A 72,089-nucleotide genomic window follows, 5' to 3' on the forward strand; every position below is an offset into this window, starting at 1 on the left:
ATGTGTTTTCATTTCCTGTTTTATTTTGGTAAGAGGTTTCTTTTGTGTGAGTGCATGGTCTGTTGTGTCTGTGTCTCCCCTGATTCCTTGAGTATCTGCACCTGGTGATAATTATTCCACTTCCTTTATATACTCCCTTCTCCTCTTGTCTTTGCCAGTGTGTCTTCCAGTCATGTTATGAACACCTTCTACTCCCTGTGCTTCTCTCATGTTGGGTTCCTTGACATGCGCGAGTAGATTAGTTAGATTTAGGATTTATTGTTTTTCTCCTTTTTTCTAGTTAGTCTTTTTCCACAGCCGTGAAGACATTTTTGTTAGTTATTCTTCCACTTTTTGTGAATATTTGTTAGTTTTTGTTTTTTTTAATGCCTGTGTGACATTTTTTTGCTGCAACTAGAGCAGTGGTTCTTAACCTGGGTTCGATCGAACCCTAGGGGTTTGGTGAGTCAGTCTCAGGGGTTCGGCGGAGGTCAACACACCACTCGACTCATTAGTCAGGTGGTGTGTCGGGCTAGGTCCGTGTATGTAAACAAACGGCTTCGGAGACTCTTTCTCTGATTGACATCCAATATACGTGGTGTATTGTTGTTGCTTATAGCACTACAACACATCCGGAAGTGTTTATAATCTCTTCCACTCATCTGACGATGAATTATTTGAATATTTTCCACATCGTTGTTATGACTTTTGCTACTTCCTATTAACCATGGAGGCAGCCATGTGTAGCGTTTGTTTATTTTTTCGGTCACTGCACTGGTCAGTTACAATCATGTGACGACTGACGCACCATCGCGGATGGAGAAATCGTGTTACACTAAAGCTGAGCTCGTGCTTAAATAAAACAACGATCACAAAAATACTGAAGGAGTATAACGAGAATTTTTTTTGATACACTACATGCAATTATCTTTTTTTTATGTCAAAATTGCGTGGTTCGGAAAGTTCAGAGCGAGATGAAACAAAAACTGGGTTGACATGACGGCCTACATATGATTAGTGATGACACGCCCCACTTGGCCATCACTAAAGAAGGGTTCGGTGAATGCGCATATGAAACTGGTGGGGTTCAGTACCTCCAACAAAGTTAAGAACCACTGAACTAGAGGGAATACGTACTCTTATAATCACTAGCGAGCTGTTCGTCTCGTGCATTTGGATCCAAGCCGTGTGCATGCCCTAAAAATTAATTTCAGTTGATGATTTTGTGCACTTTGTTAATTTAAGAAAAAAAAATTCCAGACATGACAATGTATGGGGAAAAACTGTTTTGTTACTGTTCTATTGTTTCTGAAAAAAAAAAAAAAAAATTGTTAACCCTCCGGTATCCCATCCACCAAGGCCCTTACTAAGCACCAAGTGTGCCTTTTTGGCCTTTTTGTCACACTTGTGGAATAATGTCAAAAAAAAATTTCATACAGTTTGTTTTGAATTCTTTTACACTTTTTTTTCTATTTTATCAACTTGAGCTGTAAAAAAACACAAAATACTCAATAATTGTCACATTTTTTAACCCTTTAAATGTCGTGTTTGTAGTGTAAACAAAGAACTTTTTGGATGCAAAAAACACACAAAAAATATTTTTTTCAATATACTACATAAAAAATGGATCACATATTATTTGATTTTTTTCATCCTGGCATATGTCAATGTCAAATTAACTCCAACATTGGTTAATTTGCATTATTATTTTTGGCGCTAGGTCAAATGTTCAAAAATACTAGCATCTGTCACCAAGTGTGCGTAAAATGCACACCTATAAATCCAACTATTAAATAGTATATATTGATTTATTTTTCTGCTCTAATTTGATTTATTTTTGTAAATCAAGGTCAGCCCTAATCATAAGAAGAGAGACAGATTCTACTCTTGTAATTTTCTTTTGTTTACAATGTGTAAATTTTAGTTGGTGGCCAGAATTTTAAAGATCATGCAAAAATGAACAACTTTTGAATTCTAACCTTATTTAAATTGTGAAAATATGAGATTTTTTTACATGAAGCACAGAAGTGTGCCTAAAAGGCGAACCCGGATACCAGAGGGTTAATAAACTATTTTCTATTTACTTAAAACTTTGCCCTGTATTCTGTCCTGGGTTTTAACTATTTAATAATAATAATAATAATAATAATAATAATAATATAATAATAATATAATAATAATAATAATAATAATTTACTCCACTGTAAAAAGTTTGAGAACCACTGTGCTAACTCATTAGATAAATTAAGCAAAGACTGATTGGAGGGTAACTTTATTTGATGCGATGTGAATAAGACTAACTTGACACCATCACAATAATGAAATGACACCTGAAGGAGAACATGAAAACGACGGAGGATTAAACTTTTGATTGATTTTATTCAGCGTCATTCAGTCAATTATGTCATTTTTAATGAAAATCGGATATTGTTTCAGTTCTTTGTTATGACAACTTCACATTCACTAAGACAACACAACCTGTCATAAATATCACTTTACCGGCTTATTTTTAACAAACTAGTTGAAGAAATATGACTAATTATAATGTTCTCATGACAGCCGATGCCAAAACCAAATGCATATGACAGTTGAATATAAAGACAAGTTGTCATTTTATGACAACAGACACTGGAAAAAAAAAAAAAAAAAAACTCCTTTCTGCTCACGAGGTGTCAAGGCAATTACATGCACGTTCAACTATAGAGTTACTAGTTAAAGAAATGTTCAATTTTAGCAATATTCTGCCTGTTACTCAATGTTTGTGTGTTTGTAGATCCATTGTGATCTGTAAGTTATAATGTTCATGTGGAAATGATAAACTGAGGCAGAAAATTGTTAAAATTGCACTGATTTTTTTCCAGTTTGTTTATGTTATTCACATCTTTTGAAAAGATAGTTTGTAGATGTAAACCTTTTCCTAACATAAATTACCTTTTTTCGCTCCAGAACATAGAGAAAAGTTTGGAATTGACATTATTTTTATATATATGTTATTATTTTACTGGTTCGGCCCACTTCAGATTTAGCTGAAATTTAGCTGAATCTGACCCCTGAACTAAAATGAATTTGACACCCCTGCTCTACATATATCACGTGCATAATAAAATATTTTTGAATGTATTCTGTGTGTAAATTTTCCCAAAATGGGAGTATCATATGATAATGTTTTTCTATCGCTTTAGGAAAATGGCATGGGCTAAAGCAGACAGAGGACAATTAAACTGCTAGTGGAACTATTCAATTTTTATTTGTAGAGCCCTATATCACAACAAGGTGTCCTCACAGGGCTTTACAGAATTAGTTGGATATGAAAACAGTCAAATAAACAGTTGATGAAGGAAATGGATTAATGTCCCGGGCATCCCCTGTCCTTAGACCCTCCTTCTCAGCAAGGAAAAACTCCAAAAACTAGGCCTGTAACGGTACACAAAATTTTCGGTTCAGTACGTTTTCGGTTTTGAAAGCCACGGTTCTTTTTTTTTTGGTTCGGTACGGGAAGAAAGAAAACCACTGAAAATGTCTTCAATGCGTTTATTATGAATTTTTCAACATTTTTCCCCCAATTTTTGGAGACAATAGAATATAGAAAAACAGGAATAATAGAATTCTGCTGCTATAAATCAAATAGAAAATAAATAAAATATTACTAAATGTATTTTAAACATTAGTATTGCACTTTTCCCTGAAAGGTAGTTTTGAACAAAACAAAAATCTAATCACAGTTCTGTCAGTTCACATTCTGCATAAAAATCACAACAAAAAAATTCCACATGAAGTGCAACATTAACAAGAGGACAAACTGGTATTCTGTTGAAACAAACTGAAGAGAAACATTGACAACAAAATTAACCTAATTGTTTATTTTTAGGACAGTTAACAAACTGTTTAGGCCACTGTGTATTTGTATGTGTGTAGGGTGCGATTTGTCTAAAACACAGAGGGGGGGAATTTTTATTTTGGTTTTTTTTTTTGGGTCGGAGCAGGCAAGGGGCGCATTAATATAGGTAGGGGTGCGGTCCATAACTAACGCCGGCGTGAAACAAAACGGGAACTTTACATTCCTCTATTATACAGCGTGTATGTGGGAGAGAGAGACAAACAGACAGAGAGAGTAAATGTAAGTGTTTGAGAACTACCGGACATGGGCGGTTGTCTTTCACCTGAATCTGAACTGATCCCAAACTGGACTGTACTGATGGTGGAGGGTCTTCAGTCTTCCTTCCAGGTTGACATCATATTTGTTGTTTTTTTTTTACCTTATATCAGCTGTTATTTCGTATTTTGGGTCAGTGTGCGCACCTTCAATATGTCCGTGCGGAACTTGCGGATTAAAGTTCCGCATTGGCCGACGTTTCGTTTCCTTTTTTCTCAACATACTGTGCCGTTTCGGTCTGCACTCTCCAAGTGCTTCTAGTTCAAAAAGTTATGGACAGATTTTGATGAAATTTTCAGGGTTTGTTGGAAATGGGATAAGGAAGAAATTATGAAATTTTGGTGGTGATCGGAGGTGGGGGGGCCCACGGGGGGGGGGGCAGACCACAAAATTTCATCAAAATCTGTCCATAACTTTTTGAGTTATGTTGCACACTAACAGACAGACAGACAAACAAACAAACCCTGGCAAAAACATAACCTCCTTGGCGTGGGGGGGGCACGGGGGGGGGCCACTGATCAGCCTTGGCGGAGGTCTGCGCTCTCCGAGTGCTTCTAGTTTGTTTGTTTGTCTGTCTGTCCGTTAGTGTGCAACATAACTCAAAAAGTTATGGACAGATTTTGATGAAATTTTCAGGGTTTGTTGGAAATGGGATAAGGAAGAAATGATTAAATTTTGGTGGTGATCGGGGTGGGGGGGCCCACGGGGGGGCCCATTTCCAACAAACCCTGAAAATTTCATCAAAATCTGTCCATAACTTTTTGAGTTATGTTGCACACTAACAGACAGACAAACAAACAAACAAACCTGGCAAAAACATAACCTCCTTGGCGTGGGGGGGCCCACGGGGGGGCCACTGATCAGCCTTGGCAGAGGTCTGCGCTCTCCGAGTGCTTCTAGTTTTAGTTTCAGTTTAATTTCCACATTCAGACCAATATGATCTAAAGTGGGTCGGATCAGTAAAATACAATCGTAGTAACCCATAAATACTCAGAACTCCAAATTTTACTCTTTGTAAATGTAAACATTTTCATGCATTTACACTAAAACAAAGTATAATTTCACAAAAACTTTGAAAACCTGAATAAATGTGAACCACCTGAATGTCTTAAGAGAAGTAAGTGCAATTTTAACAATATTATGTCTGTAAATGATCAACTGAAGCATAATATTGTTAAAATTGTACTTATTTATTCAGTTGTTCATGTTATTAAACATGGTTTTGAAGGATAGTTTGTAGATGTAAACATTTTCATAATGTAATCTTAGTTTTTTCACATTAAAACAGAGGACAGTTTGGAGTTGACATTATTTCTATATTATATTTTACTGGTCCGGCCCACTTCAGATCAAATTTAGCTCAATGTGGCCCCTGAACTATAATGAGTTTGACACCTCTGATCTAGTCAGATGAGGGTGAGGAGGTCCATCCTAGGAAGAGGGCACTAATTGTTTGTGTAACTAGGACAATGATGTACAGGACAGGTGAGATTTGTTTCATTTTTATTAAGAAATAACGGTTTCTCAACAGTTTTGGTTTTAAGTGATTCCTTTTTTGACACAACCTCTCTGGCCTCTGAAAACACCCTTTCACATGATGCAGAAGATGCCGGCGTGCACAAAAATGCATGACTATATAATTAGGGGTACAGTTTTTGCGTCTCCTTGTACTCCAGAAGATTTTTCCAGCGCTGGACCTCCACAGTGTCATCTGTTACATTTTGAGTCTTCAATGTGATGCTGTAAGTACGGACCCTGAACCCAAATGCAGAACTAGGAGGCAGGAATAAAAGTTTACAGTTTATTTTGTACAGGTAGTACAGATAGGTAGGTAATGATAATTAACAGGATCTTGAGGACAGCGGCCAGGGAGGTCCTCTTAGGATTCGTCCTCCGGACTAAGGACACGAATCCTGGGTTCGGCTCCGCGTTTAGAGTCGGCACCCCGACTAGGGAAGAGCAGAGGGAGGTCAGGGACGAAAACAGGTCATGCACGGGTAAGCAATCAGCCGGGCAACAGGACATAAGGGAAAGACAAAAACCACGGACCATAAGTCAGGCGATGAAGTCAAAAAACCAGGAAGGCAGATGGGAGCAGGCAAAACAGGCAAAAACGGGATGACAAAACGGGTCAAAAACAGGAAATCAGACAAACAGACAGGATCAGAACGCTGGTAAAGGCGGCCTTACACTGTGCGAGTTTAGAGACGATTTCTCACTTGTGCGACTCTTTCTGGGATGGGGCCCGATGTGCCTCTAATCGTGTGTCGTGCTTCGTGCAGTGTACATGGGGTAAAGAGAAGCGATTAGCACCTCACGACCACCTCACGACCAGCAATCGTATGTTCGCAAGGAAAACGGAGCTGTTTGAAATCCTGCTCGCTCCTCGTGAGTGTATCGTACTGTCAAAGCAGTGCCACGAACCGATGTGCCTCAAATTCTCACACTGTGCATGGGCGAACACAGATGCGTACAGTAGCGTACAAGCTAACAGTAGCTGGCTGTTGTCCTAGTGCAGTTTAGCTTTTGCAGCTTACCTCTAGTTCCTGCTATAGGATGACAGCCTATACTGTCCACGTCTGGACAACTAATGCCTGCACCAAACACATCATTGTCTTTTCTTCTTTTTGATTCCTCACAGATAATGGCACATATTACCAAAGCAGCTCGTTGGTTTTTGTTTAGCACTACCATTTCGTGACTCACGCCAATACACAATCGTCTATGCACTTTTACGGATTCCTTGGTATTTTAACGTTGTATTTCCGGATACAACACTAAAACGTGTGGTGCGTCCTGTGGTGTATGGTCCTACAGTGAGAGCAGTCAGGTCGCACACGAGCGTCGGTCCGTACAGTGTGAGAACATGAATCGTGAGTCTGACTGTACGACTGATTCACACAGTTTGAGATGGAGCTGCGTGCAACGATCGAAATAATCGCACAGTGTATGGCCGCCTTAAGTAAACTACAAGAGAATACGAACTGGTGTCTGAAGAGGGGAAGAGACAGGACTTAAATACACAAAAGGGAGGGAAGACAACGAGACACAGGTGGCACACATCAGGGGGAGTCAGGTAATCAGGGAAAAGGTGAACACGATCAAGGAAAGGAAGTAAAGACAGCAGACAAGACACATGAGGAAAAATTAACAAAATAAAACAGGAAATGACAGACAAACATGAAAACCAGACTACATGTGGTTGCAGGCTTCACATTCAATGCCTCCATGACGCTGGTATCAAAACGATGCCACAGTTTACTACCTAAAAAGAAACCACAGATCATGTTAATAAGTGTTCCAATAGGAATAACTCATCCGGAAATGTAACATAATACATGACCTCCAGTGACATGAGAGGTGGAAGCCTGGGGGATTTCCTCTTTGCTTTGACCTTAAAATGGTGGCGCACTCGGTTGTCAGTCGCTTTATTGCTTCTGATTGGCTGAAAAATCCTACTGCTTTAAATCGGGGGTCCAGGAGTGTAGCGAAGGACATGACGATCATCGACTGAAGCGTACAGTTTCTCCTGGCGTTGCCTGATGAGCTGGTCTTCCATTGCCGATGGGACTGCAGGTGCTGGCTTTGTTGCCTCCTATTGAAGGGTTTGCTCCAGCATTTTCATGAGGGGGACAACTTTGGAGGGAGACGCATTTTCCTCTGTTGACAGTTCTACAGTGGCATTGTAGAAGGGAGGCAGCAAAGAAAGGCACCCTCCAATAATGTTCAACTCATCTGATAAGAAGTAGTGATGTGTTGGTTGTGAACAAAACAGCTCTGAGAGCTGGCTCTTTGACGTGAACGACAGGAAACACCCCCCCCCCCCCGAGTAGAGGGGAGAGGGGTGGAGTTACACACACAGCAAGCACGAGAGAGAGAGGACCACACAATGTAAAAAAAAGTTGAGAAAAATAAGTGACAACAGGAAATGCAGCAAAATCTGTACACATTTCAATGACATTGACCAAACTAAGGCAGAATGTAGAGTGTGCAAGACAAAAATATGATATAGAGCTGGCTCCACAAACAACCTGCACAGACACATGAGAACTGTTCATGCATCAGAGCAACTGGAAGAAAAAAAACACAAGCAACTGAACGTGATATTAATGAAAGTACAGTCTACTCTCGTTAAACCGCCCGCCGTTATACTGCCATTTTCGCTCACCGCCGACCAAAACCATTGCACAAAAATCCCCAATGCATTATTCCATTAGCTACCGCCATTTCCGCCTATCGCCATCCGCCAGCCCAGTTCCATGCACAAACAACACTTATACCATTGATTTCCCGACCATTATACCGCCAGCGTGATTGCCATCGAGTACACATAAATTTTAGCAATGCACTGAAACAAACGCGCCAGAAGCTGATCGCGACAAGCTACGAGTAGGTCTACGGAACGGCCACCGTTCATTTATCGCAGAACACTCAGTAGGTCAGGATGTCGGGAAGAGGACGTGGGATTAAGCCAAAGCCTCAAGATGATGGGGTGTCATTTCCCGACACGGTATAATAATGCTTAAAATGTTTCCCCACTTTAAATGACCTTACAACATAACAGAATCAAGATTTATTTAGAAACGCAATTAGAACGGGTTAACGGAGGCAGCACAGACATCATATAGTAAAGACATGCACATTATGGACGCAACCCGTTGTAACGCCATTTTCGCTATACCGCCAATTTGGCTGTGAACGGAAGTTGGCGGTATAACGAGAGTAGACTGTACCAGTGTGTCTACTGCAACTGCTGCTGCAGTATCTACAGCATCGCTGTGAAAGCTACACTGAACAAAAATATAAACACACCACTTTTGTTTTGCTCCCATTTGTCATGAGCTGAACTCAAAGATCTAAAACTTTTTCTGTGTACACACAAGGTTTATTTCTCTCAAATATTGTTCACAAATCTGTCTAAATTTGTGTTAGTGAACACTTCTTTTGCTGAGATAATCCATCCACCTCACAGGTGTGGCATATCAAGATGCTGATTAGACAGCAGGATTTTTGCACAGGTGTGACTTAGGCTGGCCACAATAAAAGGCCCCTCTAAAATGTGCAGTTTTATCACACAGCACAATACCACAGATGTCACAAGTTTTGAGGGAATATGCAATGGTCATGCTGACTTCAGGAATCTCCACCAGAGCTTTTCCTGTGAATTGAATGTTCATTTCTCTACCATAAGCCATCTCCAAAGGGTTTCAGAGAATTCATGAAGAAGACTGTGCGAGGAAAATGGTGGTCACACCAAATACTGACTGGTTTTCTGACCCCCCTGGACCACCCAATACAGTAAAAGTGCACATTTTAGAGTGGCCTTTTATTGTGGCCAGCCTAAATCACACCTGTGCAATAATCCTGCTGTCTAATCAGCATCTTGATATGCCACAGCTGTGAGGTGGATGGATTATCTCAGCAAAGGACAAAGGAGAAGTGCTCACTAACACAGATTTAGACAAATTTATGAACAATATTTGAGAGAAATAGGCCTTTTGTGTTCGTAGAAAAAGTTTTAGATTGTTGAGTTTATCTCATGAAAAATGGGAGCAAAAACAAAAGTGGTGCGTTTATATTTTTGTTCAGTGTAAAAGTTTAATAGTTAAAAGTTAGTAAAGGTCATTTGTAAATAGTTAAGCATTTTTTTGCACTTTCTAATTTATTTATTTTAATCACTCTGTAGAGAGTATAAATAAAGGTGTATTTACATTTACAAAACATTTGATAGTGCATTTTTTTTTTACATTAGTAATTCATATTGCACATAACTTTACATTATTGGTGGTAATAAATTAATTTAAGCACCAAAAAATCTGAAGAGCCACTTGGGAGCCGAAAGAGCCGGCTCTTTTTAGTGAGCCGAGCAAAAAGAGCCGGTTCCTTAAAAAGAGCTGGAACCCATCACTAAGAAGGGATTGTCATGTTGTAGCCCAGCTAATGCTGCACCTACAGCAGTGTATTCAAGTGTGGTGGTGGTGGTGTGTGTGTGTGTGTGTGTGTGTGTGTGTGTGTGTGTGTGTGGTGTGTGTGTGGTAGGGGGGGGTGTCACCTGAAATTTATAGTAATTGATCAAAAATTAAATAATAAAAATAATATTTTAAAATTAAGACAAATATTTTTAATGATTCAATATATATTTCATTATAATACAACACCACACACTTTTCCTAATACAAATCAGGGTTCAAATAAAATTCTGAGAAGGCATAGCTTGATTGACCTGATCATGTGACCGCATGTATTACTACACTTCAACCTGCCAGACAGTCGCAGTCAGAAACTGGACTGTACATAGACCGGAAGATCTTTTCTGCTTCCATCCCATAATAATATACATTATAAAGCCTATATGTCGTCTAAAATTACAGTTTATTTGCAACTAGTATAGCAAACTATTACATGATCAAAAACAAATTAATTTTATCAAACAAACAAACAAAAAAAAGTCAGTTTGAATGTCTGGGGTTGGCAGAAATTTGTCATTTGGTAAAATGGGGTCACGAGCCAAAAAAAGGTTTGGAACCACTGACATACTGGCTCCCTTAGCTCAACCAAACATTGAAGTATTCAAATATGTGCCGTTCCATCTGGTGTCCACTCTCTTCCATTAGCTTCATTTTTTCCATCCCCAGATGAAGCTGCACTTGGGCAAGCGTCTCCTTTAGATACAGATGAGTAGAGCATGAAGTCATTGCAGTAGGAACACAAACGTTAACATTATTACCTCCGCCAAGGAGGTTATGTTTTTGCAGAGTTTGTTTGTTTGTTCGTTGTCTGTCCGTTAGTGTGCAACATAACTCAAAAAGTTATGGACAGATTTTGATGAAATTTTCAGGGTTTGTTGGAATGGGATAAGGAAGAAATGATTAACTTTTGGGGGTGATCCGGAAGAAATCCTGGATTCTGGATCACTTTGAAATTTTTGCTAACATTGTGGTAAATGGGGCCAAAATTTTCATTTCCCAATATCCTCGCTTAATTATTGACCAAAACTCATGAAATTTCACTCAGGAATTGACAATGGGGTCCTCTATCACATTTCAAAGGGCTGATCCGGATCTGATCAAGAAGGCGGATTTTAATCTCAATTTATATAAAAAATGGGGGTGCCCTTACTTTTGGCCTACTGTGCCTTTAATATTAAAGGTAGAAATTTCTGACAAGCGCCATCGTGTAGCTCAGTCAGTTCCGCATCGGGGAGTATGCCACCGGATTTCATGTAGCTTTAATACTTAAGGAGCTAGATCCAGAAGAAAACCACCATTACGAGAAATGTGATTTTCGTGAATAACTACTGAACTAATAAGGATATACTTATGAATCCAGTTGCTAATGGTATGTTTTCATGGTCAAGGAATCTTAAAATATAGGGAAAATAAATATGGGACTAATATTTATGGTGGAAATCACAATATGGGGGGAATTGTGCAAAATCTCATGCAATTTGACTCAGGGATTTACAATGGGGTGTTCTATCGAATGGCAAAGACTGATCCGGATCTGATCCAGATTGCGGATTTTATTTGCTTGAATTAAGCAACAAAATCTTGAATTAACCAAAACAATCTTCCAATGGAACAAGTGAAAATTATCTTGGTAAGATTTTTACCTCCGCAAGGAGGTTATGTTTTTGCCAGGGTTTGTTTGTTGGTTAGTTGGCAACGTAACTGAAAAAGTTATGGACGGATTTTGATGAAATTTTCAGGAAATGTCCGAAATGGGATGAATAACAAATGATTAGATTTTGGGACTGATCTGGATCATTGTCTGGAACCAGGAATTTTTAAAGGATTCTTTATCATTGGGAGATAGGGATATTTTCAACATATGTACACTACCAGGCAAAAGTTTGGACTCACCTTCTTATTTAAATGACAATGAGATGGACCACAGATGGCCAACAAGTGCTCAGCATCTTTGGAACTCCTTCCAGACTTTTGGAAAACATTTCAGGTGATTACCTCATGAAGCTCATCGAGAGAATGCCAAGAATGCACAAAGCATAATAAAAGCAAAATGTGGCTATTTTGAAGAATCTAAAATATAAAACATGCTTTGAGTTTTGTCACACCTTTTTAAACTACATAATTCCATATGTGTTTATTCATAGTTTTGATGCCTTCAGTGAGATCTACAATGGAAATAGCCATAAAAATAAAGAAAAACCAGGTGAGTCCAAACTTTTGCCTGGTAGTGTATGTGTAACTCCACAATGAATGGTCAGAGTGCTTGGTAAAAAAAAATACAAAATAAGTTCCCAACAGGTTCTACAAGATATTAAAGATGGATTCATCATGTGTAGACCCCGAGACCTCGGGGTCTTGTTCACGAGTGAGGGAAGGATGGAGCGTGAGATTGACAGACGGATCGGTACAGCGTCTGCAGTGATGCAGTCGCTGTACCGGTCGGTTGTGGTAAAGAAGGAGCTGAGCCGAGAGGCGAAGCTCTCAATTTACCGGTCAATCTACGTTCCTACCCTCACCTATGGTCATGAGCTTTGGGTCATGACCGAAAGGACAAGATCCCAGATACAACGGTCGAAATGAGTTTCCTCCGTCGGGTGGCTGGGCACACCTTTAGGGATAGGGTGAGGAGCTCAGTCACCGGGGAGGAGCTCGGAGTAGAGCCGCTGCTCCTCCGCGTCGAGAGGGGCCAGCTGAGGTGGCTCAGGCATCTGTTTCGGATGCCTGATCCCTGGGGAGGTGTTCCGGGCATGTCCCACTGGGGGGAGACCTCGGGGAAGACCCAGGACACGTTGGAGAGACTATGTCTCTCGGCTGGCCTTGGGAACGCCTCGGGATCCCCCGGAAGAGCTGGAGGAGGTGTCTGGGGAGAGGAAGTCTGGGCATCCCTGCTTAGACTGTTACCCCGCGACCCGGCCCGGATAAGCGGAAGAGAATGGATGGATGGATGGATCATCATGTGTAGCAAAAGTGATATAGTAGTCTATCTGTTAGCAAGATAACTCAAAACATTATGGATGGAGTTGGAAATTCAGGAAATGTTGATACTGGCCAAGGAACAAATGATTAAATTTTAGTGGTGATTTGGAGGGGGGGGGGGCTGATCTGCCTTGGCGGGAGGTCTGCGCTGTCTGAGTGCTTTTCTAGTTATAAAATGGAATAAAGGGAAAAAGCATACCTTAGCAGTGGTGCTGCTTCTAAAGTAGCCAACCAGGTTCCTTGCTTTGGCCCGGACACCAGAGAGCGCAAGGTGTTGATCAACCACCTTCTTTACAATAAGGTTCAGTGTGTGCAATGCAAATATGATGCTGAAGCTACCATATTGGAAGCACCGTCAGTGACCAGACATGTCACCTTATTAGCGATTCCCCATTCTTCCATCAGGGAGGCTTTCACATGAGCTATATTTTCAGCAGTGTGAGGACTGGGGGAATGCTTGTACTCCCAACAGCACTGAAGTGAGCCTGGTTTTCTCATCCACAAATGGCATGTTACGGTCAGGTAGGCGTCCACGTAGATGGATGTCCACATATCAGAAGTAAGGCTAACCGCAGCCACCTATTCCACTTTAGCCTTAGCTGACACCTATTTGGCCTCCAGAGCCTAAAGGAAAGAATACATAGTGTTGAATTGTGCGACATACAATAAAGTACTCATTCGTTTCATGCATGCACCCTTACATACCTGCCTTGTAGGGAGAAACATAATTGGGATCCAGTTTGGACACAAATGTCCTGAATCCAACATCATCCACAATACTGAAGAGCTGTGTATCCTTCACTATCATGGACACGAGGGCTTCATCCAGCTCTTGTTTTCTGGTTAACCCTTTCATGCATAGTGGTCACTCCAGTGGACAGCTGTTCAAAGCTGTTCTGTTATATGTATATTCATGGGTTTTGTTGGTTTTTTTGTTGTTTTAGTTCTAACACAGTGAACACTTACGCACCATCACATACACTGTAATTTATACCATTACTATAACTTTGCTGTTCTTGATAAACCTGATCTGCACTGACATGTTGGAGTGTAAATTAATTGCTTAACATTCTTATTATACTGTAATTAACAGGTTTTTTTTCAACATTTTTTTTTTTTTTTTTTTGGGACATATTATCTCCACGAAGTGAGTAGTGACTAGTACTGGAATATGTTAAAATGTGAGAAAAAAAAAAAAAAAAAAAAAAAAAAATCAGATTAGCAGCATTAACAATGTTTTTATTTTATAGTTTTCACACAATATATCAGTAAACGCATATTTCTTTGCTTCAAAAATTAAATGCATGGTGTCCAGCTGAGTGGACATTTTTGGAACTCAGCTGGAGTTCCAAAAATGTGGAAAAATAGGTTCATAAGAAAAATTTCAATTGCATTGGTTTATTTAATGCTTAAAGACTAATAAAACCCTCAGGGGAAAAAAAAAAAAAAAAAAATCTCAATTAAGTTTTGTATAATTTATGCATGAAAGGGTTAAAAGAGAATAACTTCAGTGCCTGTTACATGTCTTTATTTGCACAATAAACTAGAAAAGCACTCTGAGAGCGCAGACCTACACCTAGGACGATGGTCGCCCCCAGATCACCACCAAAATTTAATCATTTGTTCCTTGTGCCAGTATCAACATTTCCAGAAAATTTCATCCAAATCCGTCCCTAACTTTTTGAGTTTTCTTGCTAATACGCAAACAAACCTCAATAAAAACATAACCTCCTTGGCAGAGGTAACAAAAGTCAACATGGAAAAATTTTGATAGTGTGTTTGTACTATTATAATGTCTTACCTTGGCTGGGTGAAGTTCCAGTTCCTTCTTTGTTCTCATGCAAGGTACAGTAATGTCTTAGCATGGATGAGGTGTTGTCATTGTACCCCAACTCCTTGGAACACAATAAAAACATCACCTTTGAATAAAATAACAGTGAAAAATACAATTATTGAAAAGCAAACCTTATGCGTCTGAAGTAATGCTAGATTTAGCTTCCCTTATTAGGAGTTATCAAATCAAAATGTTCCCACATGGGCGAAATCCTCTTCCTAGTTGGCTTCATCCTCTTACCCATCCTTCTCTCCTCACTTTCCTAAATCTTCAAACTATATTTCTCACTCTAAACTGTCCTGTTACGAAATCACAAGACTTGGACCCAAATGCACGAGACTGACAGAGTAACTTAGTTTGAGTATTATTTACTCACTCAAATTAATTAAGTAACAAAAATCTCTTCACAACTTTTGAATTTAAAAAAAAAAAAAAAAATCTTCTCAATCGAGGTATCAAAAAAAAAACCAAAATATCTTCACAAACGTGGTATCAAAAAGTTCTTCAGAAATGAGGTGTCAAAAATACTAACATAAAGGTCTTCTCAAACATGGTACCAAAAATTAACACAAAATCTTCTCAAATCGAGGTATCTAAAATTCTAACAAAAAGTTCACCAGTGTGTAATTAATAAACTTACAAAGCGAATCAACACAGCACAGAGGAACAGGAGAATGTCGACGGAGTTCTTGACTTGTCATAGCATGAAAGACGCACTGACAACAGACACGAGGAGAGGAGGGTACCGTAAATTCCGGACTATAGACCACACTTGAATATAAGCCGCAGACCCTAATTTAGAAAGAAAATCAATTCTGTACACGTATAAGCCGCGCCGGTTTATAAGCCGCGGGTGTCCACCAGTGGTGATTTCTCACAGACTGCAAGAGAAGCCCGGCTTCCCCTATCATTACGAAAATCAAATGGTTAAATATGTTTGGTTGTGTTGACATTTCATTGACTACACATGTGTTAAAAGACGTTCATCTCACAGACGAGTTCGTTCAGAATCAGCTTTATCACAGATCATCAGACTCCATGTTGTTCACTTCTCGTACATTCCCGTTGCGCTGTTTCCTCATACGATCTATGGTCAGTGCATTTCCCCGTTGAAGCCTGGCTTCTATGGGAGTCTATGGGACCGAGTGGAACCTTTTTTTTCATTGCGTCAAACTGGACGGTAATTGGATAAAGTTTTTTTTTTGAGTTCAAATGAAAGTCTTCCCTGTATGTAAATGGGTATGATATGTGTGAGCTTGCTGTCATATCTATAGGCTGATTCGTTTTTAATATGATGATTAAAAAACAAAAGACAAAACGAGGCAATAAAGGATAGTAATAAAAGCACATTTTCTCTTTCTTTTTTTTTTTTTGTCGGTGGACTTATCGGGGTTTCCTTTGGATTCGTGCCGATAAAGGATTGACTTGCTTTTGCGCCGGCTGTGGATTCACAGACTTAAAATGACTTGAAAGACACTTGAAAGTGAACAAATTTTTTTGTTTTTTGTTAGAGTAGGACTTTTAATTTATTTTTAAAATATAAAGATTAAAAACAAGTAATTACATCTGTTGTAATATCATTTTCATTTAACATTACACACGACGTACGCATTAATTCTGAGATGCTTTAAATTTATGACGGTCTCTGGAGAGCTTTATTGGGTGTTTCATTCAGAGTTTTGTTTTGTATATTTGTGAAACAATATTAACATTTGAAGGTTTACTATTTTTCCTTAAAAGTTCCCCTTTGTGTGTGTTAATATTAACTTTATAAAGGTTCAGTTGTTAATGTTATCCATTCCTGCATACCTGCTAACAATAGACAGATTCTTCCTTGGGGTGTGGCAGCAATAAGGGAAAATCGTCGTATAAGCCGCGTCGGAGTATAAGCCGCAGTGTTTAAAGCGTGGGAAAAAAGTAGCGGTTTATAGTCCGAAATTTACAGTATATAAAGGGAAGAGGGATAATGAGCCTCAGGTGAAGACAATCAGGGAATCAGGAAGGTCAGACACAGTGCACACAAATGAACTGAACCCCTCACCAAAATAAAACTGGAAATGAACCAACAAACATAAATTACTAGCACCACTGAGGGCAGTGTGTCACATCTCCAAACTATATAACTGCTAGCCAAAGTAGCTAAGCTCCATCCAAACTCTCAACTGACCGTATCTCTCCATCAAAAACCACATTTTGAATGGAGTCTGAGGGGTTTATATTGCTGTCAAACCTCACGACTCAATCTGAACCACATCCCAAAGCAGTCACATGGTACAGCCCGGCAACGAGACTTCAGACGTCATCATTTTCAGCTCCTCCCGTAAATGAAGTAAGCCTCGATACATGCTTCGTGGAAACGCCCCCTCCGTTACTCGACACTCTTCGAAGCCTCGGCACATCTCGTAACATCTGTAGTGAAGCGTCTGGAACATAAAGGGCAGGGATGACAAACCAACAGCAGACTCGGAGGGCAGCAGATGGCTCAGAGCTCGTTCTCAGGGAAGCCGAGAATGTTTAACAACCAACCAGACACAGGCGGATGAAAACCAGCGAACAAACAGACAGACTTAATAATCAGGTACAGAAGGCTGGTAGTAGTGATGGGTCCGGCAACACCGATGCATCGAGCTCATAGACCAAAACCTGTGTCGGTGCGCGTATCGCTTTAAGAAAGTCACGTGACCGATACAGGAAGTGTTTGGAACTGACACTGAGGCGCCAAACTGAGTTTATAAGGAAGCTCATCTGTCAACGGGATGCATCTGCCAAAAGAACCTCTGATCTTTTGCGGTTCATCGTCAAATTCATCAAGAATTCTGGAGCAGCCTCAAGCCAAAAGAAAGGTTTCCGCCATGTGGGAGCATTTGGATCTCATATCAGAAGATAAGGGATTTGTTTTCATTTCCTTGTTGTTTCATCCTGTTCCTCTCAGAGTTTCCACTTGATCTAAATTCATTTTAAAGTGACTCTTAGTTTACTATTCATATTATTTTCTGCAGGTTAAATGTCGCATTTGTTGGACGGAACTTTCCTATTTAACCCTTTCATGCACGAATTATGAGAACCTTAATCAAGATTTTTTTTCCTGAGTGTTTTTATTCCTTTTTAGGCATGAAAAGAAACAATGCATTTGAAAATTTTCTTATGAAAAAAAAAAAAAATAAATAAACAAAAAATATATATAAAATAAAAAAATAAATCAATAAAGTAAAAAAAAGACATACTACTACTACTACTACTACTACTACTACTACTACTACTACTACTAATAATAATAATAATAATAATAATAATAATAATAATAAAAATGATCTTATGAACCTATTTTACATGAAGTTGCAAAAATGTCCACTCAGCTGGATACCTTGCATTTAATTTTTGAAATGAAGAAACATGTATTTACAGATAAATTGTGTGAAAACTGGGGGGGGGGGGGGGGTGTAGTTCTGGAGATGAGAGTATGCTCAGGGGAGATCTACACAATGTTACCAATTCATATCAGAAAAGATATGTAGTATCTTAAAATTTTAATAAAGATATGTGCAAAAACAAACCAAAAAAAAAAAAAAAAAAAATCCATGAATGTATAGGAGAACAGCTGTAGAATAGCTGTCCACTGTAGTGACCAGTATACATGAAAGGGTTAAACAAAAGCACCTCCTCAATGCTGAGGCATTCTAGGGCCAGGCATGGGAATGAAGTCCAGATCCAGCAGGACAAACTCAGCTATACAGCCATTCTACAACTTAGTCAAAGTTGCTTTATTGATAATTAATTCCTATTCATTTATTCTTTACTTCATTTTTTAACCATCAAGCTCAAAACGTTGGAAAAACTTATTTTTTTTAATAAAAATTTGTTAAAAAAAAAAAAAAAAAATCCCAGTCCATTAGCATCCTCATTTACAACACGTTCACTTAGATTTTCATGTTATGATACATGTTCACATAATTTATTGACTGTATCTAAAAATATCAAAGATATTTTAAATTTAAATGAAGATATGAAATAATACAGTATAAAATACAATGACTTAAATTATATTGTTGTATATACTAGGTCACAGGTGCCAAATCCGGCCCGCCAAAGGGTCCAGTCCGGCCCTTGGGATGAATTTGTGAAATGCAAAAATTACACAAAGAAATAAACAATCCTTTTAGTTCAGGTTCCACATTCAGACAAATTCAATCTCAAGTTGGCAGGACCAGTCAAATACTATCATAATAACATAGAAATAATGACAACTCCAAATTTTTCTCTTTGTAAATGTAACTATTTTCATGTATTTACACTAAAACAAAGTATAATTTCGCAAAAAAATTGAATAACCTGAACAAATACGAACAACCTGAAATGTCTTAAGAGAACTAAGTATAATTTTAACAATATTCTGCCTTATATTAAATGTTTTACGTATTTGTAGATCCACTGTATCTATAAGTTATAATGAACGTGTAAATGATAAACTGAGGCATAATATTGTTAAAATTCAACCATTCACTTATGTATGTAACAAATCATTTCAAACAGGCACTTTTCCAGAAAACATGAAAATAGCTAAAGTGATTCCAATTTATAAAAATGGTGATAAGCACATGGTGTCAAATTATAGACCGGTGTCACTGTTACCACAATTTTCTAAAATTCTTGAGAAACTGTTTGTAAAGAGGTTAGATGACTACATAGACAAATATAGGATATTAAATGATCACCAGTACGGATTTAGGAAAAACCGATCAACATCTCTAGCAGTAATGGAATTTGCAGAAAGTATAGCAGCAGCGGTGGATCAGAAACAACATACTGTTGGTGTTTTTATTGATTTAAAGAAGGCATTTGACACAATTGATCACTCAATATTACTCCGGAAATGGGAAATGTATGGTATAAGAGGTGTGACGCAAAACTGGTTAAAAAGTTATTTACAAAATAGGTCTCAGTATGTATCAATTGGAAATACAAATTCACAACTTAGAAAAGTAACATGTGGGGTCCCACAAGGTTCAGTTCTGGGACCCAAGTTATTTATACTTTATTTAAATGATATTTTTATGGCATCTAGTAAGTTAAAATTTACAATATTTGCAGATGATACTAATTTGCTTTATTTGGGAGCAAATATGAAACAAATATTAGAAACTGTGGAAAAGGAATTGATCAAGTTAAAAAAAATGGTTTGATGTACATAAGTTATCACTTAATGAAGATAAAACAAAATGTATGGTTTTTGGTGGTGCTAGGGGAAATTATGATATAAAACTGAAAATTAATGAAATTGAAATTGAAAGAGTGTATGAAACAAAATTTTTGGGAGTGATTATTGACCATAAACTCTGTTGGAAACCACAAATAGAATATATCAAACGCAAAATGTCCAAGGCTATTGCAATTCTTTATAAAATTCGCAACTTGTTAAGCAAAAAATGTTTGCATATGTTGTACTGTTCACTTGTAATGCCATATATGTCATACTGTGTGGAAATATGGGGCAATGTGTATAAAACTAATTTAGACCCGATAATTAAACTCCAAAAAAAAAAAGCTATTAGAGTCATAAACAAAGCTGGTTATCTCCAATCAAGTAATCCACTTTTTATAGAATCTGGTTTACTACAATTTTTTTGATATTGTGTATTTAAAAACAATGGAATTTATGTTTCGCGTTAAAAGTAAAAACCTTCTTTTTTGTATTCAGAAAATTTTTAAGTTAAGAGAAGGACATTATAATTTAAGAGGGATGTTTGTGTTTTAAAAAGGTAAAGTAAGCATAAACGTAAAATATCACAGTGTTTCAGTTATTGGTGTCAAGCTATGGAACGAATTGAAGGATGAAGTGAAATTGTGTGGCTCACTGTTGAGTTTCAAAAAGACTTTAATTTGTCAAATTCTGAAGGGCTATGAAAGTAATATGATTACAAAATGATTTACAACACTGAATGTAGTATAGCTATAGTATAGTTTAGCCGGCTTCAGTTACAAAATGTGTTAATTTTATGTTTGCTTGTTTTTTAATATGTATGTGTTTTGTTTTGTTGTTGTTTTTTTTGTTTTTGTTTTTTTTAATATGTATGTTTTGTATTTTGTATTTAACTGAAATAAACATTCATTCATTCAAATTCATTCATTCATTCAAATTACACTTTTTTTTTTTTTTTTTCAGTTAGTTCATGTTATTGACATCTTTTGAAAGGATAATTTGTATATGTAAACCTTCTCAAAATGTAAATTTAATTTTTTCACTCTAAAACATGGAGAAAAGTTTGGAGTTGGCAATATTTCTACATTATTATGTTATTATTTTACTGGTTCGGCCCACTTTAGTTGAATGTGGCCCCTGAACTAAAATGAGTTTGACACTCCTGTACTAGGTCATCAAATCAGTGTCAGTTGAGTCTGTCAACCAGTTGCCTGTAGGGATTTGGAAGGTCCAGCAGGTGTCAGTATTCAGTGACACAGTATCGACACAGTGTCAATACGGTTTGGCAATGTGTCGAAACGCTTCATGACGCCTCATCTACGAGATCTACGCTGTTGAATTCCTCATTGATGCTCAGTGTCAGTCGGTTGTCTATGAGGCAGCACAGAGCGACGTTTTTACCCTCAGTCCTCGCCACAGGGTATTGTCATCAGTTCATTGTCTATTCCTACGTACGTGCAGGAACTTTGGCGTGGACCAGTGGTTCTCAACCGAGGGGGGGCAGATAATCGATGATAAGTTGAGGGGAGCTAGCTCACTTTCACTTTCACTTTCTCACAACTTTATCGACATATCCTCCACATACAGGTCCGTTGCGTTACTTGTAGAATTACGTATTAACGACCGAACTGAGGGGACATACGCTAAATAAATTTTCTACCCGCCATTGGCGCTTGGCGGGTGTTAATTTTACACCCTGATACTACCACAAAGTATGCTGTTTATTACTTTGTAGCATAGTCAGTGAGATCATAACCTAACATGAATAGACAACTTTTTTAGATCCAGCAGTTCAGGGCTGTCAAACTCATTTTAGTTCAGGGGCCATATTTAGCCCAATTTGATCTCAAGCGGGCCAGAACCAGTAAAATAATGACTTAATGACCTATAAATAATGACAAATAAAAGTTTTTCTTTTTGTTTTAGTACAAAAACACCTAATTAAATTATGAAAATATTTACATTTACAAAAAGATGTGAATAACCTGAAAAAATAGAAATTTCATTTGAAAAATGAGTGCAATTTCAACAATATTATGCCTCAACTTATTATTTATACATGTACATTACACACAGTGTTCCGTAAACATTTGGTAACAGAGAAAATATTGTTAAAATTTTGGATTTTGGAAGTAAAATTTGAACAATTTCTACAATATTCCATCTCTTCTTATTAACACAACTACAGATCACAGTGGATCCATAAATACACAAAACATTTAGTAACAGGCAGAATATTGTTAAAATCGCACATTTCGGGTTGTTCATCTTTGTTTTTATTTACATATTTATCTGCGTTTTATTGTGAAAGAATAGTTTTGTAAATGTAAATATTTTTACAGTGTAATGTTATTTTTTCACTGAAATTTTTTCCACATAATTTTTCATGAAGAAAAATTGGCGTTGTCATTATTTATGGGTTATTCTGCTGTTATTTTTACTTATTCTTACTCACTTACTTACAGTGTTCCGTAAACATTTGGTAACAGACAGAATATTGTTAAAATTTTGGATTTTGGAAGTAAAATTTGAACAATTTCTACAATATTCCATCTCTTATTATTAACACAACTACAGATCACAGTGGATCCATAAATACACAAAACATTTAGTAACAGGCAGAATATTGTTAAAATCGCACATTTTGGGTTGTTCATCTTTGTTTTTATTTACATTTTTATCTGTGTTTTATTGTGAAAGAATAGTTTTGTAAATGTAAATATTTTCACAGTGTAAATTGTTTTTTTTTTAAGTGAAATTTTTTCCACATAATTTTTCACGAAGAAAAATTGGCGTTGTCATTATTTATGGGTTATTCTGCTGTTATTTTACTTATTCTTACTTACTTACTTACAGTGTTCCATAAACATTTGGTAACAGACAGAATATTGTTAAAATTTTGGATTTTGGAAGTAAAATTTGAACAATTTCTACAATATTCCATCTCTTATTATTAACACAACTACAGATCACAGTGGATCCATAAATACACAAAACATTTAGTAACAGGCAGAATATTGTTAAAATCGCACATTTCGGGTTGTTCATCTTTGTTTTTATTTACATATTTATCTGCCTTTTATTGTGAAAGAATAGTTTTGTAAATGTAAATATTTTTACAGTGTAATGTTATTTTTCACTGACATTTTTTCCACATAATTTTTCATGAAGAAAAATTGGCGTTGTCCTTATTTATGGGTTATTCTGCTGTTATTTTTACTTATTCTTACTCACTTACTTACAGTGTTCCGTAAACATTTGGTAACAGACAAAATATTGTTAAAATTTGGATTTTGGAAGTAAAATTTGAACAATTTCTACAATATTCCATCTCTTCTTATTAACACAACTACAGATCACAGTGGATCCATAAATACACAAAACATTTAGTAACAGGCAGAATATTGTTAAAATCGCACATTTCGGGTTGTTCATCTTTGTTTTTATTTACATATTTATCTACGTTTTATTGTGAAAGAATAGTTTTGTAAATGTAAATATTTTTACAGTGTAATGTTATTTTTTCACTGACATTTTTTCCACATAATTTTTCATGAAGAAAATTGGCGTTGTCCTTATTTATGGGTTATTCTGCTGTTATTTTTACTTATTCTTACTCACTTACTTACAGTGTTCCGTAAACATTTGGTAACAGACAGAATATTGTTAAAATTTTGGATTTTGGAAGTAAAATTTGAACAATTTCTACAATATTCCATCTCTTATTATTAACACAACTACAGATCACAGTGGATCCATAAATACACAAAACATTTAGTAACAGGCAGAATATTGTTAAAATCGCACATTTTGGGTTGTTCATCTTTGTTTTTATTTACATTTTTATCTGTGTTTTATTGTGAAAGAATAGTTTTGTAAATGTAAATATTTTCACAGTGTAAATTGTTTTTTTTTTTAAGTGAAATTTTTTCCACATAATTTTTCACGAAGAAAAATTGGCGTTGTCATTATTTATGGGTTATTCTGCTGTTATTTTTACTTATTCTTACTTACTTACTTACTTACAGTGTTCCATAAACATTTGGTAACAGACAGAATATTGTTAAATTTTGGATTTTGGAAGTAAAATTTGAACAATTTCTACAATATTCCATCTCTTATTATTAACACAACTACAGATCACAGTGGATCCATAAATACACAAAACATTTAGTAACAGGCAGAATATTGTTAAAATCGCACATTTTGGGTTGTTCATCTTTGTTTTTATTTACATTTTTATCTGTGTTTTATTGTGAAAGAATAGTTTTGTAAATGTAAATATTTTCACAGTGTAAATTGTTTTTTTTTTAAGTGAAATTTTTTCCACATAATTTTTCACGAAGAAAAATTGGCGTTGTCATTATTTATGGGTTATTCTGCTGTTATTTTTACTTATTCTTACTCACTTACTTACAGTGTTCCGTAAACATTTGGTAACAGACAGAATATTGTTAAAATTTTGGATTTTGGAAGTAAAATTTGAACAATTTCTACAATATTCCATCTCTTATTATTAACACAACTACAGATCACAGTGGATCCATAAATACACAAAACATTTAGTAACAGGCAGAATATTGTTAAAATCGCACATTTTGGGTTGTTCATCTTTGTTTTTATTTACATTTTTATCTGTGTTTTATTGTGAAAGAACAGTTTTGTAAATGTAAATATTTTCACAGTGTAAATTGTTTTTTTTTTAAGTGAAATTTTTTCCACATAATTTTTCACGAAGAAAAATTGGCGTTGTCATTATTTATGGGTTATTCTGCTGTTATTTTTACTTATTCTTACTCACTTACTTACAGTGTTCCGTAAACATTTGGTAACAGACAGAATATTGTTAAAATTTGGATTTTGGAACTAAAATTTGAACAATTTCTACAATATTCCATCTCTTATTATTAACACAACTACAGATCACGGTGGATCCATAAATACACAAAACATTTAGTAACAGGCAGAATATTGTTAAAATCGCACATTTTGGGTTGTTCATCTTTGTTTTTATTTACATTTTTATCTGTGTTTTATTGTGAAAGAATAGTTTTGTAAATGTAAATATTTTCACAGTGTAAATTGTTTTTTTTTTAAGTGAAATTTTTTCCACATAATTTTTCACGAAGAAAAATTGGCGTTGTCATTATTTATGGGTTATTCTGCTGTTATTTTTACTTATTCTTACTTACTTACTTACAGTGTTCCATAAACATTTGGTAACAGACAGAATATTGTTAAAATTTTGGATTTTGGAAGTAAAATTTGAACAATTTCTACAATATTCCATCTCTTATTATTAACACAACTACAGATCACAGTGGATCCATAAATACACAAAACATTTAGTAACAGGCAGAATATTGTTAAAATCGCACATTTCGGGTTGTTCATCTTTGTTTTTATTTACATATTTATCTGCCTTTTATTGTGAAAGAATAGTTTTGTAAATGTAAATATTTTTACAGTGTAATGTTATTTTTTCACTGACATTTTTTCCACATAATTTTTCATGAAGAAAAATTGGCGTTGTCCTTATTTCTGGGTTATTCTGCTGTTATTTTTACTTATTCTTACTCACTTACTTACAGTGTTCCGTAAACATTTGGTAACAGACAAAATATTGTTAAAATTTTGGATTTTGGAAGTAAAATTTGAACAATTTCTACAATATTCCATCTCTTATTATTAACACAACTACAGATCACAGTGGATCCATAAATACACAAAACATTTAGTAACAGGCAGAATATTGTTAAATCGCACATTTCGGGTTGTTCATCTTTGTTTTATTTACATATTTATCTACGTTTTATTGTGAAAGAATAGTTTTGTAAATGTAAATATTTTTACAGTGTAATGTTATTTTTTCACTGACATTTTTTCCACATAATTTTTCATGAAGAAAAATTGGCGTTGTCCTTATTTATGGGTTATTCTGCTGTTATTTTTACTTATTCTTACTCACTTACTTACAGTGTTCCGTAAACATTTGGTAACAGACAGAATATTGTTAAAATTTTGGATTTTGGAAGTAAAATTTGAACAATTTCTACAATATTCCATCTCTTATTATTAACACAACTACAGATCACAGTGGATCCATAAATACACAAAACATTTAGTAACAGGCAGAATATTGTTAAAATCGCACATTTTGGGTTGTTCATCTTTGTTTTTATTTACATATTTATCTACGTTTTATTGTGAAAGAATAGTTTTGTAAATGTAAATATTTTTACAGTGTAATGTTATTTTTTCACTGACATTTTTTCCACATAATTTTTCATGAAGAAAAATTGGCGTTGTCCTTATTTATGGGTTATTCTGCTGTTATTTTTACTTATTCTTACTCACTTACTTACAGTGTTCCGTAAACATTTGGTAACAGACAGAATATTGTTAAAATTTTGGATTTTGGAAGTAAAATTTGAACAATTTCTACAATATTCCATCTCTTATTATTAACACAACTACAGATCACAGTGGATCCATAAATACACAAAACACTTAGTAACAGGCAGAATATTGTTAAAATCGCACATTTTGGGTTGTTCATCTTTGTTTTTATTTACATTTTTATCTGTGTTTTATTGTGAAAGAATAGTTTTGTAAATGTAAATATTTTCACAGTGTAAATTGTTTTTTTTTTTAAGTGAAATTTTTTCCACATAATTTTTCATGAAGAAAAATTGGCGTTGTCCTTATTTATGGGTTATTCTGCTGTTATTTTTACTTATTCTTACTCACTTACTTACAGTGTTCCGTAAACATTTGGTAACAGACAGAATATTGTTAAAATTTTGGATTTTGGAAGTAAAATTTGAACAATTTCTACAATATTCCATCTCTTATTATTAACACAACTACAGATCACAGTGGATCCATAAATACACAAAACATTTAGTAACAGGCAGAATATTGTTAAAATCGCACATTTTGGGTTGTTCATCTTTGTTTTTATTTACATTTTTATCTGTGTTTTATTGTGAAAGAATAGTTTTGTAAATGTAAATATTTTCACAGTGTAAATTGTTTTTTTTTTAAGTGAAATTTTTTCCACATAATTTTTCACGAAGAAAAATTGGCGTTGTCATTATTTATGGGTTATTCTGCTGTTATTTTTACTTATTCTTACTCACTTACTTACAGTGTTCCGTAAACATTTGGTAACAGACAGAATATTGTTAAAATTTTGGATTTTGGAACTAAAATTTGAACAATTTCTACAATATTCCATCTCTTATTATTAACACAACTACAGATCACGGTGGATCCATAAATACACAAAACATTTAGTAACAGGCAGAATATTGTTAAAATCGCACATTTTGGGTTGTTCATCTTTGTTTTTATTTACATTTTTATCTGTGTTTTATTGTGAAAGAATAGTTTTGTAAATGTAAATATTTTCACAGTGTAAATTGTTTTTTTTTTTAAGTGAAATTTTTTCCACATAATTTTTCACGAAGAAAAATTGGCGTTGTCATTATTTATGGGTTATTCTGCTGTTATTTTTACTTATTCTTACTTACTTACTTACAGTGTTCCATAAACATTTGGTAACAGACAGAATATTGTTAAAATTTTGGATTTTGGAAGTAAAATTTGAACAATTTCTACAATATTCCATCTCTTATTATTAACACAACTACAGATCACAGTGGATCCATAAATACACAAAACATTTAGTAACAGGCAGAATATTGTTAAAATCGCACATTTCGGGTTGTTCATCTTTGTTTTTATTTACATATTTATCTGCCTTTTATTGTGAAAGAATAGTTTTGTAAATGTAAATATTTTCACAGTGTAATGTTATTTTTTCACTGAAATTTTTTCCACATAATTTTTCACGAAGAAAAATTGGCGTTGTCCTTATTTATGGGTTATTCTGCTGTTATTTTTACTTATTCTTACTTACTTACTTACTTACAGTGTTCCGTAAACATTTGGTAACAGACAGAATATTGTTAAAATTTTGGATTTTGGAACTAAAATTTGAACAATTTCTACAATATCCCAGGCAAACTTCCTTTGGGGTATTCACTTATATTGATTTCTTATGCACAGAGACACAAATAAGACCTCGAAGCAAATTTTAGCCGATATCCATTTATGTGCATATTTAAGCAAATTTGTTCTCATTTTTCTGAGTTGAAAGCTTCCTTGTCTCACAGGGTAGAGTGCTTCAGAATCAGGTTGAATATAACACGTAAATTAGTAAAGAAACCTGGACCAGGGGATATATAAAAGGAAGTATGAGGAGGGGGGGACACAAAAGGGAGACTAAGGTGAAACAAGGACAGTGAATTCATGTGAGATGAAAGCAGATAAAGAAGAGGAATTGGCCAAAAGGAGACCGAATATGCACTGAATGAAAAGAGGCTGTCGACCACATTCAAAGTAAATGAAGTAAAAACGAAAATGGAAAGCAGGAACATGGGAGACAGTGCTGGCAGGAGACAGGAATGAGGATGTTGCAGAGAACAAGCTGTAAGGCAGAGACAGGACGGGGAACACCCTTCAGGACAATGAAAGCGAAGTCGAGAGGACGGACACACCGGCCACAGAGAGAGGAGCTGGAAATCCGAGTCTCTGGAGTGGAGCGCAGAGAGAGAGTTTCTTCAGGGCAAACCCTCATAAAAGCAAGCTGAGGTGGAATGTTTTCACCCGAATCCTCAGAGTACCTCAAGTACCAACCCTAGAAAAAACTAGAAGCACTCGGAGAGCGCAGACCTCCGCCAAGGCTGATCAGTGGCCCCCCCTGTGGGCCCCCCCCAGGCCAAAGAGGTTATGTTTTTGCTAGGGTTTGTTTGTTTGTCTGTCTGTTTGTCTGTCCGTTAGTGTGCAACATAACTCAAAAAGTTATGGACAGATTTGGATGAAATTTTCAGGGTTTGTTGGAAATGGGCCCCCCCCGTGGGCCCCCCCACCCCCGATCACCACCAAAATTTAATCATTTCTTCCTTATCCCATTTCCAACAAACCCTGAAAATTTCATCCAAATCTGTCCATAACTTTTTGAGTTATGTTGCATGCTAACGGACAGACAAACAAACGAACAAACAAACCCTGGCAAAAACATAACATCCTTGGCGGAGGTAAACATTAGAGCCCGACTGATATGGGATTTTTGGGGCCGATGCCGATGCCGATATTGGGGGCTAAAAAAAGCCGATATCCAATTTGTTGGCCGATAACCGATATATTGGCTGATATGTGAAATAAGAACACTGATCTACACAGGATATAACTAGAAGCACTCGGAGAGCGCAGACCTCCGCCAAGGCTGATCAGTGGCCCCCCCCGTGGGCCCCCCCCCCACGCCAAGGAGGTTATGTTTTTGCCAGGGTTTGTCTGTCTGTCTGTTTGTCTGTCCGTTAGTGTGCAACATAACTCAAAAAGTTATGGACAGATTTTGATGAAATTTTCTGGTCTGCACCCCCCCCCCCCCCCCCCCCCCCCCCACCCAATTTAAATGATTAAATTTTGGTGGTGATCGGGGGTGGGGGGGCCCACGGGGGGGCCCATTTCCAACAAACCCTGAAAATTTCATCAAAATCTGTCCATAACTTTTTGAGTTATGTTGCACACTAACAGACAGACAAACAGACAGACAAACAAACAGACAGACAAACAAACAAACAAACCCTGGCAAAAACACAACCTCCTTTGTGTGGGGGGGCCCACGGGGGGGGGCACTGATCAGCCTTGGCGGAGGTCTGCGCTCTCCGAGTGCTTCTAGTTTGGGAAGTGACACAATAGTAGCACTGGGTCTTTATGGGTTAATCTTCAATGGGTCAGATCAGTAAAATACTGTCATAATAACATATAAATACTCACAACTCCAAATTTTTCCCTTTGTAAATGTAAACATTTTCATGCCATTTTACTGTATTTACACTAAAACAAACTAACATTTCACAAAAACGCGAATAACCTCAACAAATATGAACATTCTGAAATGTCTGAAGTGTAATTTTATCAATATTCTGCCTGTTATGAAATGTTTTGTGTGTTTGTAGATCCACTGTGATCTGTACGTTGTAATTTGCATGTGTAAATGATAAACTGAGACAGAATATTGTTAAAATTGCACTTAGTTTTCTTAAGAAATTACAGTTTGTTCATGTTATTCACATTGTTTTAAAGGATAATTGGTAGATGTAAATTTACTTTTTTTCGCTCTAAAGCATAGAGGAAAGTTTGGAGTTGACATTTTTTATATATTATTATGTTATTATTTTACTGGTTCGGCCCACTGCAGATCAAATTTGGCTTAATGTGGCCCCTGAACTAAAATGAGTTTGACACCCCTGTATCAGATAATTGTGGACAGGTGGATTAACAGTTGCATAAATCTTTGTTTATCTCATAAATATAATTGACACAACTTTCAAATGCAAACTATGCAATCACAAAAATAATTAGAGCAAAAAATTTGACAGACCACACAATTCTGTTTTCACTCACAAATTGTGATGTGTCCACCTCACTTCACTACAACTTCTTATGTGGACTAAGGACTAAACTGAGCATGTGCAGAGTGAATTAGGTGAGTCTTAAGTTGTTCCTGATTGGAGCAGTTGCAAGAGTTACAACTGACCCATGTTACAACTTAACGAGTTGCTGCTTATCGATTCCGCCTTTGTTGCGCATGCACGATGACGTCACGCGTACGCTGCATTGTTTTGGTCAGAACGTAGCCAACATGGCGTTGAGGCAGAAACGGTCTAAAAAGACGACACCAGGTCCACTGGAACATTTGCAAAGCTTCCATTTCTTCAAAAGGGTGGAATCCCTCCAATATGTTCAAACATTTGTCCACAGCATGTGAGTCATTTGCAGGAATGTCACGTATTTGATACGATACATAGCGGCGCTTGTGAATCTAGCAGCAGAGTGAACACCAGGATGTCATCCCTGACCCAGTTACGGTTCCGGCAACAAACGTCGAAACCCCTTAAATATGAGTTTCCAAAGGTAGGGGAAAGGAAATGAGGAGCTCAACCATCGGAGACGGGCTAAGTCGAACCGGTACCACGTAGTGGAAATGCAGCAATAGAGGAATTAATAAAGCGTCTTTAGTTTCACTTTCACTGTTTCACCCGCCCTCCCCCCTCCCAAACCAGGCCTGGCATCATCTGTTATTATTATTTGTACATACTATATATGTTATATTTTCTGTGCAGGGATGGAAATATAAAAGACAGTCAATGCAAACACACCTGTTTGTACTCTTTTATTCCCTCATCCAATGAGAATCAATAAGAGAATCAATAAGGAATTGGATCAATAAGCAAAATCGATAATGGAGTCGGAATCGTTAAATTCTTATTGATTCCCATCCCTACACATGACTAGCATACATGAAAGAGTTTGGGTGATTTGGTGAAAAGCAATTGCATTGACAGTGTTGCCAAAGGGCAAATTCGATGCATCTACCCCAAGGTCATATTTGCGCTCATGTAGTTTCATATGAATGCAGTTTCTGTGTATATGTACAGGGTGGGGAAGCAAAATTTACAAAATTTTGAGGCAGGGATTGACAGACAGTGTATGACCAATTAGTTTATTGAAAGTCATGAGAATTTATTTGCCACAAGAAAATGTACATAATAGAAAATGTTTTTATTCCATGTGTCCTCCTTCTTTCTCAATAACTGCCTTCACACGCTTCCTGAAACTTGCGCAAGTGTTCCTCAAATATTCGGGTGACAACTTCTCCCAGTCTTCTTTAATAGTATCTTCCAGACTTTCTCGTAATAGTTCTGCTCATAGTCGTTCTCTTCTTTACATTATAAACAGTCTTTATGGACACTCCAACTATTTTTGAAATCTCCTTTGGTGTGACGAGTGCATTCAGCAAATCACACACTCTTTGACGTTTGCTTTCCTGATTACTCATATGGGCCAAAGTTTCTGAAAAGGTATGGATAATAGTGTTAGGTATGATTATGACATCAATATATGTTCGGTTTCAAAACAATTGACGTAGTGCCTGCTGAGAAAAAACAACTAAATGTTCATTGTAAATTTTGCTTCCCCACCCTGTACTTTAGAAAAAACCCTGGAAGAACATACGTTTCCAAGCTAGAGTCTGTTCTTTGAACCTGACAGGACCAAATGCACTGAAAAACCTTTTAATATGTCCAAGTGTTCTGCTCCTTTAATAATTCTATGGTGCCCCTAGGAGCCTAAAGGTACCTCAAAGATAATGCCACACTTATTTTAGCACCTATAACCCTTATATGTGTGTTCCTTTGAGGCTATGTTGAGGTCCACTGACCGAAGTTTTAGTCATAATTTTACATTTCCTGGAAAACCTTCCAAAGAGGGAAAAAAGTGGATGGATAAACCGGTAGGTTGCCGTCTCGCTTTAGAAGTACAGTTGAAGAGCTTAAGGGCAATGGTCTGAAACATGTTCCCACTGTGGTGATTGTGACTGGATTTCACTGGAAAAAGCTACATCCTGTTTTTTTTTTTTTTTCCCTTTTATCGTCATGGCTTTGTACTTCACTGAGAGCGTTCCAGAAGCAAATTATATTATATTATCTGCTGGACTGGTTTGTTCATATCCTGATGAGGTCATTTTTCCTTATTTTTAGTTCTTCTTCCAAAGCAAAGTAGGTTATGTAATTAAATAATTTCTTATTTGGTCTGTTTTAATTGTATTTACTGTTATGTTGTAAATAAGTAGATTTCAGTCCAACTTGTTGTTTGTTATAAACACATTAATATGCATTCTGCACAGAGCACATAATGTTAATAAATTCGGAAACTGTGAATGAAAAAATGTCATTTATTATTATTATTATTATTATTATTATTATTATTATTATTATTATTATTTTATTTATTTTATTTATTTATTTTTTTCTGTAATAAAACACCCCCAAAAACAGTTCAGAGGGGAAAAATCTAATTATTTATTAACCCTAAATATGTGTGTTCAAGTGCTACACAGGTGTCAAACATGCGGCCTGGGGGCCAAATCTGGCCCGCTAAAGGTTCCATTCTGGCCCTGCAGGATGAAAGTCCAAAAATGAACCTGAACAGTCAAGGTTGTCAAAATCATTTTGGTTCAGGTTCCACATACAGACCAATGTGATCTACAGTAAAAATAACAACAATTACCCATAAATAATGACAACGCCAATTTTTCTTTGTGAAAAATTGTGGAAAAAATTTCAGTGAAAAAAACAACATTACACTGTGAAAATATTTACATTTACAAAACTATTCTTTCACAATAAAACACGGATAATTACGTAAATAAAAACAAAGATGAACAACCCTAAATGTGCAATTTCAACAATATTCTACTTGTTACTAAATGTTTGGTGTATTTATGGATCCTCTGTGATCTGGAGTTGTGTTCATAGTAAGAGATGTAATATTGTAGAATTTGTCCAAAATTTTCACAATATTCTGCCTGTTACCAAATGTTTACGGAACACTGTGTGTAAACGTACATGTATAAATAATAAGTCGAGGCATAATATTGTTCAAATTGCACTAATTTTTCAAATGAAATTTCTGTTTTTTCGTCTTATTCACATCTTTTTTGTAAAATGTAAATATTTTCATAATTTAATTAGGTGTTTTTTGTATTAAAACAAAAAGAAAAAAACGTATTTGTCATTATTTATAAGTTATGAAGTCATTATTTTACTGGTTCTGGCCCGCTTGAGATTAAATTGGGCTAAATATGGCCCCTGAACCAAAATGAATTTGACATCCCTGAACTGCCAGATCTATAAAAAAAAGTTGTCTATTCATCTGTCAGGTTATGATTTCACTGACTATGCTACAAAATAATTAACAGCATATTGTGGTCCAGTATCAGGGTGTAAAATTAACACCTACCAAGCACCAATGGCGGGTAGAAAATTTATTTGGCGTATGCCCCTGGATGCCCCCTCAATTCGATCGTTAATACGTAATTGTACAAGTAACGCAACGGACCTGTATGTGGAGGATGTGTCGATAAAGTTGTGAGAAAGTGAAAGTGAGCTAGTACCCCTCAACTTATTATTGACTATCTGCTGCCACCCTAGCCTTGGTTGAGAACCGTTGGTCCACACCAAAGTTTCTGCACATACAGTACAGGCCAAAAGTTTGGACACACCTTCTCATTCTTTGCATTTTCTTTATTTTTATGACTATTTACTTTGTAGATTCTCACTGAAGGCATCAAAACTATGAATGAACGCATGTGGAATTATGTACTTAACAAAAAAGTGTGAAATAACTGAAAACATCTCTTATATTCTAGTTTCTTCAAAGTAGCCACCCTTAGCTCTGATGACTGTTTTGCACACTCTTGCCATTCTCTTGATGAGCTTCCAGAGGTAGTCACCTGAAATGGTTTCCTAACAGTCTTGAAGAAGCTCCCACAGATGCTTAGCACTTGTTGGCCCTTTTGCCTTCACTCTGCGGTCCAGCTCACCCCAAACCATCTCGATTGGGTTCAGGTCCGGTGACTGTGGAGGCCAGGTCATCTGGCGCAGCACTCCATCACTCTCCTTCTTGGTCAAATATCCCTCACACAGCCTGGAGGTGTGTTTGGGGTCATTGTCCTGTTGAAACATAAATGATGGTCCAACTAAACGCAAACCGGATGGAATGGCATGTCACTTCAGGATGCTGTGGTAGCCATGCTGCTTCAGGTTGCCTTCAATCTTGAATAAATCCCCAACAGCGTCACCAGCAAAGCACCCCCACACCATCACACCTCCCCCTCCATGCTTCACGGTGGGAACCAGGCATGTAGCATCCATCCGTTCACCTTTTCTGCATCGCACAAAGACACGGCGGTTGGATCCAAAGATCTCAAATTTGGACTCATCAGACCAAAGCACAGATTTCCACTGGTCTAATGTCCATTCCTTGGGTTTCTTGGCCCAAATAAATCTCTTCTGTTTGTTGCCTCTCCTGAGCAGTGGTTTCCTAGCAGCTATTTGACCATGAAGGCCTGATTCACGCAGTCTCCTCTTAACAGTTGTTGTAGAGATGTGTCTGCTGCTAGAGCTCTGTGTGGTATTCATCTGGTCTCTAATCTGAGCTGCTGTTAATTTGCGATTTCTGAGGCCGATGACTCAGATGAACTTATCTTCAGCATCAGAGGTGACTCTTGGTCTTCCTTTCCTGGGGCGGTCCTCATGTGAGCCAGTTTCGTTGGAACGCTTGATGGTTTTTGCGACTGCACTTGGGGACACATTCAAAGTTTTTGGAATTTTCTAGACTGACTGACCTTCATTTCTTAAAGTAATGATGGCCACTCGTTTGTCTTTACTTAGCTGATTGGTTCTCGCCATAATATGTATTCTAACAGTTGTCCAATAGGGCTGTCAGCTGTGCATCAACCTGACTTCTGCACAACACAACTGATGGTCCCAACCCCATCAATAAGGCAAGAAATTCCACTAAGTAACCCTGACAAGGCACAGCTATGAAGTGAAAACCATTTCAGGTGACTACCTCTTGATGCTCATCAAGAGAATGCCAAGGGTGTGCAAGGCAGTCATCAGAGCTAAGGGTGGCTACTTTGAAGAAACTAGAATATAAGAGATGTTTTCAGTTATTTCACACTTTTTTGTTAAGTACATAATTCCACATGTGTTCATTCATAGTTTTGATGCCTTCAGTGAGAATCTACAATGAAAATAGTCATGAAAATAAAGAAAATGCGAAGAATGAGAAGGTGTGTCCAAACTTTTGGCCTGTACTGTACGCACGAATAGATGATGAACTGATGACAATACCCTGCAGTGAGGACTGAGGGTAAAAAAAAATTGCTCTGTGCTGCCTCATAGACAACCAGTTGACATTGTGCATCAGTGGGGGATTCAACAGTGTAGGCTACTGATACGAGAATGTATCGGGGAATTTGCATCGGAAAGCAAATGATAAACAGCGGACCAGAACGACATAGCCATAAAATTAAGTGCATGCTTGCGCAATTTTAATGTAAATGTAAATGTGGGGAGGGGGATTTTCGTTTGTTTGTGTCTGTTAGCAAGATAACTCAAAAAGTTACGGAAGGATTTTGATAAAATTTTCAGGAAATGTTGATACTGACACTTGGGAACAAATGATACTATTTTGGTGGTGATGGGGGGGGGGGTAATTTTGATGAAATTTTCATGAAATGTTGATACTGGCACAAGGAACAAATGATTAAACTTGGGTGGTGATCGGGGGACGAGGGCAGATTTTTTGTTTGTTTGTCTGCCTGTTAGCAAGATAACTCAAAAAGTTACGGAAGGATTTTAATAAAATTTTCAGGAAATGTTGATACTGACACTTGGGAACAAATGATACTATTTTGGTGGTGATGGGGGGGGGGGGTAATTTTGATGAAATTTTCATGAAATGTTGATACTGGCACAAGGAACAAGTGATTCAATTTTGGTGGTGAATCGGGATGGGACCGGAGGGGGGGGGGGGGGATCTGCTTTGGTGGAGGTCTGTGCTCTCCGAGTGCTTTCCTAGTTTGTTTTTCTGTTAGCAAGATAACTCAAAAAGTTACAGATGGATTTTGATGAAATTTTCAGGAAATATTGATACTGGCACAAGGAACAAATAATTAAACTTGGGTGGTGATCGGGGGACGAGGGCAAATTTTTTGTTTGTTTGTCTGCCTGTTAGCAAGATAACTCCAAAAGTTATGGATGGATTTTGCTGAATTTTTTTTCGGAAATGTTGATACTGGCCCTGCGATGAACTGGCAACTCATCCAGGGTTTACCCCGCCGTCACCCCTATGTAGCAGGGATAGGCTCCAAGCGACCCGTGTCCCTAGTGAGGATAAAGCAGGTTCAGAAAATGAATGAATGAATGAATGAATGTTGATACTGGCACAAGGAACAAATAATTAAATTTTCGTGGTGATCGGGCGGGGGTGGGGTGTTGATCTGCCTTGGTGGAGGTCTGCGCTCTCCGAGTGCTTCTCTAGTTGTAAATTGAATAGTACAGTTCTACCCATTCATTTCCTGAAATGTCAGGAGAAGTTCAGTTTCCCTCGCTGTCTCAAAGCGATCGCCTCTGCCTTGGACAGTCGCTGGTGACCCCTGCTCCATGCTGTTCTCACCTTTGACTTCCCACTCATCTCAATTTGCCCTTTGCCTCTTGATGTGGTTTCCATCAAAACAGATTTTTTTTTTTTTTTAGCCGAGCAGACAGATGTTTTGTTGGACATTTCTGGAATAGGAATGTAAACAGTTAATCGTCTACCAATTAAATAGTGATGGGACTTTTGGCTCTTTGAAGGGAGCCGTTCACTGAAAAGAGCCGTTCAAAAGACTGACTCTTTTATGTTTTTTGCATTATTTTGAAACACCAATGTTTTAATGACTAAATAGGCTACATGTGATGACTGACATTACATTTTTAAGGGGTTTAATTGGCCTGGCAGTAAATATTATCTTACTGTAAAAAAGAATAGTTAGTTCAAATGTGTGGGCTAAATACATGACATGAGAGGTGACATTACACTGTAACAAATTTTACCGTTAAATAACAGTAAAATACCGGCAGCTTGAGTTGATAGCATGTTACTGTTATTCTACAGTATCTTTACTGTAATCTACAACTACAGTTTCTTACTGTAAAAAGTATTGCAGTACTGGGCTGTATATAATGTTCCTTTTACAGTAATATACTCTTAGCCATAGTTGCTGCATTTTACAGTAACTATAGTATTCCAAGAAACAATATATTACTGTAAAATGTATTTAATGTAATATTTATGGTATAACACAGCAAAAAGCTAGGATTTTAACATTTCAAGTTACATTTTAAAATACAAAATCATGAACATTGCTAGAAAAAGCTCAAACAAGAGATGACATTATTATATATAACCATGTAAATTGACACGCCGTTTAGTTTAACGGTGTCCACTTCGTAGCTAGCAAGTATGCTTCAACTTAAATTAGCTGCATGTTTGCTACATACGGTTAGGACCCCGAAATATGCGTTATTATCATGCGTGTTATACCGTGCAAGTTGCGTTCGGTGTGAATGCAATTTATGGAGGCAATTTAATGTTTAATGAACCCAAAATGCCACAGTTACGTTGATAAAATCACAATTAACTTGATAAATGAACAACTGGAGCAGAATGGAGTTATGGCAGTGTTGGTACAGAAGCATCAGGTGACCTCCGTTACCATACTGTATGGGGTTAAGTCCAGGTGAAAATAGCCATCCTCAGTTATTTTCTCTTTTTATTTTATCGTTCTGTATCAAAAAAGAACCACTTACCTTTGATGCAGCAAGTGTATGGTTAACATTCGTTGGATTTAATCTTTTCTAAATGAGCTGGTGGGACTTGATGCCAGATGATTTTGTTCAGAGCAGTTCTGGGCGGACAGCAGTGGAGGAACTGAAGAAAATACTGTATGATACTGTCAAATTTTGCAGTTGCTTACTGTTTTAAATTTGCACCTTAAAGACCTCATTATTTACAGCATTATACTGTATTTACAAATAACAGCATGATACTGTACAAAATTTACTGTTTTTTTTTTTTTTTACATTAACTTGTTACAGTGTATGCAAATGCTGGAATTTGACCAAAAACATCACGGTACATTATGTGGACTAGTCTGTAGCCTAAAAATGAAGAAGAAAATAAAACATTTTCTTATGAAATAACATTTTATTCTCCTCAAAACAAGAACAATAAATGTGTGTAAAAAAAAACTGCACAAAACCCAACAGTGATTAATCACTACAATTACTTAAATACCTGAACTATAGTGCAGTTCTCAAGTTGCATGTCCATCTTTTCTTTCTGAAAAGTGCATCCAAATACTCCTCCTTTTTCTTTGGCTCATTACTCACAGGTGCTCACTCACTCACTCACTCTCAAACTTTTCTCTGGTTTCGACCAGTCTTCCAGCTCCGCCTCCTCCAGTATGCTCACCTCACGCTTCAAACTGTTGTTTTTTTGCTAACTTCTCACCATGAGACATGCGCAGTGCACTCTTTTTTTTTTCTGCTCAAACATTCTCCTCCTGCCCAATGCCTCCCCAGTGATGCTAAATTGATAGGCAACCGGACACTCCTTCCTTTAACAAAAAAAAAAAAAAAAAAAAAAAAAAAAAAAAGAACGGCTCTTTACAAAGACTCGGTTCCCATCGTCATTTCAAAGAGCCGTTCAAAAGATTCGATTCGTTCGTGAATGTCACATCACTACAATTAATTGTTGCTAAGAATTTACTCGATTAAATTATTCATTGTCGATCAATTGCCCTTTTCCATGTCCTGTCCAAAAGCTGGCGGTTTGTCCGCGCTGCGACGCCGCGGCTGGGATAGTCGGTCATCGAACTGGATCACGGCGTTGATGAGTTAGAATGGCTTTAGGGACGTGGTGGAGTCAAACACAGACCTCCGCTGAAATCTCGCTCCATCATGTCAGTGATGCAAACTCAGAAATGCCTATTTCTTCTGAACTGCCCCTCTTCAGCTCCATTTATTTTATTGAATTTCTCTTTATTTAGTTGTCCTCCATATATGCCATTGCCTGTACTGTATACAATGGTTCAATAAATCAATCATTAAGGAATATGTCATGTTATATTTCGTGAAGTATATAAACAATATTTAGCTTTTATTCTTATAGATCAGGGGTGTCAAACTCATTTTGGTTCAGGGGCCATATTTAGCCCAATTTGATCTCAAGTGGACCAGACCAGTAAAATAATGACTTCATAACCTATAAATAATGACAATCCAAGTTTTTATTTTTCTTTTAGTACAAAACCCCCCCCCAATTAAATTATGAAAATATTTACATTTTACAAAAAAGTTATGAATAACCTGAGAAAAACAGAAATTTCATTTGAAAAATTAGTGCAATTTTTACAATATTATGCCTCGACTTATTATTTATACATGTACATTTACACACAGTGTTACATAAACATTTGGTAACAGGCAGAATATTGTGAAAATTTTGGAGTTTGGAACAAAAATTTGAACAATTTTTACAATATCACATCTGTTATTATTAACACAACTCCAGATCACAGTGGATGCATAAATGCACAAAACTTTTAGTAACAGGCAGAATATTGTTCAAATTGCACATTTCGGGTTGTTCATCTTTGTTTTTATTTATGTATTTATTTGCATTTTATTGTGAAAGAATAGTTTTGTAAATGGAAATATTTTCACAGTGTAATCTTATTTTTTTCACTGAAATTTTTTCCACATAATTTTTCACAAAAAAATTTGTAGTTGTCATTATTTATGGGTTATTATGTTGTTATTTTTAGTGTATGTCACATTGGTCTGTATGTGGAATCTGAACCAAAAGGATTTGGACAACCTGGACTGTTCAGGTTCATTTTTGCACTTTCATCCTGCAGGGCCGGAATGGAACCTTTGGCCGGCCAGATTTGGTCCCCGGGCCGCATGTTTGACTTCTGTGCTGTAGATCATATAGGTCTGTATGTGAAACCTGAACTAAAATAAGTTCGACAGCCTTGACTGGAATTTTTTGCAAAACGCAAATTCATCCCGCGGGCCGGATTGGAACCTTTGGTGGGCCACATTTGGTCCCCGGGCCGCATGTTTGACACCTGTGTTATAGACCCTATCGAAAGAGAAATTCAGGGTCTCAGGAAAATAGTTAATCGGTAATTGATCGATGAGGTCAACCAACTAATGATTAATGGATTAATTGATAATTTGCATCCCTATTCTGGAAAGCATTGCAGCAAATTTTGCAGAATCATAACGTTATTCAGAGCAAAATGCTGCGTTGTAGCAGCATAATGCAGTGGAATCCAGACTTCAGTAGCAAATTATTTTAAAATCTGCCTTCAAGACAGGTGTGCAACAGGACACTTACAGAATAAGTTAAACTAAAGTAAGTAGCGGCGCTGTGTAAAATGCTGTAAAAAGTAATTTAACACTTCAACAGCCCTAAGATGCACTGGTAGGATTCTGTTTTCCAAATGTCAGACATACAGAAGTAGTGGAAGAGAATGTCAGAATTTAGTTGAACAATTCTCCAAAGACACATTTATCATCTTTGCGTCATCTTTAAGACTTAGTATTTATATTAGACAGGCCTTTAGCATAGATCAGGGTAGTGTTCGGTTGGGTTCCACATGCTTCTTCATGTAAAATCCAGACGATAATTCAATCCGACAACATATCTGCGCGAAGCATCATGTTAAAACAATTCCAACACGGGCTCTGGAGGTTCTTCACTTTAAGTTTTGTCTTGAAAAGTGGAGCTGACAGAAGACATCATGGCTGTAATCAAATATTCTCATCGTTCTCTTGGGTTCCTCAAACAACCTCCTGACGCTTCCGATTCTTGGCAGTTTCAATTTGGGAAATAAAAGGAACGTATCAAGTTTCCCCTGAAGTTTTGATCCGGGCTCTTTTCACAGACCGGCGAGTGCCTTCTTCACGGTCTGATTCATCTTCCTATCAGGGGGACTGACAGAGGGGGGGGGGAGAGAAGGAGAGTGAGAATGACAGAGAGAGCACAGGAACGTAGTCTGAAGGCGTTAGCAGAAGACATCAGATGGAGCGTGGAGAGGAGAAAAACTAAAGAGAAAGGATCTGCTTCAGAGATTAGATGTGCTAAATGTTATGGATTTGAATTAGTGCTGGGTAGCGATTAAAAATTTTAACTGCGATTAATTGTGTGGATTTCTGCGATTAATCGCAATTAATCACATAGTTGTATTTTTGGGGGGGGGTTGCCAGCATCAACAGCATGTATTGCCTTTAAGTCACAGGTGTCAAACATGCGGCCCGGGGGCCAAATCTGGCCCACCAAAGGTTCCATTCCGGCCCTGCAGGATGAAAGCGTAAAAATGAACCTGAACAGTCCAGGTTGTCCAAATCATTTTGGTTCAGGTTCCACACACAGACCAATGTGATGTACAGTAAAAATAACAACACAATAACCCATAAATAATGACAACGACAAACTTTCTTTCTTTTATTTGAAAAATTATGTGGAAAAAATTTAAGTGAAAAAAATAACATTACAATGTGAAAATATTTCCATTTACAAAACTATTTTTTCACAATAAAACGCAAATAAATACATAAATAAAACAGATGAACAACCTGAAATGTGCAATTTGAACAATATTCTGCCTGTTACTAAATGTTTTGTGCATTTATGGATCCACTGTGATCTGTAGTTGTGTTGATAATAAGAAATGTAATATTGTAGAAATTGTTCCAATTTCACTTCCAAAATCCAAAATTTTAACAATATTCTGCCTGTTACCAAATATTTATGGAACATTGTGTGTAAATGTACATGTACAAATAATACGTGGAGGCATAATATTGTTAAAATTGCACTAATTTTTCAAATGATTTTTTTTCCTCAGGTTATTGACATCTTTTTTGTACAATGTAAATATTTTCATCATTTAATTGGGGGTTTTTTGTACTAAAACAAAAAGAAAAACTTGGATTTGTCATTATTTATAGGTTATTAAGTCATTATTTTACTGGTCTGGCCCACTTGAGATCAAATTGGGCAAAATATGGCCCCTGAACCAAAATGAGTTTGACACCCCTGCTTTAAGTGATATTTCAGACTTGAAGTACTCTGGTAATAAAAATAATTCCACATGTCAGTGCTTACAAACAACTGTGTCCTTCTCACCCCCACCATCTGAAGACATTTAAAATGAAAATGTCCATGTAAAAGACCGCTACTTTTCTCCATGTTTATGTCCACACCAGTTTATTTCCGCTTATGAGTGATTAACAGGAGTCTTAAGCCCACTAATAAGTACTAATACTAATAAGGCCAATAATATGTGATGTTCAGTTGTTCAAAGCAAGCAAAGAGGGCCCTCTAGTGGTCGGAATAAGTTGCACTAACGTATGTTTTGTCCTTTCGGTGTTACCGTAGTCAGTTCAGACATAAGAAGGAACTAACAGACACATTTCTTTCACTCTGTGTGTATAAAACGTTTGCCTGTGAGTATTTTATGTTCAGTTGTTGTAAGAATGAATAGTATAAAATATGATGATGTGAACCTTTGTTGCTGGATAAAAAGACAATGTAAATCTTGAATTAAGCTGTAAATGCTAATCGTTAGCGTGTCTATGGATTTTCCCATTCAAGTTAGCATCGGGCTAAATTGACTGCTAATACAACCATCCCATCCTAAATAATTAAAGGTTAGTTCAAAGGCTGGCATATTATACCTAAACACAACCAATGAATTTACATAAACTTAACATGAGCCTGCATAAAGAATTAGCAACCCATCTCCGACTGCTAGCATAAAGGAATTAGCTTAAACATGTTAATAACACATTGTAATAAACACATCCAAAATAACGTCATAAACATGTTTCTAACGGCACGTTTGCATGTGAAATTATTTAGCAAACAACAGAATGATTGATACATACAGGCGTTGAACTGCAGGAGTTACACAAAGTTTGATTCAGCGGAAAGTTCGCTCTTTTCTCCTCTCAGCGCCAGTGTGTGGAACGCCAAAATAAAAGCATGAGTTTCAAAATAAGAGTCCATATGTATAAATGAACTAAGACTTGCTTGAAAGGCAGAACAATAATAAAATGGCATTAACGTGAGATAAAAAAAAAATTGTCGCCGTTATTTTATGAATGCGTTAACGCAGTAATAACGTGTTAACTTGCCCCGCCCTAATTTGAATCAAATTAATTGGAAAACAAATGACAAAAGTCCTGGTTTGCTGATGTTTTCAAGGTATACTGTATGATAAAGTCTTATTCCACATATATATTGGTTTATGTCAATTTATACAATAGATTCGTAAATGTTCCACTACAGCACAGGTGTCAAACATGCGGCCCGGGGGCCAAATCTTGCCCGCTAAAGGGTCCAATCTGGCCCGCAGGATGAATTTGTGAAATGCAAAAATTACACCAAAGACATTAATAATCCATAGTGTTAAAAAACCTTTAGCCCTATCAGCCTGTCTGTGGGCCAAAAAAATTATATTAATATTCATCTACTATAAAAATATAATAAATCAGGACAATGAATGTTTTTTTTCAACTTTTGCTCAAAGTTTAGACCCTAATGTTAATAAAAGTACATCAAAAGTGTATTTTAGTGCAAACTTTAATGTTCAAACATGATTTTTAATCTTTGTGGGGTGAAATATACGCTATTAAAAATCTCCGACACGAACAATTAATTTATGCATATCATCGTCAATCTGGCCAAAAAAAAAAACAGGCGAGGATAAAAAATTCCAATTTCTCTTTTAGTTTGTTACAGTTTACTCAGGCATAGTAATAGATACAATATTTTAGACAATGGGAATAGATTCTGTGAGGTCTCTAATTGTCCATAGACACCAAGAACATCCATATGAACCTTATTATTGTGAAGGAATTCTTCATTTACTTTGGATATGTCTGTTTAGGTGTTTTTCCCCTGAAAATATGGTCAGGGTTTAACATTAATTCAGGTTCCACATGCAGACACATACAGTCCAATTAGATTTCAAGTGGGTCAGAACCAGTAAAATATTATCATAATAACCTATAAATAATGACAAACCCAAATTCTTTCTTTGTTTTTTTTTTTTTTTTTTTTTTTATGTAAAAAAGTAAAATTACATGAAAATGTTTACATTACCAAACCAGACTTTTACAAAAAAAATGTGAATAACCTGAACAAATACGAACAAACGAAAATGTTTTAAGAAAAGTAAATGCAATTTGACAATATTCTGTTTGTTATTAAATGTTTTGTGTGATCGTAACGCACATGTGTCAATGATAAACTGATCAACCGAGGCAGAATATTGTTAAAATTGCACTTGTTTTTCTTAAGACAATTCAAGTTGTTGATGTGATTCAGATTTTTAAGGAAATTTTATCGATCTAAACCTGATCATAATATAATTTTACTTTTTTCACTGTTATTATTTTACTGGTCCGGCCCACTTGAGATCAAATTGGGGTGAATGTGGCCCCTGAAAGAAAATGAGTCTGACACCCCTGCACTACTTCATTTTGTTTTTATATTCTCTTCTTTTTTGTTCATTTTGTTAATATTTTCTTTATTTTTGGTCATTTTGTTTTTATATTTTCTTCATTTTTCTTCATTTTCTTCATTATTTTCTAAAATTTTCTTCATTGTGTTTTCATATTCATTTTACTTAAATTTGTTCAATATTTATATTTTCCTCATTTTTGTGTATTCTATTCATTATTTTCTTAATTTGTGTTCATTTATTTTTATATTTACTTCATTTTTGTGCATTTTGTTCATTATTTCCTTCATTTGTGCTCATTTCATTTTTACATTTTCTTCATTTTTGCGCATTTTGTTCATTATTTTCTTCATTTGTGCTCATTTCATTTTTATATTTTCTTCATTTTTGCGCATTTTGTTCATTATTTTCTTCATTTGTGTTCATTTAATTTTTATATTTTCTTCATTTTTGCGCATTTTGTTCATTATTTCCTTCATTTGTGCTCATTTCATTTTTATATTTTCATTTTTGTGCATTTTGTTCATTATTTTCTTCATTTGTGCTCATTTCCTTTTTAGATTTTCTTCATTTTTGTGCATTTTGTTCATTATTTTCTTCATTTGTGCTCATTTCATTTTTATATTTTCTTCATTTTCGTGCATTTATTTCATTATTTTCTTCATTTGTGCTCATTTCCTTTTTAGATTTTCTTCATTTTCGTGCATTTTGTTCATTATTTTCTTCATTTGTGCTCATTTCATTTTTATATTTTCTTCATTTTCGTGCATTTTGTTCATTATTTTCTTCATTTGTGCTCATTTCCTTTTTAGATTTTCTTCATTTTTGTGCATTTTGTTCATTATTTTCTTCATTTGTGCTCATTTAATTTTTATATTTTCTTCATTTTTGCACATTTTGTTCATTTTTCCCTTCATTTGTGTTCATTCTGATGATATGAGTCCACTCCTCCTTCTGATAGAACCAACCCCCCCACCCCCGATCACCACCAAAATTCAACCATTTCTTCCTTGTGCCAGTATCAACATTTCCTGAAAAAAAAAAAAAAAGAAAATCCGTCCATAACTTTTTGAGTTATCTTGCTAACAAACAAACAAACAAATATGCACGCACACAAAGCAAAGCGATCACAGTACCTCCTGGTGGAGGTAAATATGGAGTCATTATTTTTTGTAGGTTATAACGCTATTATTATTTGACAGTAGATCATATTGGTCTGTATGTGGAACCTGAACTAAAAATGACTCCGACAGCCTTGACTGTGGAATTTTTGCACTTTGTAAATTCATCCCAAAGGCCGGACTGGAACCTTTAGTGGGCTGCATGTTTGAGACCTCCTGCTCTGGTTAATTCTCGAATTTCACATTTTGACCCAAGACTGTATCTTGGAAACTTCAGCCAACCAGCATTTATGACTTGATTTTTTTTTCTTTTTATCAGTGACTCACACGAGATAAAAAAAATTCACTACTTTTATTCTGGAAGCATTTTACTTGTAGACCAGTGAAACAGATGAGGGACAAAGGTTGAAGAGTTCATCATTTTTACTGATGATCATAATAATCTCTCATGTTTCTGTCAGACATCATTTCCATCTGTTTTACTCTCCTCAACCTTCTTTCTTCCAACCTCCTCTTCTTTCTTTCTTTCTTTCTTCATTTATTGAATTACACCTTGTCGGTTCCACTTTCCATGGCGTTTTCTCTTCCATTGCATCTTCACCCCCGTCTATCCGACTCCTCTCTGCGCCCCCCCCCCCCCCCCCCCCCCCTCCGTCTCGCCTTTGAGTCATTCAGAATAATTGCTCTGCGGCGCTCTCCTTCACTGGGTGCTTATCAAGCTTTGGCTGCTATCTGCACACACAGCGTGCCCTAACAACACTGAAAAGTGTTTGCGGTCTCACATACGGACACGCTCGTATACCCACGCACACACTTCAGTCGAGGTAAAAGGGGATACTTCTTGCATAGCAGGACCAATAACATACCAAGAGCCAACCCACGGCGCAACAATCGATGGCCCTGCAAGTGTGTGAGAGCTTCCTCGTTCACCTTCCTGGTTCTCTTCCTGTTTATCTGGCCAACTATTGATCACTACTCTCCCAAAAACAATGACTGGGTCGTCAGTGATTTATTTTACCCTTCCCTCCCCTAATTCTACTTCTTTTACTTTTATTTCTTGTCCTTTTTTGCCTCGTCTCGTCTCATGTCATTGCTACCCCTGCCCCATCATCATCATCATCATCATAAGAAAATGTTGGCAATGTGTCTTCACAGATATACAGGGTGTATCAAAAAAAAGAAATTAGTACTGGGCAGCGATTCAAATTTTTAATCGTGTGGATTTCTGCGATTAATCACGATTAATCGCATAGTTGTTTGGGGGGGGGGGGGGGGGGGGGTTGCCGGCATCAACAGCGTGTATTGCCTTTCAGTGATATTTCAGACTGGAAGTACTCTGGTGATAAAAAAATAATTCCACATTGCAGTGCTTCCAAATAACTGTGTCCTTCTCACCCCCACCATCTGAAGACATTTAAAATGAAAATGTCCATGGAACAGACCGCTACTTTCCTCCATGTTTATGTCCACACCAGTTTATTTACAGTTGTGAGTGACTGACAGGAGTCTTAAGCCCACTAATAAGTACTAATACTAATAAGCCCAATAATATGTGATGTTCAGTTGTTAAAAGCAAGCGAAAGGGTGGTCGGAATAAGTGTCACTAACGTATGTTTTGTCCTTGTGGTGTTCCCATAGTCAGTTTGGATATAAGAAGGAACTAACAGACACGTTTCTTTCACTCTGTTTGTATGGCCCCAGAAACATTTGCCTGTGAGTATTTTATGTTCAGTTGTAAGAATGAATAGTATAAAATATCTCTGATGTGAACCTTTGTTGCTGGATAAAAAGATGATGTAAATCTTAAATTAAGCTGTAAATGCTAATCGTTAGCGTGTCTATGGATTTTCCCATTCAAGTTAGCATCGAGCTAATCACATCGTAAATGAGTAAAGGTTAGTTCAAAGACTGGCATATTATACCTAAACACAACCAATGAATTTAAATAAACTTAACATGAGCCTGCACAAAGAATTAGCAACCCATCTCCGACTGCTAGCATAAAGGATGTAGCCGGATGACGGTGGAGTGAGTGAACAGACTCAAAAACAGAATCATAAATTATATTATCTTCCTCTCCGTGTCAAACCAAATTCCTGAACAACCATGCTGATTGGTCCGTCACCAGGTCAAAGCTGGGACATCCTCTACAAATGACATTTACAAAGACAGATGATCGTAAAGAATGAGCCTAATGGACTTGTTTTGACACTAAGCTGACTTTTGCCTCTCAACATCTGTGTCCCATTATTGTTGCTTATCCAGAGGTGAAGATGAACCCAGAAACGAACAAAGGACTGAATGATAAAATCACTCTATGTGCCATGTTAATAATGTATTACATTATGTGTTAATGTTGATTAACTCAGCACGTTAACTCTTGTAGGCATGTAATACTTAAGCCATTTGCCTGACCTGTGGTTTCACATATGTGTGTCCTGATCATGTTCACGGTGAATTATGTGAAAGTAAGAGTATCACTGCTTATAGCATGTCTGAATAATCATGCTATTATTTTACTGACGCTTAAGTGAGGTTACAGGTGATGTATAAAGTTTAAGAGGATCTTATTTGAGGATGCAAAGTTTTCTTACAAGGCTAAGCCACAGTCCTCTCCCCCTCTGTCTTCCCAAGAGGGAAGAGAAACGGGATATTTTTGAATATTCACGAGGAGGCGTTTTCCCGCCGAAAACAGACAAAGAAGGCAACGCCCCAAGGCATCGATGACTCATCTATATTCATGAGGAAGGCGTTCCGGGTTGGTTTTTGGACAAACTATAAAAGTAAAGGAAACCAACTTTTCAGCAGAGCTTTTTCCACCCTTGCTGCTCTCACCTACGCAAAGAGCTTTTTCCACCTCTTCTGAGCTCTCACCTAAGAACAAAGAGCTTTCTCCAAGGAGTCTTGCCCATCTCCTTGGCTCTCAGAGCTGTTCCATCTTCTCCTGGCAAGCTTTCCAGAACCAGCCGCCAGAGCCAGCTGTGAACCTCCTCCAGCCAGCAGAACTTCAGAACTCCAGACCTTCAGGCCTCCAGCGCAAGCACGTCGCTTCACAGCCTGTTCCTGCTTCGAACTACGTCAGAAGACTTCATCCATCCGCCGTCAAGGCCGTGCCAGTTGCTGCATCCGCACCGCAACAACTTGTAAGAAAACTTGCTCCTGATTTATCTGAGTTGGTGTTATTCCAATTTAAGTAGGTTTACCTCAACGTAACCTCACTAACATTATAATATCTTGAATATAGCTGTCTGCCAGCTTAATCTACATATTCTCCTGTCCATAATCTCCTGCTCCTTTGGTTGTATTTGTCTCTTGTCTTTTATGTTATTTGTGTGTCTTAGTTTAGTTAATAAAGTATTTATATGTATATAAATCCATTGCCTCAGTTGTGCTTTGTGTACTATTATTCACACATGGGTTCACTGTGCAGTCAACGAACTATCACCTATGCAAGATTTCCAAATTATTGTTTTGAGTTGATTTAAGTTTAAGTTTGGTTATAAATCTATAATTAAATTAATCAATAAATCAAGACTCAATTAATCAATAAATTGGTATCCTATTCTTGTTACAAGGAATTAGCTTAAACATGTTAATAACACATTGTAATAAACACATCCAAAGTAACGTCATAAACATGTTTCTAACGGCACGTTTGCATGTGAAATTATTTAGCAAACAACAGAATGATTGATACATACAGGCGTTGAACTGCAGGAGTTACACAAAGTTTTATTCAGCATTACTCGGAAAGTTCGCTGGCTTTTCTCCTCTCAGCACCAGCATGTGGACCGGCAAAGTAAAAGCATGAGTTTCAAAATAAGAGTCTATATGTATAAATCAACTAAGACTTGCTTGAAAGGCAGAACAATAATAAAACAGCGTTAACATGAGATAAAAAACATTGTCGGCGTTATTTAATGAATGTGTTAATGCGGTAATAACACGTTAACTTGCCCAGCCCTAAAAAAAATATATATATACATTTTGAAAAATTACCCCCGGTACCGGATTTGATAATTTTTTGAATGTTCTTTTATGGATGTCGATAGGTAGGGGATTGGTGTCTATTTCTGTAAAATTTACAGACCCAGGTTTTCATGCATGAGTGAGCAGGGGCAAATTGCGCAATCCAAGTTAAAAAATAGTTTGCACGAAGTAACGGTGGGATGTAAATCAAAGGTGATCGGACATTGGGACAATGAGCCAAGGTTATAAAAATTTTGGATTTTTCATTATAGTTTACTTTTATTTAGTTTTGACTTTTTTCTCTAATTCAGTTTGTTTTAATTAGTTTTTAGAGCAGGGTTGCTCGTTAGCTTACCAGCTGAAAGGCCATAAGCTATTGTCGTCATGTGGCGTCCAGCGTCGTCGTCTGTTGTCCGTTGCAAAATTTTCAATCGTCTTCTTCTCCGAAACTACAATTCCGATTGACTTCAAACTTGGTCTACAGCTTCTTTATGATGATGTCAACAAAAGTTAGTGAAATTATTTGGATCTGATTCTGGATTTGGTGCGACTTTGAAAAATGTCCCCATTATAAAGTGGGGAAGTGGATCGATGCAATAACTCAGTAAATATAAATGATATCCAGTGTAAATTTCTACAGTCCAGCCCTGATGGGGAGATGACCCAAACATAATGTCCACATGCTGATCAGGATCTTCTTCTGGATCTGGGAACTTACGGAAAATTTAACATAGGCTCTTATGGGGAAAAAATTTCAGTCGTCTTTTTCTCCGAAACTCCAGTTCTGATTGACTTCAAACTTCGTATACAGCTTCTGTGTGATGATGTCAACACAAGGTATTGAAATTATTTCGATTCGGATCTGATTCTGGATTTGGTGCGACTTTGAAAAATTTTCCCATTATAAGAGATAGGAAGTGGATTGATCCAATAAATCAGTATCAATGATATCAAGTTGGAATTTGAATTTTTTGCAGATCTGATTGGAATATGACCAAAACATGGGCTATTTCTGTAATATAATAAATACACAGAACTGGGTGATAATAAATGGCATCTGGATACATTTCCCAAAGCTTTTAATTTGGCCGGTAAGTTACAGGGCCATTGGTCCTATTTTTATTAGTTTTTGTTGTTTTTTTCTAAATGCTTTGTTTTAGTTTAGTTCTAGTATTAGTTTTTATCTTCTTCGCCGTTGTATTCAAATAAATCCCATACAGGACTCTGCTGCTTTAATCTACATGTTTCCGACTCTAAACAAAGTGACAGACTGTGAAGTACCGTAATGTTGCCACTAGCTAAAATTGATGGAGTAAAATAAATCAGTTTCATATCAATCCGACATTGACAAAAATGAAAACAAAGGCAATTTTATCCATAGTTTTTATGTGTTTTAGTTAGTTTTGTATGCACACAATACAGTTTCCGTTAGTTATGTTTTTTTTTTTTTGCTTTTAATTAAAGTTTTTATTTATTTCAGTTACCGAAAATGTTTTTTTCAATCCTAGTTTTCGTCATTTCATTAGTTTTTGTTAACGATAATAACCTTGCAATGGGCATCCATCTTGTTTTCCACAAAATTGCCAGGTTACAGCATTAACACTTTCACTCGTGTGTTGTTTCGTCAAGCTCATGCAGAATTTTTACGTCGGCACACATCTAGAGACAACTCTCTGACCAATCAGCGGTCTGCAGTGTTTACATGTCACGTTTTAGTATCTGTTCCCCAGTCCTGGAACCTTGGTGGAGGTGATACCAAAAAACTAGTACCAGGTACCAGATTCCAGGTCCTTTTTCGTAATGGAATCGCAAAAAGGCTGTGTCGAGTCCGTACAACGAAGTGGAAGCGCGGCGTAAGTATTTTTTTCACAATCACACACTCCGTATTATAAGATGACAATTGACTTAGAGCGATTCCTTCCATTTCCTCTTATCCAGTAGTGCACACGGTTTCATTGCTTGTTGTTTCTGTGTTTGTTGCTGCTGCGGCTGCGTGGAATTCCCATTCCCACAATGCACTTCGTGACAAAATTTCCGAAAAGGCTTGAGTGGCGTATCGGTTTGGTATGTAAACAAACGGACTGCTTGTGATGGAGTCATCTTCGAAGTTGTACCCCCCCCACCCCCCCATCCCCGATCACCACCAAAATTTAATCATTTGTTCCTTGTGCCAGTATCAACATTTCCTGAAAATTTCATCAAAATCTGGCGATAAGTTTTTGAGTTATCTTGCTAACAGACAAACAAACAAACAAACTAGAAAAGCACTCAGAGAGCACAGACCTCCACCAAGGCACATCAGTCTCTCAGTCCCCCCCCCCCACCCCGATCACCACCAAATTTTAATCATTTGTTCGTTGTGCCAGTATCAACATTTCCTGAAACTTCTATCAAAATGCTTCCAGAGCTTTTTGAGTTAAACAATCAAACAAGCCCCAGTGAAAACATAACCTCCACTGTTCCTTAGCTGAGTTAATAATTAGGTTATCATCAGGGTTTTACACGTTTGAAGAAAAATTTGTGATATTTTTATGGCATCTAGTGAGTTAAAATTTACAATATTCGCAGATGATACTAATTTTCTTTATTCGGGAGCAAATATGAAACAAATATTAGAAACTGTGGAAAAGGAATTGATCAAGTTAAAAAAAAAATGGTTTGACGTAAATAAGTTATCACTTAATGAAGATAAAACAAAATTTATGGTTTTTGGTGGTGCTAGGGGAAATTATGATATAAAACTGAAAATTAATGGAATTGAAATTGAAAGAGTGTATGAAACAAAATTTTTGGGAGTGATTATTGACCATAAACTCTGTTGGAAACCACAAATAGAATATATCAAACGTAAAATGTCCAAGACTGTTGCGATTCTTTATAAAACTGGAGATTTGTGAAACAAAAAATGTTTGCATATATTGTATTGTTCACTTGTAATGCCATATATGTCGTACTGTGTGGAAATATGGGGCAATGTGTATAAAACTAATATAGACCCGATAATTAACCCTTTCATGCATGAATTATGAGAACCTTAATCAAAATTTTTTCCTGAGTGTTTTTATTCCTCTTTAGGCATGAAAAAAAACAATGCAATTAAAAATGTTCTTCTGAAAAATAAATAAAATAATAAAAAAAAAATAACAATAATAATTTAAAACATTTTAAAAATACATAAAAAGAAATAATAATGAAAAAAAAAAAAAATTCTTATGAACCTATTTTTCATGAAGTTGCAAAAATGTCCGCTCAGCTGGACACCACACGTTTAATTTTTGACGCACAGAAACATGTATTTACTGATAAATTGTGTGAAGACTATGGGAAGGGATTGTGATTCTAGGGCTTTATGCTCAGGAGAGATCTACATAATGTTACCAATTAATGCCAGAAAAGATATGTAGTGTCTTAAAACTTGAATAAAGATATGTGTAAAACAACAACAACAACAACGAAAAGAACAAAAACAATGAATATACAAGAGAACAGCTGTAGAATAGCTGTCCACTGTTGTGACCTGTGTGCATGAAAGGGTTAAACTCCAAAAAAAAGCTATTAGAATCATAAACAAAGCTGGTTATCTTCAATCAAATAATCCACTTTTTGTAGAATCTGGTTTACTAAAATTTTTTGATACTGTATATTTAGAAACAATGGAATTTATGTTTCGTGCTAAAAGTAAAAATCTTCCTGTTTGTATTTAGAAAATTTTTAAGTTAAGAGAAGGGAATTATAATTTAAGAGGGATGTTTGTGTTTGAAACATGTAAACCAGGGGTGTCCAAACTTTTTTTTAAAGAGGGCCAGATCTGATAATGTGGAGATTGCCAGGGGCCAGTGGTCTCTTCGGATGTTTTTTAAACAGTAAAAATTACATATAAATGCGCTGTTCTGCAACAATTTTATTTTCATTGTCACAATATAATTTTTTAAAATGGCAATGTAACCAAATCTAAGCCACAAAGTGAACAAATAAAAAAAAAAAAAAAAAAAAATCTGCCTTCCTTTCAGAAAACATAGAAAAACTGTGTGGAGTTTCTTAAACGTCCAAGAAGTTGATAAAAATCTTAACCCCACATTCATTTTAAACATGACTTATATGAGTAATAATTACTCACATTTTACTCAGTAATGTAAAGTCTGTTAACGTTTAAGACGAAAACATATGACTCTTACTCTTGTCTTTCACAAAATCATTCAGAAAGTAATATTTGTGTCACATCTACAAGTACATAACACCAGCAATTATAGGCAACTAACCTGGCAACTTGGTAGCCTGCCTTGGTGGTGAATTCACTGAACTCCCAGGTTCACATGAAGAGTCACTGTTGTGAGTTTAAAGCAGCTTGAATTTGCTTCACTTTTTCGGAGCGCTCACTCCCTGCTAGCTTGTCGTATGCGTTAGCATGTTTTGTCTGCTAGTGTCTCTTTACATTGAATTCCTTAAACAACGCAACAGTCTCTCGACAAATTAGGCAAACACAATCGCCTCGATTTTCAGTGAAAAAAAATTGTAATTCCCATCTCTCCTGGAAGCGGCGGCCCTCACTGTCAACTTTCCTTTTTTTATTTACAGGCGCCATGGTTAGAAATTATCGAAAAAGGTTCACGGTAAGGTCACAGAGCCAGATAGAGTTAGAGTGGTGCTGCCACCATGAGGTGAAAGGAGAAACTGCATTTGGAACCTTTTATGATTCATGTACTCGGTTCAACAGTCCAAGCGGGCCATAAATAATACATTATAAAACTGAAGCTGTGGGCCGTAGAAAATCTGACCGCGGGCCGTGATTGGCCCCCGGGCCGGACTTTGGACATGCCTGATGTAAAGTAAGAACAAACGTTAAATATCGCTGTGTTTCTGTTATTGGGGTCAAATTATGGAACAAATTGAAGGATGAAGTGAAATTGTGTAGCTCGCTGTCGAGTTTCAAAAAACCTTTAATTTGTCAAATTCTCAAAGGTTATGAAAGTAATATGATTTCAAAGTGACTTAAGAAACCAAATGTAGAATAATTTGTGTTAATGTTCAATCTGCTGCAACTTCAGGTGTGGAGTTGGAGAAAGGATGGGAATAGGAGAAGCAGAAATAAACCTCTGACTTCAGCTTCTTCCTTTTTCAGTTAACAATTGTGTTAATTTTATGTTTGTTTGTTTTTTTTAATATGTATGTGTTTTGTCCCTTATGCAAAGAAAATATATTTCTCTATATATTGACTGTCAATATATTACTGACTGAAAAATATATTACTGTATAATATATATTTATATTTAAAATATACTGAATAATATATTGTGTCAATGTAGTTTGTATTATTTTACAATATATTGAAAAATACATAAGGAATTGCCGCTTTCCATATATTGAAACATATATGACAATATATTTACTTATATATGTAAATGTCATTATATATTTAGTAATACACTTCATAATGTATGCATGCATATATACATACATATATTGTGTAGTGTATTACTAAATATATGTAATTATACATTTAGTAATACACTTCAAAATATGTGCATGTATATATATGTACATCTTTTTCATCCTATGTTGCCAAAATGACTAAGAAGGCATCTTTTATCAGTTAACACTTTTTTTCATGTATATCATGATGCATATTTTCATGAAATATGTTACTATGCATACCAAGTAATGTAAGTGTTGACAAATATCTGCTTTATGTAAACTTGTGTCAATGGAAAGAATCTGAGTTTCAGTAAAAGTATATGTAAAAATATAGGGCAGTTTTTGTCTTCATTGCAATATATGTTTTATATGTATCAATATATGATTAAAGCATATATTGCAGTATATTGGAAAATATATGCACTGCTTTCCCATATATGGACACGTATTTTTTAATATAATGCATTATATTTTTCAATATATTGCCATATATTTTTGTCTCATAAGGGGTACTTAACTGAAAATATTCATTCATTCATTTTTGTACATAACTGAAGTCAAAAAGCGAAAACATATAGCATTTTTTTTGCTTGTGTTTCCTGTTTTAGAAGAATTTGGCTGAAAGTTCTGTATACATTGGTGTAGACTTTGCTCAGAGTTCTATCTCTGGGCCAGAACTGTATAATAAGAAAGAGTAGAAAGAGGAAAGAGTTGTATAACTAACAGGTGTTGCTTCAGTTTTAGATTGTTCTGCCCATGCCCCTTGTGTTTATTCTCAGTAATTGGCTGGAGATACCAACTCACTGCCTTAAACTTGACATCCAGAAACATCCTGAACTCAGCAAAACAAGAGAGAAACAAAAAATATAGGCAAAGGACAGGGTGATGTGGTGGGAAATACACCACTACGTACTCCTTTTTATGTATCTTCTCTTCTACTGAACAAATAATAACTCAAATTATGAATTATGAAAGAGCTGCAGCATCTGAAACTGACCACAATGAACATTTGACAGATAAACAGAACCACAATGCTTCAGTTTCAGCTTCAGTTTGTCATGTCTGTTATGGATTGGGATTGTCTCTGTCAACTCACCATATATTTTTTTTATTTGTAAGTTTATTAGTAATTATTTTTACCTCCGCCAAGGAGGTTATGTTTTTGCCAGGGTTTGTCTGTCTGTTTGTTTGTCTGTCCGTTAGTGTGCAACATAACTCAAAAAGTTATGGACAGATTTGGATGAAATTTTCAGGGTTTGTTGGAAATGGGATAAGGAAGAAATGATTAACTTTTGGGGGTGATCCGGAAGAAATCCTGGATTCTGGATCACTTTGAAATTTTCGTTAACATTGTGGTAAATGGGGCCAAAATTTTCGTTTCCCAATATCTCGCTTAATTATTGACCAAAACTCATGAAATTTAAGTCAGGAACTGACAATGGGGTCCTCTATCACATTTCAAAGGCTGATCCGGATCTGATCCAGAAGGCGGATTTTATCTCAATTTATATAAAAAATGGGGGTGCCCTTACTTTTTGGCCTACTGTGCCTTTAATATTAAAGGTAGAAATTTCTGACAAGCGCCATCGTGTAGCTCAGTCAGTTCCGCATCGGGAGTATGCCACCGGATTTCATGTAGCTTTAATACTTAAGGAGCTAGATCCAGAAGAAAACCGCCATTACGAGAAATGTGATTTTCGTGAATAACTACTGAACTAATAAGGATATAATTATGAATCCAGTTGCTAATGGTATGTTTTCATGGTCAAGGAATCTTAAAATATAGGTCAAATAAATATGGGACTAATATTTATGGTGGAAATCACAATATGGGGGAATTGTGCAAATCTCATGCAGTTTGACTCAGGGATTTACAATGGGGTGTTCTATCAAATGGCAAAGACTGATCCGGATCTTTCAAAAAGTTATGGACAGATTTGGATGAAAATTTCAGGAAATATCGATAGTGGCACAAGGAAGAAATGATTACATTTTGGTGGTGATCGGGGGGGGGGCACTGATGTGCCTTGGCGGAGGTCTGTGCTCTCAGAGTGCTTTTCTAGTTATTTATTTATTTATTTATTTTTATCAATTATTAGAAATTTCAGGCGACCTCAATTGAATTCCAGGCGACCCCCAAGGTTAAAAAACACTGGTTCATGCGTAGTGGTCCATATCAGCCAACACAGTGGACGCTTATGCATCATCTCATCAACTGCAATTCATACCATTACTGTAACTTTGCTGTTGTTAATTACTTCTTGAGTGGAAATATTTTGTTAATTGTTATTTTTTGCATATTATCTCCATGAAGTGAGTAATAACTAGTATTAGAAAATGTTAAAATGTGAGAAAACATCAGATTAGCTGCATTAAACATGGTTTCATTTCACTGTTTTCATATCACTTTATCATATTTGGTTTTAAATACATGTTTCTTTGCTTCAAGAATAAAATTCATGGTGTAGCTGAGTGGACGTTTTTGTAAATCTATGAAAAAAAAAAAAAAACCCTCAGTCTCATTGTTTTTTTCATGCCTAAGGAGGGATAAAAACACTCAAAAAAAACAAACAAAAAAAATCAATTAGAAGGTTCTCATAATTCATGCATGAAAGGGTTAATATTGAACCCATAAAGACCCAGTGCTTCTTTGATGGCAGTTCCCAAATGATTTTTCTCTCTATTTAACCTTTTTTTTAAAGTATTTATCCACATTTATTATTATATTATCCTCTGTATTTAGTATTTTTTCAGTGTAGAGTAGGTGTCGTCGATCATGTTGATGTTCATTAAAACTCAGAGTAAATTCAAAGGTTATTAAATCAGAAACGGCGAAAACAGGAAAAAAAACAGACTTTTTCAGCAAATTTATCATTGATCAAGTGCGTCCATCCACTGTCATTGATCCAACTCCATGGGTTTTACTGGTGAATCGGTGTTGTAGAAGATGATGGTGTTTCCACGGTAACTACGGAGCCTCTGAACATCCAAATGGGTCATATCTGATGAGCGTGAAAAGATGAAGAACTGTATTTTACACTAATTATTTACATTTTCATGGAGTTAAAAAAAAAATGTCCAGCTGAGTGTACATTTTTTAACTCCAAGTAAAATAGGTTCATAAAAAAAATTTCAATTGCATATTTTTTCTCATGCCTAAAGAGGAATAAAATCACTCAAGAAAAAAAAAAAAAAAAAAAAAAAAAGACTAAAGTTCTCATAATTCATGCATGAAAGGGTTAAACATTTTGCAGTCATGTCAGTTTCTTTGCTCAACACTAGTTATATCTTGAAATATGGGCGACAGAGGCAGTTAACCCTCCGGTATCCCATCCAGCAAGGCCTCTACAAAGCACCAAGTGTGTGTTTTTGGCACACTTGTGGAATAATGTCAAAAAAAAATTCATACAATTTGTTTGTAATTCTTTTACACTTTTTTCTATTTCATCAACTTGAGCTGTAAATAAAAATACCAAATACTCAATAACTGTCACATTTTTTGACCCTTTAAATGCTGTGTTTGTAATGTAAACAAACCATTTTTTAGATGCAAAAAACACAAAAAATGATTTTTTTTCAATATACAACAAAAAAAATGTGGATCATATATTATTTGATTTTTTTCATCCTGGCATATGTCAATGATTAACTCCAACATTGGTTAATTTGCATTATTATTTTTGGCGCTAGGTCAAATGGACCAAAATCCATCTGTCACCAAGTGTGCGTAAAATGCACACCTACAAATCAAACTATTAAATATTATATATTGATTTATTTTTCTGCTGTAATTTGATTTTATTTTTGTAAATCAAGGTCAGCCCTAATCATACATATCAAATGGAAGAAATAGTGCGTTTTAGGCACAACTGGCAGACAGATGCTAGTCTCGTAATTTTAATTTGTTTACAATGTGAAAATTTTAGTTGGTGGCCAGAATTTTAAAGATTATGCAAAAATGACCAACTTTTGAATTCTAACCTTATTTAAATTGTGAAAAATAATATGAAGTTTTTTAAAACGAAGTGCAAAGTGTGCCTAAAAAGTGCACCCGGATACCGGAGGGTTAAATGCTGTGTTTGTAATGTAAACAAACCTTTTTTTTTTGGAGGCAAAAAACACAAAACAAATATTTTTTTTTTCAATATACTACATAAAAAGTGGATCACATATTATTTGATTTTTTCATCCTGGCATATGTCAGTGATTAACTCCAACATCAGTTAATTTGCATTATTATTTTTGGCGCTAGGTCAATTTTAAAATATTTTAAATTTTTTTATCTAAATTTTTATACATATACACGTGTTTACAGTATTTTAGATTATTTTTATATTTCCTGAAGTGTGTTTTTATTTATTTTTATAAACTGATATTGTGGTGAGCTAAGCACCTGAAATTTCGTTTAATAACGTACTGATGGTGCATTATTGAATGACAATAAAGTAAGTCTGAGTCCGAGTCTGTCACCAAGTGTGCGTAAAATGCACACCTACAAATCAAACTATTAAATATTATATATTGATTTATTTTTCTGCTCTAATTTGTTTTTATGTTTGTAAATCAAGGTCAGCCCTAATCATACATATCAAATGGAAGAAATAGTGCGTTTTAGGCACACTTGGGAGACAGATGCTAGTCTTGTAATTTTAATTTGTTTACAATGTGAAAATTTTAGTTGGTGGCCAGAATTTTAAAGATCATACAAAAATGAACAACTTTGGAATTCTAACCTTATTTAAATTGTGAAAAATAATATGAAGTTTTTTAACACAAAGTGAAAAGTGTGCCTAAAAGGCGCACCCGGATACCGGAGGGTTAAACCACTGAGGCATTTGTGTCCAATATATAGTCAGGCATAAGAGGCCTAAAGTGCTGTCAATAATACTGAATCAGATGAAATGATCATAGGTTTTGAAAAAATACCACTTCTCCATGAGCATCCTAACTGGCTCCGTCAGTGCTGTGCAGTGCTGTAAACAGCGCTCTACGCTCCGCATTCATCCTGTGTACGGTTTATTCTCAGCTCTTTAATCTTGAAAGGACAGTAAAAGAATCTGAAACCAGATCAGGCGCCTCAGAGACAGCGTTTACCCTCAGGTAACAAGAACAAGTTGTGCAGTCTACCCACACGGGCTGCACATGAAGCACAAGTGTCCTGCTGCTGCTGCCATTTTAATAATGTCTTCAATGCAACTGTTGTTTTATTGCTGCTTTTATCGGCTTTAAATGCCCTCGGCCTCTTAAGCAATTACCGTTTTGTTGGTTTTAATTGTCCTTTTAAAGCAGGAGTATGTAACCCTTTACATTTCATGCACATATGCACTAATGTTGAAAGAGAGGGTTTTAACCCTTTCATGCATAAATTACTCCAGTGGGCAGTTATTTTCCAGCTGTTCTCTTGTATATTCATAGGTTTTGTTGTTTTAGTTCCATATCAGCCAACACAGTGGACACTTATGCAACATCCCATAATACACTGCAATTCATGCCATTACTATAACTTTGCTGTTCTTGATAAACCTGATCTGCAGTAACATGTTTAAGTGTAAATCAGTTATTTGTTAGACAAAAAGAGTTGTTTTTTGCATATTGTATGAGGTAATAACTAGCATTAGAGTATGGTAAAATGTGAGAAAACATCAAATTAGCAGCCTTAAAAATGTTTTTATTTCATTGTTTTCATTTTACTTTCTGATATTGGGTTTTAAATACATATTTCTTTACTTAAAAAATTAAATGCATGGACATTTTTGTAACTCCATGAAAAAAAAAAACTCAATCGCAATTTTTTTTATGCCAAAGGAGGTATAAAAACACTCCAGAAAAAAAAAAAAAAATCTTGACTAAGGTTCTCATAATTCATGCATGAAAGGGTTAATTTCATATCAGCCAACACAGTGGACACGTACGCACCATCTCATACCCTGACATTCATCCCATTACTGTAACTGTGCTGTTCTTGAGAAACCTGATCTGCACTAACATGTTTGAATGTAAATCAATTGTTATTTGTTAGACAAGAAGGGTTTTTTTGCATATTATCTCCATGAAGTGAGTAATTACTAACATTAGAATATGTTAAAATGTGAGAAGACATCAGATTAGGAGCATTAAAATGTTTTTATTTCATTGTTTTCATATCACTTTCTGATATTGGGTTTCAAACACGTTTCTTTTCTTCAAAAATTAAATGCATGGATATTTTTGTAACTCCATAGAAAAAAAAAAAACTTGATCACATTGTTTCTTTTCATGCCTAAGGAGGAATAAAAACACTGAAGAAAAAAATCTTGACTAAGATTCTCACATTTAACCCTCCGGTATCCCATCCAGCAAGGCCCTTACTAAGCACCAAGTGTGCCTTTTTGGCACACTTGTGGAATAATGTCAAAAAAATGTTCATACAGTTTGTTTTTAATTCTTTTACACTTTTTCTATTTCATTAACTTGAGCCGTAAATAAAAACACAAAATACTCAATACTTGTTACATTTTTTAACCCTTTAAATGCTGTGTTTGTAATGTAAACAAACCATTTTTTGCATGTAAAAAAATACACAAAAAATATTTTTTTTTCAATATATTACATAAAAAGTGGATCACTTATTATTTGATTTTTGCAGCCTGGCATATGTCAATGATTAACTCCAACACTGGTTAATTTGCATTATTATTTTTGGCGCTAGGTCAAATGTTCAAAAATACTAGCATCTGTCATCAAGTGTGCATAAAATGCAAACCTATAAATCAAACTGTTAAATATTATACACTACCAGGCAAAAGTTTGGACTCACCTTCTTATTTAAATGACATGAGATGGACCACAGATGGCCAACAAGTGCTCAGCATCTTTTGGAACTTCTTCCAGACTTTTGGAAAACATTTCAGGTGATTACCTCATGAAGCTCATTGAGAGAATGCCAAGAATGCACAAAGCAGTAATAAAAGCAAAATGTGGCTATTTTGAAGAATCTAAAATATAAAACATGCTTTGAGTTTTGTCACACCTTTTTAAACTACATAATTCCATATGTGTTTATTCATAGTTTTGATGCCTTCAGTGAGAATCTACAATGGAAATAGCCATAAAAATAAAGAAAAAACAGGTGAGTCCAAACTTTTGCCTGGTAGTGTATATTGATTTATTTTTCTGACACTAATTTGATTTTATTTTTGTAAATCAAGGTCAGCCCTAATCATACATATCAAATGGAAGAAATAGTGCGTTTTAGGCACACTTGGGAGACAGATGCTAGTCTTGTAATTTTCTTTTGTTTACAATGTGCATATTTTAGTCGGTGGCCAGAATTTTAAAGATCATGCAAAAATGAACAACTTTTGAATTCTAACCTTATTTAAATTGTGAAAAATAATATGAAGTTTTTTAAAACGAAGTGCAAAGTGTGCCTAAAAGGCGCACCCAGATACCGGAGGGTTAATGCATGAAAGGGTTAAGATGGTGAACATCCCAGAAATATAGACTGATTCTCTGTCTCACAGGTACCATTCCATCAGAGGCGATTTCTCACAGACTGCAAGGGAATCTCAGCTTCCTCCAAAATTACGAAAATGAAATGGTTAAATATGTACGGTTGTGTTGACATTTCATTGACTACAAATGTGTTAGAACACGTTCATCTCACAGACGAGTTCATTCAGAATCAGTTTTATCACAAATCAACAGACTCGATGTTGTTCACTTCTCATACATTCCCGTTGCGCTGTTTTCTCATGCGATCTCTGCTCAGTGCATTTGTCCGTAGAAGTTCGGCGTCCATGCACTTCAATGGGACTGAGTGGAACAGTTTTTTTCATTGCCTCAAAACTGGACGGTAATTGGATAAATGCCACCATGTTGTCCCGCCCCCGGATGCTCGGCGTCTCTGGAGGTGAATGGAGCTGTGGGCGGAGCTTGGCTGGGCTGGACGCTGGGCTTCCACGTGCTGATTGGAGGATCAGTGGAAATCAATCAATCAAACAATCAATCAATCAACCTTTATTTATAAAGCGCTTTTCATGCACAGATGCAACACAAAGTGCTTTACAGAATTAAAAATAATTACACAATAAAAACAGAATAACAATTACAAAGAAAACCCCTCCCTCCCACCCTCCATACTAGACACGCACACACACACACACTTACACACACACACAACAGGGAGACATGGCATGGCACTGAGGATCAAGGAAACGCCACCTTTGGGGCCGTCCACACTGGGAGGAGCCGCAGGCCGTGCCATCGGGGGGACCGGCACCCAGGCCCCCCGACTCCGACAGACAGGTGGACCCCCACATCGAAGGGAGGACCCCCAGCCAGCCGGGCCAAAGGGACCCAAGGACAGTACCCCCACTAGCAGAGCAGACACAGCTCCCAGTGTGGAGGACCCCCCTGAGGAAACACTGGTGTTAAAAGCTAAAGACTAAAAGCATAACATAGGACTAAGAGAATAAATAAAATAAATACAGTACCAAGAGTAAAATACGTAAGATTATAAATAAAATAGAATAGATAAAGTATCAGTGATAAATAAAACAAAATAAGAACAAGAAGAGTTTAAAAAATTAGTTAAAAGCCTGATTAAAAAGGTGTGTCTTTAATCTTCTTTTAAAAATACCAACAGTCTGTGCAGTCCTGAGGCTCTCCGGCAGGCTGTTCCACAGGTGGGGGCCATAGTGGCTAAATGCTGCCTCACCGTGGGTTTTTGTTCTGGGTTTTGGTATGGTTAAAAGGCCAGTGCCGGAGGACCTCAGGGTCCGCGAGGGTTGATATGGTAAAAGCAGATCAGATAAATAGGAGGGCGCAAGGCTGTTAAGACATTTAAAAACCAGCAAGAGAATCTTAAAATCGATCCTGAAGCGTACGGGGAGCCAATGCAGCGACTCTAAAACCGGTGTGATGTGCTCCCGCCCTCTGGTCCTTGTCAGCACGCGTGCGGCTGAGTTTTGTAATAATTGGAGATTTAAAGTACTCTTTTTGGGAAGACCAGAGAGCAGGGCATTACAGTAATCTAAGCGACAAGAAATAAAAGCATGCATTAGCACCTCCGTACTGGCCTGAGAGAGAAACGGGCGGACTCTGGCTATGTTCTTAAGGTGATAAAAACCTGTTTTTGTTATATTTTTGATATGTGGGATAAAATTCAGCTCAGAGTCAAAAATCACGCCCAGATTTTTTACTGATTGTGTTGGTTTAAAATCTTTTAGTTTTGGTAAAAGTTTCTCTCTCTGGCCTTCAGGACCTATAACTAAAACCTCAGTTTTGTCCTGGTTGAGCTGTAGGAAATTCTCTGCCATCCATGACTTGATGTCTACAATGCAGTTAAAAAGGGCATCAATTGGCCCTGTGTCATCAGGAGACACAGCGATGTATAGCTGTGTATCATCAGCATAACTAGGCTGAATCCTGTTTGATTGACAGCTATTTTCAGATCTACTCCTTCACTGACACAGTTCAGTTTAATACCGTCGCACATTCTGCTGTGAAATCGAGAGAGAAACCACTACGAAATGACTCGTTTATTTCTTGCACTGTAAATAATACACACTCATTTGTACTTCCTTGTTTCAATTTAACATAATTTCAACGCTTTCTTGTTTCAGTTACATTATTTAATCATTTCTTGTTTGAGTTTAATATCGTTTTGTAGATAGTTAAATCAATCAAACTGTCGGCTAGGTCAGAGTGAACTAGCTATCAGTTCCCTGAAAAAGACGCCTACTTGGTACGATAAGGTCACTGACCATTTTCTTAAAAACGAACAGAGGGTCGAATTTATGTTTCAATAACTTGACAATTTTTTTTTTTTTTTTTTTTAACTTTTTTATTTAGATTTTTGCACAACAGAAAACAAAACATCTGGGATAAGACACACATAAAAAAAAAAAAAAAAAAAAAAAATTACACCACATAATAGTATTATTGTTGCAGACACTACACTACATCTATAGATACATTGCCAAATATCAAAACATTCATATATTTGTATACATTTGCACACATCTATATAAATACAAAACACCTCATGTCAGGGCTTATAAGAGCAATTTTCGTTAACATCCCATTGACAATTTTTTTGATGTAAGCCGACATGAGCTTCCCCTGTCTGAAAGACGAGCAGCCGCCACTGCATTCCACCATACCAGTTTTCACAGCTTTGTCCATAAATTTGTTTCGAATGACTCAGTATCACTGTTTTCTGTATCTCTTTTCATTAGATTCTTTAAAAAATACTAATATATTATGGTCCTGGGTGACCCCATTCAAAAACATTCAATTCTGCCCGTGCAGTTTTAGGAGACAGAAGTATTTAAGTTCATGATTGCTATGGTGATTTAGTTTAGTATCCCATAATATTAGTAAGAGTAGAGGCTGTCTGTTGGTTTGGAGGGGGCAGATGCAGTATGTGCATTTCCTTATGCTGTTAACCCTTTCATGCATAAATTATTAGAACCTTTGTCAAGATCTTTTCTTGGGTGTTTTTATTCCTCATTAGGTATGAAAAAACAATGCAACTGAGTTTTTTTTTTGTTTTTTTTTCATGCATTTACAAAAATGTCCACTTGGCTACACCGTGCATTTTATTCTTGAAGCACAGAAACATGTATTTAAAACCCAATATCAGAAAGTGATATGAAAACAATGAAATAAAACCATTTTTAATGCTGCTAATCTGATGTTTTCTCACATTTTAACTTACTCTAATACTTATTATGATTCAGTTGATTGATTGATTTGATTGATTGATGTATTTATTTCGAACCTGAATGTCAAAAAAGAAGAAAATAAATAAACAAAACACTTAAAACATAAGACATATAATACATATTTGAAAAGGAGTGAGAAGAAGCATAACTTACAAAATCCCACCCCTTCTCCTTAAATAATTAATAACACAGTAATAATCCTCCTAGTTAACGGAGATAATATGCAAAAAAAAAAAAAAATGTTTTTTGTTTTTGAAAAAAACTTAATTACAGTCTAACAATGAACAAGTGATTTCCACTCAAACATGTCAGTGCAGATCAGGTTTATCAAGAACAGCAAAGTTACAGTAATGGTATGAATGTCAGTGTATGGGATGATGCATAAGTGTTCATTGTGTCGGCTGAATATGCAATTAAAACAACAAAATCCATGAATATACAAGAGAACAGCTGGAGAATAACTGTCCACTGGAGTGACCACTATGCATGAAAGGGTTAATTAAGGATGGAACGATGCATGATGATGATGGCTGAAATGTGATTGGTTAAATGCTTTAATATGAAAATATATGTTGAAGCAGCACAACCAGGGGAAAAGCTATGAAAAGAAGCAGGCAGACCATTTGGAATTATTTAATATGTGTTCATGGACAAAATATAATTAACATCAGTCCGTGATGATATTATTCCGATATTTTTTTTAGGCCAGCAGAGAAGGTCTTGCAGGTCCTGACAGTCCACCACTGCATTTATTATCATATTATCCCCTGCATTTAGCATTTTTAAGTGTAGAGTAGGTATCGTCGTATATTTATTCTGTCGATCATGTTGATGTTCATTCAAACTCAGAGTAAATTCAAAGGTTATTAAATCAGAAACAGCGAAAACAGGAAAAAAAACCTGACTTTTTCAGCAAATTTATCATTAATCAAGTGTGTCCATCCACTGTCATTGGGTTTTACTGGTGAATCGGTGTTGTAGAAGATGATGGTGTTTCCACGGTAACTACGGAGCCTCTCAACGTCCAAATGGGTCATATCTGATGAGCGTGAAAAGATGAAGAACTGTATTTTACACTAATTATTTACATTTTCATGAAGCTAAAAAAAAAATGTCCAGCTGAGTGTACATTTTTTAACTCCAAGTAAAATAGGTTCATAAAAAAATTTCAATTGCATATTTTTTCTCATGCCTAAAGAGGAATAAAATCACTCAAGAAAAAAAAAAAAAAAAAAAAAAAAGACTAAAGTTCTCATAATTCATGCATGAAAGGGGTATCCCATCCAGCAAGGCCTCTACAAAGCACCAAGTGTGTGTTTTTGGCACACTTGTAGAATAATGTCAAAAAAAAAATCATACAATTTGTTTGTAATTCTTTTACACTTTTTTCTATTTCATCAACTTGAGCTGTAAATAAAAATACCAAATACTCAATAACTGTCACATTTTTTGACCCTTTAAATGCTGTGTTTGTAATGTAAACAAACCATTTTTTAGATGCAAAAAACACAAAAAATGATTTTTTTTCAATATACAACAAAAAAAAATGTGGATCATATATTATTTGATTTTTTTCATCCTGGCATATGTCAATGATTAACTCCAACATTGGTTAATTTGCATTATTATTTTTGGCGCTAGGTCAAATGGACCAAAATCCATCTGTCACCAAGTGTGCGTAAAATGCACACCTACAAATCAAACTATTAAATATTATATATTGATTTATTTTTCTGCTGTAATTTGATTTTATTTTTGTAAATCAAGGTCAGCCCTAATCATACATATCAAATGGAAGAAATAGTGCGTTTTAGGCACAACTGGCAGACAGATGCTAGTCTTGTAATTTTAATTTGTTTACAATGTGAAAATTTTAGTTGGTGGCCAGAATTTTAAAGATCATGCAAAAATGAACAACTTTTGAATTCTAACCTTATTTAAATTGTGAAAAATAATATGAAGTTTTTTAAAACGAAGTGCAAAGTGTGCCTAAAAAATGCACCCGGATACCGGAGGGTTAAATGCTGTGTTTGTAATGTAAACAAACCTTTTTTTTTTTGGAGGCAAAAAACACAAAAAATATATATTTTTTTTTTCAATATACTACATAAAAAGTGGATCACATATTATTTGATTTTTTCATCCTGGCATATGTCAATGATTAACTCCAACATCAGTTAATTTGCATAATTATTTTTGGCGCTAGGTCAATTTTAAAATCTTTTAAATTTTTTAATCTAAATTTTTATACATATACACGTGTTTACAGTATTTTAGATTATTTTTATATTTCCTGAAGTGTGTTTTTATTTATTTTTATAAACTGATATTGTGGTGAGCTAAGCACCTGAAATTTCGTTTAATAACGTACTGATGGTGCATTATTGAATGACAATAAAGTAAGTCTGAGTCCGAGTCTGTCACCAAGTGTGCGTAAAATGCACACCTACAAATCAAACTATTAAATATTATATATTGATTTATTTTTCTGCTGTAATTTGATTTTATTTTTGTAAATCAAGGTCAGCCCTAATCATACATATCAAATGGAAGAAATAGTGCGTTTTAGGCACAACTGGCAGACAGATGCTAGTCTCGTAATTTTAATTTGTTTACAATGTGAAAATTTTAGTTGGTGGCCAGAATTTTAAAGATTATGCAAAAATGAACAACTTTTGAATTCTAACCTTATTTAAATTGTGAAAAATAATATGAAGTTTTTTAAAACGAAGTGCAAAGTGTGCCTAAAAAGTGCACCCGGATACCGGAGGGTTAAATGCTGTGTTTGTAATGTAAACAAACCTTTTTTTTTTGGAGGCAAAAAACACAAAAAATATATATATTTTTTTCAATATACTACATAAAAAGTGGATCACATATTATTTGATTTTTTTCATCCTGGCATATGTCAGTGATTAACTCCAACATCAGTTAATTTGCATTATTATTTTTGGCGCTAGGTCTCGGTGTTTTAAGATCCGGTCAAATCCTTCAAAAGACAAAACCAGTGATATGTGAACTGGCTTATTTCAGCTCAACTCCAACCAACCAAAGGCGTCATCTGTGCCTGAGCTCATAAAATCTCCCATGGTGGGTTTTAGAATGTGCTGTTAGGGACTCTATGTGTTTCTCATTTTTTATTGACTGTAACTCACTTGGCACTTGGAAGCACTGGGTTATTATGTGACGCTCCCTTGGAATGGTTGATATTTAGTGTTTTCTTTGCTTATTAGAGGTGACCCCAATGCCTGTAAACAACAGAAAATGAGAGGCTATTCCCTGAGCTGTTGTATATGTTGTTGTCATATCATCAATACGAGAACTGCAAGTGTTATAAATTCTGCAGTATCACGATGTTGGAAAAGAGGTAAAGGGAAACATAACTATGGAAATAACGACCTGCATTTGTGTGAACGGGTGACACGGTGGAGCAGTGGTTTAGCACTGCGAGGTCCTGGGTTCGATTCCAGCACCAGGGATGTTTCTGTGTAGAGTTTGCATGTTCTCTCCGGGCACTAATAGGCTGATTGGTTAACCCAGGGGTGTCAAACTCATTTTAGTTCAGGGGCCATATTCAGCTAAATTTGACCTGCAGTGGGCCGGACCAGAAAAATAATAACATAATAACCTAAAAATAATGACAACTCCAAATTTTTGTCTTTGTTTTAGTGTAAAAAAAAACAACAACATTAAATTATGAAAATACTTACTTTTATAAACAATCCAAAAAAAACCCCAAAAAAACTGAAAAATTTCAATTTAAATTTAAAAAACGTAAGAAAATTTAGTGCAATTTTAACAATATTATTCCTAAACTTATCATTTCTACATGTGCATTATGGATCAGATCTACAAAGACACTAAACACTGAGGAACAGGCAGAAAAGAGTTCAAATTGTGCTGAATTTTCTTCAGACATTTCAGGTTGTTCATATTTGTTCAGGTTATTCACATTTTAGTGTTACAGGATAGTTTGGAAATGTAAATATTTTCATAATTTAATGTTATTTTTTGCACTAAAACAAAGAAAAAAATGAAGATGTTAATTCTAGATTTTTTTTTTTTTTTTTTTTTGCCTAATTCAAGTTTTTTTTAACTTGATTGAAGATTTTTTTTGGCTTCATTCAAGATTTTTTTTTACTTAATTGAAGATTTTTTTTTTTTGGCTTAATTCAAGATTTTTTTTTTTACTTAATTGAATTTTTTTTATTTTTTTTTATTTTTGCTTAATTCAAGATTTTTTTTAACTTAATTGAAGATTTTTTTGGCTTAATTCAAGAGTTTTTTTTCCTTAATTCAAGCTACTTTTTTTTTTGCTTAATTCAGTTCAAGATTGTGGAATTTTTGCACTTGGCACAAACATCCCAGGGGCCAAACTGGACCCTTTGGTGGGCTGCATTTGGCCCCCAGGCCGCATATTTGACACCCCTGGGTTAACCCATGAAGTCCCTGTGCTACTTTGGCATGAGTGCCCAAATGATTTTCTCTCTCTATTTAAACTTTCTTAAGTGATTTATTATTACCTCCAACAGGTGGAATTGTGATCACTTTGTTTTGTGTCTTTGCGTGTAGGGATGGGAATCGAGAACCGGTTCTTTTTGAGAACCAGTTCCCAGTAGCTCGATTCCTTGGAATCATTTGCCTGCATGCTTAACAATTCTGCTTATCGATTCCGCCTTCGTCATAATGATGTCACACGTACGCTGCATTGTTTTGGTCAGATTGTGGCCAACATGGCGTTGAGGCAGAAACGGTCTAAAAAGACGACACCAGGTCCACTTACTTGGAACATTTGCTAAGCTTCCATGTCTTCTAAAGGGTGTAATCCCTCCAACCTGCTCAAACATTTGTCCACAGCATGTGAATCATTTACAGGAATGTCATGTATTTGATACTCTACTTAGCGGCGCTTGTGAATGTAGCAGCAGAGTGAACGCCGGGCCAGTTCCGGTGTGGGCAACAAACGTCGTAACTCCTCAAATACATGTTTCCGAAGGTAAGAAGGGAAAAGAAATGAGGTGCACAACAACGGGAGATGAGCTGAGTTGAACCGGTTCCACGTAGTAGAAATGCAGCAATAGAGGAATTAGTAAAGCGTCTTTAGTTTCACTTTCCCTGAAGGCCCCCCCCCCCCCCCCCGAACTGGGCCTGGCATCATCTGTTATTATTATCTGTGCATACTTTGTATGTTATATTTTCTGTGCAGAGATGGAAATATGACAGACAGTTAATGCAAACACACCCGTTTGTACTCTTTATTCCCTCACCCAATGAGAATCAATAAGAGAATCAATAAGCAATATCGATAATGGAATCGGCATCGTTAAATTCTTAACAATTCCCATCCTTATTTATGTGTTTGTTTGTTTGTTAGCAACTTTACGGGAAAACTTCTACAACCATCTTTACCAAATTTTACCCACAGATAGGCCTAGGCCCTGGGACCAACCCATTAAATTTTGGGCCAAGTAGGCCAAAGTTCAAGGTCACAGCAAGGTCACAGAATCTACAATTTTCCTATCTCTCATCATTGAGCAATTTTCAAAAATTCATAAAAACTTCAAAACGACTCCGATTTGATCCACCCATAGCTTATAACAATATCTTGTATCTGGCTCAAAATTGTCCACATCCACTGTGGAATGTGGACTGTGTGGACATTTACATTTAAAGCTATACCGTATGATGTGGCATTTTTACACTTTTCTTTTGTCATCTTAAAATGCTCCTAATAAGCGTGTGTCAAACTAAAATGTAAAAGAAATCC

The sequence above is a fragment of the Sphaeramia orbicularis genome, chromosome 18 (genome assembly GCF_902148855.1).
Source record: "Sphaeramia orbicularis chromosome 18, fSphaOr1.1, whole genome shotgun sequence".
Taxonomy (NCBI): Eukaryota; Metazoa; Chordata; class Actinopteri; order Kurtiformes; family Apogonidae; genus Sphaeramia; species Sphaeramia orbicularis.